Genomic DNA, 72,089 nt, shown 5'->3' on the forward strand with positions numbered 1-72,089 from the left:
TATAAGAAATGATCAGCAGGATGATTTCAGAGAGGCTTGGAGAGACATGCATGAACTGATGCTAAGTGAAATGAGGAGAACCAGGAAATCATTATATACAGCAACAAGAATATTATATGATGATCAATTCTGATAGATGTGACTCTCATCAACAGTGAGATGATTCAGACCAGTTTTTATGATTTTGTGATGAAGAGGGCCATTTACACTGAGAGAGGACTGTGGGAACTGAGTGTGGATCACAACATAACATTTTCACTCTTTTTAATGTTGTTTTCTTGCATTTTATTTTCTTTCTCATTTTTCCTTTTTGATTTGATTTTTCTTATGCAGCAAGATAATTATATAAATATGTATGCATATATTGGATTTAACATATATTTTTACCAAGTTTAACATATATTGGATTACTTGCTATCTAGGGGAGGGCGTGGGGGAAATTGGAACACAAGGTTTCACAAGAGTTAATGTTGAAAAATTATCCATGCATATCTTTTGAAAATTAAAAAGCTAATAAAAAGATTAATTGCTGGGGACAGGTAGGTGACACAGTGGACAGAGAACCAGCCCTGAAATCAGAATGACCTGATTTCAAATCCAAGCTTAGATATTTACTTGTTTGGTGACCTTGAGCAAGTCAATTAGCCCCAATCGCTTTCAAAAATAAACCAAAAAAAAAAAAAAATCCACCTCATTTGCTGCTCATGGGGGTCCTTTTCCCTCTCTTACAATTTCTTTGGGTTACAGATCCAGTAGAGACACTGCTGAATCAAAAGGTATACACAGTTTTATAGCACTTTTGGCATATGAACGAATGATCTTTCTCCCCACATTTCCCCTTTTAAACATCTCTCAGAAGCAGCTAGATGGTATAGCAGATTGGACATAGAACCTGGAATTAGAAAAATCTGAGTTCAAATCTGACCTCAGAAATTTATTAGCTCTGTGACCCAAGGAAATTCATTTGCCTCAGTTTCCTCAATTGTAAAATAGGAATAATAATAGCACCTAACTTGTAGAATTGTTGTGAGGAATAAATGAGATAATATTTGTGAAAGTGTTTGATGCAATGCTTGGCCTTAGATGAATGCTTATTACTTTCCCTCCCGTATTTTTGTGGGAATTCTCATCTTTCCATTTTCCCAGGTTCCTAACTTCTATATTATCCTGGACTTTCTCAATTCACATATCGAATCAGCTGTCAAATAATATCATTTCTACCTTCAATTTTTTTTTGCATCTGACCTCTTCTCTTTACTTTGTTCAGGCCATCACCTCTTGCCCATATTATTACCTCAGTCTCCTTTCCTCAAGTCACTCTCCATTTTAGTTTGTTCTTCACACTGCTGCCCAAGTAATTTTCCATAAGTGCAGATTTAACCATATGCCAATCAACTCTAGAGGCTTTATTTCCTCCAGAGTCAAAAATAAATCCTGTATTTTAGGGCCTAAAGTCCCATAGAACCTGCCTTCAACTTATCTTTCAAGTCTCATTGGGCATTATTATTACCCATCTCACTCTCTGTGATCCAGCCAAACTGGCTTTCTCTCTGTTCATTAACCTTAATGGTTAATTAGGGTTCATTAACCCTAAACCTTTCCTGATTCCCTTAACCACTAATGCCCTCCCCCTCCAAGACTACCTTGTACTAAACTTTTTTGTATATATTTATATTTATGATGGATATATTTCTATATTAAATTTTTCTTCCCCATTAGAATATAAGTTCTTTTCAGTTGTACATCTTTGTGATCTCGTATGGTATTTTCTTGGCAATGATACTGGAAGGGTTTGTGATTACCTTTTCCAGATCATTTTTAAAATGAGGAAATTGAGACAAAGAGTTAAATGAATTGTCCAGGTTCATGCAACTAGTGTCTATTATAAGTCTGGAATTGAGGCCCTCCTGGTTCCATACCTGGCATTCTATTTCTGCACTACATAGCTGTCCTTCTTAATAAATACTTGATGGTTACTTATGTCGTTGTTAGCCTCCAACTTTTCTAGCCTAGGTCAAAAGAAAATAGTGGTTGAATTCAGTTTGGCTGACGCCTAACACTTGAGGCTGGACATTTGTATTCTACTGACAGGGAAGTTTATAGCAAAATTCAAGGAAATATTAGAACTTCAAGTAACAATAATTTGTCTTGGATATTGGATAATGCAATTTGATCTCTAGGAAACTGGCTTATAACTATTTGGCTATAAAGAAAAGCTTTAGTCTGACCTTATGAAACCTCTCTTTGACTTTGATGCACATCTTTTAAGCAGCAAACCATGAGGTAGTCTTATGCCAGAAGGGCACAGCTTAATAGGGAATGAAATGGAAACTACACCCAAGCTATATTTGGAGATTTTCCTGGAGTTAAATCCAAGTGAGAAAGAGTAGAAAACTGGATAGTAAATCATAGTGGCTTGAGGGCTTATTTTAGAAGCCAGAAGTGAGTTCAAGTCTCACCTCTGACACATAGCAGTACTTAGTACCCTCAGATAACTCTAGGATCATAAATTGCAGAGCAAATACTGATTAACATAAATAAAGGAATTTCCTCACAGAAGCACCTTACTTTGATAAAACACAGTTTTGGTAAACAGAGATAGATTAAGTAGATAGATAGATTGATTGATTGATTGATTTCAGGTGGGGGCAAAATGTATGTTTATGAAATATACATGAGTGTTTTCTTATATTTAAAAATGTAGTCTGAGCCTAAAGCAAAAATTACTGACTTTTTTGTGTGTGTCGCGGATACCTTTGGCAATCTGGCAAACCCTTCCTAAAATAATGTGTTTAAAAACATAAAATGAAATCTGTAAAATTATAAAGTAAAGCCATTCATGTTAAAATAGTTTTCAAAATATTTTTAAAAACCAACTTCAGAGAATCTCCTGAAATTTGTGCATGGGTGCCTTAGGGGTCCACAAATTATAGGTTAAAAATCCCTTAGTCTAGAGGAAGCTCAGCCAAGGCAAAGAGGCACCTGGTGCTTCTGTAGTGGGGCCAACTGTCAAGTTATCTGCAGCTGCCTTAGTGAAGGGTGCTTAACTAATCCTCCTAGAGATAAATGGGCTTATCTTTACTTTTGCTACCTACTATTTATGCCTGGAGATCCAATAAAAATGTGATGAAATTGGGACATGGGTTCCTTAAGCCAGTGGAAAACTTTTGGAGGCAGATAACAAGCAATGACAGTCATTGTTGAGAGCTTTTGGATACTTGAATATTGAGAAATAGATTCAATTTTACAAGTACCCAGGAATACTTTTTGATGAAGATTTAGAAGAATCATTTTATCAAGAGAAATTGTTAAGAATCTTATAATAGGCTGTTTCTGGGAAAGGGTCTCTTTTTTTCATTTGTACTGGAATTTGAAATGATGGAAAGTGATGGGGGAGGGAAAGGGAGGGAAAGGACTGGGAATAATGCGGTATAGTGGGAAAAACACTGGATTTGAAAATGAGAATATTTGGGCTTGGATCCCTGATCTACTTCTTTAATGATTTTGGCCTGGCATTTTTTACCTATCTAGTCCTGAGTTTCAAGCTTAAATCCTATGATCTATTTATTTATTCTCTATACAAATATAGATCCTGATACTGCTATAGGTCAAGTGAATAAATATAGACATCAATTGATCTCATCATTCAACTCAAAGTGCCCTTTCCAAAGTTACCAGAGATATGATAACTATCAAATTTTGTAGATGTTTCTCAGTAGATTTCATCCTTCTTGACCTCTTTGCAAGATTCAATACTAGTGGCCACATCCTCCTTCCAGACACTCTCTGTTCTCTGGGTCTTCATAAAATTTCTCTCTTAAGTCTCCTCGTTTATCTGAATGATCTCTCTCATTCTGTTTTACAGGTTTGTCATCTATATTATTTCCTCTAACCATAGGTGTTCCCCAAGGATTTCTTGTGAGTTGTTTTTTCTTGTTTCCCTATTTGCCCTCACTAGTGAATTTCCATGGATTTAATGATCATCTTTATTCATAGACTCCCATAGTTATCTCTATAGCTAGGCCACCATCTCTTCTGAGCTAAAGTTCTGTGAGTACTTTCTGGATATTTGTATTAAATATTCTCAAACTCAATATATCCAAAATAAAATCCATCTTTCTTTCAAAGCTACCTCTCTTCAGAACGTCCATATTCTGTGGAGGGATATAATTATCCTCTCAGGCAAGCCAGTTTAGAACTTCAATGCAGCCATCATCAATTCACATTCACTTACTCCATATATCTAATCTGTTGTCAAATCTTTTTAATTCTGCTTCCATCATCCCTCTTACTTCTCTCCCCTTCCTTTTACCCATCCACCTACTATCTTAGTTCAGGTTCTTATCTCTAGGTTTTTTCCCATAATTAAATTTTATTTTTAATTTATGAAATAAAACAAGCATTTCCACAATATAATACAATAAAAAAGATTGCACATGAAATTGTAAATCTACTATACACAACATGCTATTCCTTTCAGATATACAACAAAATTATCATGTAACTGTCTTTTTTTCTTCCCTGTCCCCCACCTAGAGTTGGCTACACAATTAGGTATCTAATTTTCATATGTATCTATACCTACATATATATGTAAAATTATTCTATATATCTATTTGTCAATTCTTTCTCTATGTGCAGATGACTTTTCTTTATCTGTTCTTTATAGCTAATTTTGGTATTTATAATAGTCAAAATAACTTGTTTGTATAAAGTTACATTTTTAAAAACAATATTGCTGTTACTATATACAATATTATCTTGATTCTGTTCATTTTGTTCTTCATTATTTTATTCAAGTCTTTCCATGTTTTTCTAAAATCATTGGGCTCATCATTTCTTTTAGTGCAGTAGTATTTCATCATCAATCATATACCAAAATTTGCTCAGTCATTTCCCAATTAATGGACATTTCTTCAATTTCCAGTTCTTTGACACCACAAAGCTACTATAAACCTTTTAGAATATATAGGTTCTTTTCCTTTTCTCCTAATGACCAAGTAGTAGTTTTTCTGGGTTAAAAAGTATGAGTAGCTTAATAATTCTTTGGGTATAATTCCAGATTGCCCTCCAAAATGGTTGGATCAATTCACAATTCCACCAACAATGAATTAAAGTTTCAATTTTTTCCATAATTCCTATAATATTTGTCACTTTCCACCTCTCTTATTTTAGCCAATCTGGTAGGTGTAAAATGACATCTTATAGTTATATGATATCCTCAATTGAGGAATAATTTATAGATTTGATAAAGTTCTTCATATACATTTTAGATATAAGGCCTTTATCTGATAAACTGTCTATAAAACTGTTTTCCAAATTTTTGAAATCCCTTGTTTCTATGATTGTAATCACACACACACACACACACACACACACACACACACATTCTAGTCTTCCTCTATTCTATTCCTACTCACAAGCTACTGAACGTAGGTGAAGGAAGTCTAAAACAGACTTGACAATTTCTTGTTATCCAGCCTAAAATGTGTCTTCATCGTAGCAAATAAGTCTTTTTTTATCCCTCCATAACCGATTCCCTCTCTCATCCCTTCCCAGCCAAAAAAGTTATCTCAAACCTTCTGTTCCTTCATTAAGCTGCCCCCACTTCCTTTTCCCCTTCACCACTGGCTTCAGAACTTGTCTCTTACTTTACCAAGACAATTAAAGCCATTTTATGGGATTTACCTCTTTTCCTATCTCTCCATTAAAAACCACTTGATATCATCAGCTAATTCTTCCTCCTTTCTCCCAGTCTCTGATTAGTCTCTGACAGAAGCAGCTCTTATCCTTGTTGAAGGCAATTCCTCATACATGTACCCAATCCTATTATCTTCTATCTTCTTCAGTAGATTGCAACCTCACACTTTTCCTCTCCATCTTTTGAATCTTCACCTTCAATCTATGTACCCGTTCCCTCTCTACTGTCTTCAGAAATATACTAGACTCCACCATAAAACTTTCACTGATTCAGTCAGCCTTTCAAGCTATTGTACTCTATTTCTCTACTCTTCCTCAATCAAATTTCGTGAAAATCTCTACATTCACTATCCCTACTTCCTTTTTTGCCCCGCTTCAACACTATACAATCTGCTTTCCACATGTATTACTTAGCTAATACCAATGATCTCTTAATTACCTATCTAATGGCTTTTTTTGTTTTTCAATCCCCTTCTAGAATCTCTTTTCTTGACACTCTGTCCTGGTTCTCCTCCTACTTGTTTGGCTGCTCATTTTTAGTCTTCTTTACTAGTTTATTATCTGTTTATACCCTCCAAATGTAGGTGTTCCTCTAGTTTCTATCCCAGAATCTCTTTTCTTTCTATACTCATTGAAATCTCATCAAATCTCATGGGTCCAAGTATTATTCCTAAGGAGATTATTCACAGATATTCATATATATGTTGTCCATCATAATTATATGTATATATGCATATAGCTGGGAGTTGAAGGAAGCTAGGGAAGTCAAGAGGCCAATAAAGAAAGAATAGTATTCTAGGTATGGTGATCATTTTCAGTAAAAATGTCCAGAGTCTAGATATAGAGTATGTTGTTTAAGGTATAAGGAGGTTAATGTCATTGGCTCAAGTACATAGTGAGGGAAGTAGGGGAAGTTGTGAGGTGAGGGAGGAGGGGCTAGGAGAGTAGAAATAAAAAGACTGGAAAGGGAGGAAGGATCTAGGTTGTACAAGACTTTAAATATCAGAGAATTTTATATTTGATCACTTTCCTAGAGAAAATCGGGAGCCATTGGAGTTTATTGAATGGAGCAGAGTAGAGGAGGCAAGAGAAGAGAGAGAAAGAGAAAGTCAGGGAGAGAGAAACAGAGATAGAGAACAGAAAACAAAAAAGAGAAAAAACATTTATATAGAGTCCACTATGTGCCAAACACTGTGCTATGCCCTTTATAAATATTAATTCAGTTGATCCTCATTGTAACTGAGAGAAGGTGCTAGTATTACTCCCATTTTACAAAGGCAAACAAAATTTATTGACTTTTTCCAGGGTCACACAGCCAGTAAGCGACTGAAGCCAAGTGTGAAATCAGATTTTCCTGACTCTAGGTCCAACTCTCTATACACTATTCTTTGCCTCAATTGCTACTTAGTTTTAATCACTGAATGGGTGCAGTCTGAGTCAAACTGAGACCTGTTGGAGACTTTAGCTTAAAAAGGTCAAGGTCTCCCATTGCATCCAATCATCTTGATCTATAGCTTACTGCAGGACCCAGATGGCTCTGGAGGGAAAAGTGAGAAAGGTGACCTTGCACAGCCCTTCCTCACTTAAATCCAACTCACTTACATAACCTCCCTTATGTCATGGTCCTCTTCAAGAACAAAGGACAAAACAACAGATAATGGGACAGCTGATGGACTGGAGAGGAGAGAGGCTTGTGGCAGGGAGACGGACCAGCTGGTTTTTGTAATAGTCCAGGTGTAAGGAGATGAAGACCCTTCATAGAATTGTGGCGGTGTCAAAGGAGAAAAAGTGAGAGATGTTATAAAAGTAAAATAGACAGAACTTGGCAAGGATTGGTTGTAGGGATTGGGGGAGGAGTGAAAGAACATGAGAAGCTGTGTGAGTCTGGAGAACTGGGAAGATGGTAAAAAGTGACAGGAACATTTAGAAGTAAAGAGAGCTTGAGAGGAAATAAAAGGACTTCAATTTTGAATATGTTGAATTTAAGATATCTAAGGTATACCTAGTTTGATACCTAGTTCTAATAAACAGTTAGATATGCAAATCTAAAGAGAAGCAGAGAAATTGGGGCAAGAAATGTGGTTTTGAGAATCATCAGTATAGAGGTGGTAATTAAATTCATTGGGAACTGATAGGATTATAAAGTGAAGCAGTATAGAGGGAAAAGAGCAGGGTCCAAGACAGGACCTATAGTTAGATGACATGATCTGAAGAAAGAGGTAAAGGAGACAGATAAAAAGCAGTCAAAGAAATGATTTATTCAGTGTAACACACTTTTCTGAGGGATATTTTTAATAAAATTCATTCAAGGATGCTACCTCACATAACTTTGGCTGAAACAGCTCAAGACCTGGCAAACACTGAATGGTAGAACTGGAAGAGAGGGACCTTCCAAACATAATGGGCCACCTGTATAAAGGTAGAGATGAGGGAGATGATTGTAATGTATGAAAAATAGCCAGCAAGCCAAATTGTCTAGAATAGAAAGTATGTGAAGAGGAGTATTATGAAATATGAAAAATTGCTATCTCTTATGAGATAATTGGTCTTTCTAAGCAATGGAATGAAATCTCTTAGAACCATATTTTTATTTAAAATCTTAACTGTGAAGACTGGCCCTTTCCCCAATCTTAATCCCAAATATTTTTTTCACAGAAGTTTTACAATTCAAAAAATAATGCAATCAAAATTCTAGAAAATAAAATGAAAACTGAATACTGAAATTTTCAATATATCTTATAGTGCAAAAGAGTATAGGATCTAAGTAGTTTTTACTTTCCTTTTTCTTGACTTTGTCTTCATGGGGGAGGGGGAAAGTTGATACATTTATGCTGGGAAAAATTGCTAATAATGTTAGTCATTTCTTGAAGTCTCAGATAAAGGGGTCTTGCCAGCCTCTCAACTGCCATACCTTACAATTGATAAATATTTGGATTAATATATTATCTTTTATTTAAACTGAACAATGAACATTTGAATAAAAATGAGAGAACAAGGGAGACTTTTTATATATTTTTATTTTCCCTAGTTACATATAAAACAACTCTTTTGGTAATACATGTTCATCCATTTTTTATATATTTCCATATTAATTGTTTTATGAGAGAAAAATCAGAACAAGAGGGAAAAATCATGAGAAAAAGACAGAAAAAATGGTGAACACAGCATGTGTTGATTTACATTCAGTCTCTATTGTTCTCTCTCTGGATTTGGATGGTGTTTTCTATTGAAAGTTTATTGGGATTGCCTTGGATCATCAAACCACCAAGAAGAACCAAGTTTATCATAACTGACTATTGCACAATCTTGCTGTTGCTATGTACAATATTTTCTTAATTCTGCTTGTTTCATTCAGCATAAGTTCATATAAATTTTTCTAGACCTTTCTAAAATTCGCCTGTTCATCATTTTTAGAGCAATAATATTCCATCATTTTCATATATTATAGCTTATTTGGCCATTCCCCAATTGATGGGCATCTACTCATTTTCCTTCTTTGCCACCACAAAAAGAGCTGCTACAAACATTTTTTTACATGTGACTTCCTTTCCCTCTTTTATGATTTCTTTGGGATATAGGCCCAAAATTGCCACTACTGGATCAAAGGATAAACACACTTTTATATAAGCCAGACATTTTAACCAAAAGATGAGTTAAATGGATAAGGAGAGAGATCTTTGATTCTAATCTTATTGCTACTAATCATTTTTTAGCTTTTCAGTCCTTGCCAACTCTTTGACTTTATTTGAGGTTTTCTTGGCAAAGATACTAGAATGGTTTGTCATTTCCTTCCCTAGCTCATTTTACAAATGAGGAAACTGAGCCAAATAGGGTTAAGTGACTAGGTTAGGTCACAGCTAGTAAGTATCTGAGGTCAGATTTGAACTCATCAAGAAGATGAGTCTTCCTGACTCCAAACACAGCACTCTATCCACTGTACTACCCCACTAATTTTAATAAGTGAATTCACTTATCTGAAGTTCAGTTTCTTCATCTATAAAATGATCAGTATAATAACAACATTCTTTGTGGTAACAAAAAGAGCACTAAGTAAATTTAATTAGCAGTCTTAGTTTTGGAGAGTAAAAAGTGAAAGACATGGCTCTTACCTGAGAAGAGAAATGCAGGACTATAGATACAAAGTGTGATTTTGTCAGAGCTTGCTTTGTTGACTATTTTTGCTTAACTATTTTTCTTTGTTGTAAGGGAAGGTTCTTTTGGGGAGGGTGGTATATGTTTTTAAGTAATTGCAAATTCTAAAAAATTGAAATGGAAAAAATAAAGTTATGTGGTTGAACTACATGACTTTAAACATTTTTAAGTTCTTCATTTGTGCAATTTTTTGAAAACATGAACATGAAAAGCATTTTGAAAGCCTAAGTGGAGGCATTGTTTGAAAAGGAATATTCAATTTAGATGAAAACAATTTAGATCAAATAGTATTAATTGCTTCTTCCTTTAGCCCTATTCATTCCACCATCATAATTTGTAATTTAGCAAAATTTAATGGTGAGAAGTTTCCATTACAATACTTGCCTTGAATATTAAGGCAACATTTTTTAAAATATTCTCTAAATTAGAAAAAAAGAAAAGAAAAAGAACCATGGAATAAGTGCATAGAAATACAACAACTTATTAAATCTATTTTTCACAAATTAAAAATATTCCTTATCTATAAAGGAACCTAACAACAAAACCCTCCAACAATGTGCCACCCACATGGCACTCAATGTGACAGTCACCGTCGACAAGCACTATGAAGGAAAATGTTCTAACAAAAAAGCCCAAGGAATTATTTTCCAGTCCAAAGACTGTTTAAAAATATTCTTTATTTTTGCTTTGTGGGGAAAACTCACTCTGAGAGAGACTTGTAATCAGTGTTTGAAAATGACAAAAAAAAAAATTGGCTAATTTGGCTTCCCTGGGTCCTCTTGGAGGTTCATGCCCGCACTCTGGCTGTGTCTGATTATTTCAGTGTTTCTATTCATGGTTAAAACCATAGTGTGAGTTCATGTTCAATCTTAGTTGGTAGCAGGGAAATAAAAAGAAATGAGGATAAAAAGCCCAAGTGTGCTCTCAGAGGTAAACTGGGAAACAACATATACAATTCCACATAAATACTTACTGCTTATAGCACATTTTTGGAGACTATGTCACTTAAATAAAAGTAGGGGCTTCAGTGGAGAACATAAGATGTATATATCATGCACAAATTTCCCAAATGGGCTCATTTAGACATGCATATCTATGAATCATTCCAAATTTTTCTATACTCTTTTCTAAGCTCTTATCTACTTTTACCATTTAAACCATCATCTTTAGATAAAGAGGACACATATCTTCAGCCTCAGGAAAGGTTTGTTACTTATACTAACCTCAGAGAGCTGCTAATTCTGCCCACTCTGTCCATTTTGGAATATCTCTGTGGAGCAGTCTGATGTGATTTACATAACACAAACCAGTTACCCTGGATAAAGACTGAAAGACAACTTGAAAGAAAAAAATACCTTTCTGAACCCCAAAAGATTTATCTGAAGGGATTAGGAGAGGGGTATAATGAATGGAGGGAGATATAAATAAGTAAAGGCTCACCCTTGTGGGAATATTATTTTTCTAAAGGAAATGATGAGCATGTATAACATATATTGGATTATTTGCCAATACCAGAGGGCAAAATTTGAAACACAAGGTTTTGCAAGGATCATTGTTGAAAAATTATCCATGCATATATTTTGAAAATAAAAAAGAACTAATTTTAAAAAAGAAAAAAAGAAATGATGAGCAGGCTGATTTCAGAAAAGTCAGGAAAGACTTACATGAACTGGATGCTAAGTGAAGTGAGCAGAACCAAGAGAACATTGTACACAGTAACAGCAAGATTATGTGATGATCAACTATGATAGACTTTTGGCTCTTCTCAACAATACATTGATCCAAGACAATTCCAATAGACTTGGGATGGAAAATGCCATCTTCATCCAGAGAGAGAACTATGGAGACTGAATGTGGATCAAAGCATACTACTTTCATTTTTTCGTTTGTTTGTTTGCCTTTTCTTTCTTATGGTTTCCTCTTTTTTATATGGAAATATGTTTAAAATCATTGTACTATATAATCTCTATCAAATTGTTTGCTGTCTTGGGGAGGGGCAGAGGTAAGGGAGAGATAAAGAAAAAATTTGGAACTCAAAATCTTACAAAAATGAATGTTGAAAACTATCTCTGCATGGTTGGGAACATATCATATTGAATTCAAGGAAGTAAAAAAAAACCTCATCATTGTGGTTCAGATCTTGATCTCTTTGGTTTGGGAAATTCCCTGGTAAGAAACTCCTTTTTATCAAAGCAGATCAACAACTTTCTTGAACTTGTAATTTTAGAGAGCTGCATGAATCCTGAGGGGTTAAGTGACTTGCCCAGAGTCATACAGTCAGTATATATCAAAGGAGAGACTTTAACTCAGTTCTACCTCTGTCTCCATGACAGCTTTTACCACAATTAACCCAAACAGATATTTCTAGAGCCACTTCAAGGGATCTCCTTTGTGTCAAGGATGAAGCTATGAAAACTGTTCATAAAGCAACAGGTAGTTTTGTTTTTTTTTTTTAAACACCAATAAGAAAATAGCTAAAAGACTTAGCCGAATTTGCATGTATAAGCTGGGTAGAATGCCCAACAACGCAAAGCAATGAAGTGGAGTCATCAATGAAGAACCAGCAATATTCTCTGGAAACAAAGAAAAATGGAAGAAACGGAAAGAACCCAGAACTCAGGAACTGAGATCAGCCACAGCAAAAGAGCAATGGAATTCTGAAAATTTCAGCAAGGTACAGAGCAATCACAGGATGAAATAGACTTTCCTATTCCCCCTTGTTTGAGTCACGGCTAAGTAAGGAAAGGCGGCTTTAAGATGCTCAGAGAAAGGGGAAGTTCTTCCCTGAATTCCCTGTGACAAGTCCTTTGGAAACAAAATTTAATGTGTATATACACACTATAGACATGAAATGTATACATGGCTAGATATGTAGATAGTATGGATGAATCTGATGTAGGTGATGAAGATACCGGATGGTGGCAGGGGCCAAAAGTTGGGGTTCTGTCATGTGAAGAATTCATAACATCCATTCTCTTTGGTAAAAGGTAGATTTATTTAGGGAAGAAGTTACAGATAAAATGAAGGGATACAATAGATACCAGGAATGGCAAATATGGAATAGAGTGGGAGAACATTTGCAAGACAAGTTCTCCAATGAAACTCACAAATTACCCAGTAGAAAGGGAGCATCCCATGAGGTTGGGTAATGTCCTAAACTGGCAGATTAAATCCTGAAAGGGGCTTAGCATCCTAAAATAATTAGCTACAAGGAAGAAAAGTGGGATCAGGAGAGACATCACAAAGATATTATGTGGAAAGGGAGAGGGGTAAGAAGAAAGTACCAGGAGGCAGAGCCCAGTAGTGAACTGACCCAAAGGAGGGCAGAAGCCATGGGATGGCTCACAAGTGGATTTCATAGGGAAAATTAAACCTCAGAGACATGACTGGAATTTTTTTTTTTTTGCTGAGGCAATTAGGGTCAAGTGACTTGCCTAGGGTCACACAGCTAGGAAATGTTAAGTGTCTGAGAACAGATTTGAAGTCAGGTGCTCCTGACTTCAGGGCTGGTGCTGTATTTACTGTATCACTTAGATGCCCCATGACTGGGGTTTTTTAACAGGAGATGGCAAGGTGAGACTGCTCAAGACCCCTACAGAGGATATGTCTCAGAAGTTTGATATAACTTGAATTTCTCACTGGAGGACCTTCACAGAGAGTGAGACCATGGAGCTAAACTGATCTCTATCAGTGTCTTCTCCCTGCTTGCCTCAAGAATCATTTCTTCAATTTCTTTCTGCCCAACATACCAGAACCTCATCAGATAAATAGATTGTATGGTTTGGTCTTTTTTTCTTTTGGAAGAAGCCCTGACTGAACACTAACAAGTGAAGGCAGGGGGGAGTTAAATGGGGCTTTTAGGTATCTGAAGTTCCATGGAGGCTGAGTGCTCTTTCTTTCAGACTTAAGGATATTCACTGGGCTAAAATTAATCTACCGGAATCCCAACCCCGCCCCTAGCCCCTGCTCACCTCCCCATATACATGGGACCATGAAGAGTCATATATGGCTGAATGAAGAATCTATAACAATCCTCCCCCCTCCTTATGACTGACAAAAGAAGTGATTTTCTTTTTGATCCTAGACTAATGTCCCTGCATCAGAAAAAGGTAAGTACATATGTCAAACCCCTGAGCAGGTCTTTTTATCTTCTATTATCTTCTAAAGTCTGTCTGAGCTCATGTTCATTTGCTTCCATGACACTATCTATCCATCTCATTCTCTTCTTTTCCTTTTATCTTCAGTCTTTATCAACATCAGAATCTTTTTTTTTTTTAATGAATCTTGTCTTTTCATTATGTGGCCAAAATATTAAACTTCAGCTCTAGCATTTGTCCTTCCAGTGACTGGTCTGAATTAATTTTTGTAAGTATTAACTAATCTGATTTTTTTTGCTCTCCAAGGGACTCTCAAAAGTGTTCTCCAGTAGCACAATTCAAAAATGTTAATTCTGTGACACTCAATTTTCCTTATATTCAACTCTCACTGTAATAAATTGCTATTGGAAAAACCATACATTGACTATATAAACCTATGTCAGCAACATGATGTCTCTTATCTATAGTATGCTGTCCAGATTTGCCATAGCTTTCTTTTCAAGGAGTAAGAGTCTTTTAATTTCATAGCTGCAGTCACAATCTGCAGTGATCTTTGAGCCCAAGAATATAAAATCTGACAGTGCTTCCATTTCTTTTTTCTCTATTTGGCAGAAAGTAATGAGACCAGTTGCCATGATTTTAGTTTGTGGGGTTTTTTTAATGTTAGGCTTCAAGCTAGTTTATACACTCTCATCTTTCACTCTTACCAAAATGTTTCTTAATTTTTCCTCACTTTCTGTCCGTACAGTAGTATTATCTGTATATCTGAGATTGTTGATATTTCGCCTGTGTTATGAGCCAGAACTGGAAACAAGGTGTTAACTCAATGGAATTGATAGAAACAGTGTTTATGTTTACACCTTTGGGAGTTCACACATTAGTTCACAAGTTTGGGAGATTTCAGGATTCAGTATGAGATTCACAAGTTTACACCTCCCACAATCCCACTCTCTCAGAGGAGGAGTCAACCTTTGAGTTCACATCTTTAAGACTTCATCATATATAAAAAGCTCTTAGAGCTTCAGTCAAGAGACTTGAAGAGATTGAGAAGTGAGAAGTCAGTTAGGAGATTCAGAACCAAGATTCAAAGAAAGAGCTGGAGGCTGAAGCTAGCAACAAGAGCTCTTGGAACTAAGGAAAGCTAACCAGGCTATTTTGAAGGAGACAATAAAGATTTGGATTTTAACTCCTGGCTGTATTTGAGGTGATTATTACTTTGAACTGAAACTAAGGCTGCCTCCAGAAACCTCCCAAGAAACCTGCTTCCCAGAGAACGATCATATTTTAGATAAGAAAAGAAGAACACTACACTCTGGGAAACTTTAATCTTGATTTTTGATTTATCCAGTCTTGTATTTTGTATGGTGTACTATAAGTTAAATAAATAAGGCGACCATATAAACCTTATCATACTCCTTTCCCAATCTTAAACCAATTGTTCTGTGTTCGGTTCTAACTATTGCTTCTTGACTCATACACAGGTTCCTCTGTGAAACTGGCCACATTTTGTGGTGAGGGGAGATTAAAGTTTTCTTCAACAAAACAAACCTCAAACAGAAATCAAGACAGTTTTACAGATGATTACATCAAAGAATATACAAGAGTAAATAAATTCTTTAGCTGACAGTGTGAAACTAGAAAGGAAAAAACATTTGGTTCTTCTCAACAATACATTATCTCTAGAAGTTCAAACAAGTACAGAGACAGCATATATCTACTATTTATACATCTTCTTTATCTGTTTTGCACATACACAGCATTAAAACTCAACATTCTCTCCCCTATCCTGTAGTCATGTCTCGTTCTATATATACAAAATCCCTCAAGCTTTGGTGTACCTCAATTCTAGTTATATGTATTTTGAAACCTTATGAACCTGAATAAGAGGGTAACTGATATCTATACTTAGGACAAGGCCAAATGCTATAGTTTTGAATTTTCACCCATGTAGAGGCAACACATTAAGTATATAAAATTATCCCTAAATACAGACATCAAGACATGATATCTTTTGTTCTTCAATCCCTCCCTATTTAAAAAAAAATCCTACAAATATATTATTGAAGGAAAAAGGCATTTAAGAAACATTTAACTTTTGCTAGACACTGTACTAAGAAGTGGGGATACAAATACAAAAAGTGAAAGACAGTGACCACATAGATTTTACATTCAAACAGAGAGAAATACTTAGAGGAGTGTTAACCCAGGAAGGGTGCTTTGATTTGGGAAATCAAAAAGGATGGTTGTTGGAATCTTTACAAAGTGTTAATGACCACCTATGTTCTAAATCAAAAGAAAAAGGGAGATGCTGGAATCTTTACAAAGTGTTAAGCCATTGGAGTTGATAGAAACAATAATTATCCAATTTGGCATGGTTCCACATGATTGATTTGATTTTAGAAGGAGATATTTTGGGCCAGAACTTGAAACAAGGTACTAAGTACAACTGATGGAAACAATGCTTGTGTTCACACCTTTAGAGAGCTCATAAGTATCTAAGTACTCAATGGAGTTCACACGTTTGGGAGAGTTCAGGGTTTAGAAAGAGATAACTGAATTCACACCTCCCTTAGGGCTAGAGAGCACTCTGGGAGATAACCCAGAGATGGTGAGTAGAGTCATAGAGCAATAGAATGTCACACTTTTTCCAGAATCTAGTGACCTAGTGACTTAATTATGGTACCCAAAGCAAGAACTAGAAGAAGAAAACATGCTTCAAATGTCAGTGATATAAGTTGGTCTGGATGGGATGACTGAATTGTCATATGAAACATAATATAGTCTGATGCAGGGTGGATATAATGGACTAGCTAAGTATGCACTCAGCAAATTGAAGTATAATTTTCTCACTTTATTTTCTGGCTTTTTGGTGACATAGCTAATATGGAAATAGGTTTTACATGACTTTATGGCTATAATGGATATCATATTGCTTGCCTTCTTAATGCAGAGAAGCTGAAGATAGGGAGAAAATTTGGAACTCAAAAAAATTTTAATGGTAACAATAAATAAAAAATAATTTTTAAAAAGAGATCAGTTTGTACTAAGTCAGTTAAAAAGATTCAGAACCAAAGTATGAATTCCAAAGTTATGTAGCGGTCAAACCTTCTAGAGATCTATTTTGGAGGCAACTGGTTCAAGTGGGAAAATGCAGGGCAGATGTCAATATAGCCTGGTTGATTAAATAAGTTTATAAATAAGTTTATACTCAGTCACTGATAAAGACAGTTCAGTATCAAGAGATCCAAAGTATGAATGTGATATATATATATATATATATATATATATATATATATATATATATATAATTTCCAGAACTCTCCTTCTATAGACCTTAATTCTGGGCACTGAAAAAAAAACAAGACTAAAATCACAGAAATGATGGATATTTCTCCTTGAATGTTCTTTCATTACGTTAAATTTAAACTATCTAAAATCAATCAGTCAACAGTATTGCCAAGCACATACTAGGCACTTAATTGATTATTAAGCACTTACTATGACCAGGTACTATGCTGAATATTAGAGAAACAAACAAACAAACAAAAACCACAACCATTGTCTTAAAGGAAATCTCATTCTAATGAAGAAGAAAATACGAAAATAACTTTGTACATACAATATGTTTACATAGTATAAATTTAAGGAAATCACTAGCATTTGATAGGAGAGAGAGGACCTAAAGGTAATATTGAAGCCAGGGAAGTCAGAAGGTGAGGAGGGAGAGAATTCCAGGCATGGAAGACAATCAATGCAAAGGTCCACGGGAAAAAAAATAGAGTATCATGTAAAAGAAACATACAGTATGTTACTGTATTTGGATTGTAAAATAAGTAGATGGGAATAAACTGTAAGAGATTAGTAAAGTAAGAAAAAACCAGCCAGATTGTTATGAGTTTACATGTCAGGAAAGAATTTACTGAACTGTTTTTATCATGTGTTTAAAGGCAATGAGAAACATTTCATGGAGACAATTTTTCATCTTGCCTTACTATTCTCATAAATGTGAGCAAATAGACAACAATGAGAATGATGGCAAATTATGCTCTAAAATCAATTACACAGAGTAAAAAAGTAGAGAAATTCTATGAAGAACTAAGATTCTCCAAACTAAATCAACATTCTTACTAGGGGAGAGGTTATAGTATTCTATAACCTTCTATAACACGCAGATTGAGACATAATTTTAGACATGGCCTATGTGGCAATTTGGCTATACTTGACTAATTTGCTACAAAGCCTTTATTTTTCTTTTTTAAAAGGAGCAGTAAGGGAGAAAAAATGTTTAATATTTGAAAAAAAATAATTTAAAAAATATTTTTTGAAATATTTCTCGATATTCTAGAACTTCAATGAGAAAATGGGCACAGAGGAAAGTAGCAAAAGTTATTTTGGAAAATGTGACTAAGGTTTAAGAAATTAAAGAGGGCACAGACTAGTAGAATACTTAGAATTTTCATACATATGCAACATAAATTCTTTCTTCAAAAAGCACTTAGTATAAAGGCAATATATTAGTGATGAATACCAAATATTTTAATGCAATTGATTGTCTATTAACTGACAGGAAACAATTAGTTCTTGATGAGCAAGTTATATCCAAATCAGCTGTCTGTATGCAATCAAACTCATGAGTAGTTAGAGAAAAGATCAAAATCAACAATAAATTAGAAGCCAGAATAAAGAGTAAAATACTGGCTATAATTCCAACTTCCATCTGACTTGTTTAATATGCCATTGATTTCAGAAAATGGGAAATAGACAAAATTGGAAACACCAACAATATGATATTTTCTTGCAAATGTTAAAATGGTGGTGGGGGCAGTTATCATAGGGCCTGAAAGAGACTAGAAACTACCTCCTTCTCCAGAGAGCACTTTATTTTCTTGCCAAATATAGAGAGAAATGGCAATCAATACCACAGTGACTTAAAAATTCATATTTGTTGGAAAACCATCACATTAGAGGAATATAGGTTTCTAGTAGCTCTCAGCAAAAAAAAAAACAGGTCTTAGTAGTAGGTCCCACTAATTCAGATCATCCTTAGAGGATTTGCAAATGAAAACTGGAAGAACAACAAATAAATAGATGTGAATTGGAACAGATCAGTTTTCATTTCAATAAATAGCTAGATTTATCGATAGCAATTTTAGAACAAACAAATTTAGACTCTTCTACCTAAGAACCTGATAATGAATTGGCAGCATTTTTGAAGAGATGAAATTGAAAACAACAACCAGACATGAGATTCTGAGACTGATTTTCAAGATATCTTCAAGAGGTAAAGAAAGATACAAAAGAATGGAAAATATCACAGATGGTAAAAGAGCGAGAAAACATTAGCAAATATTAATCTGGATGAATGCTTTCTTGTAACTATAAAATATTTACAGTCACACAACTCACTAAGAAGTATAAAGAATGTAAAATGTCACTATGTATGTTGATAAGGATTTTTTAAAGTATTCAATAGTACAACAAAATTCAGTCATGTAGGCTTTCCTCAAATAAGATGTCTTCCACTTAACATGTTAAGTTGATAAGTTATTCTGTGATAGAAGTAACTACAAATTACGACTACATTAATTTATTTGTTTAATCCAAGAACAAAAGTAGGCCAGCATCTCACATCATATAATACAATAAGCTCCGAATGAATGTGTTGTTGTTGCTTTTGTTCAATCATTTTTAGTTGTATCCAACTCCTTGTAACCTCATTTAGGATTTTCTTGTCAAATATACTGGTGTGATTCGCCATTTTCTTCTCCATTTCATTTTACAGATGAGAAAACTGAAGTAAATGGGGTTAAGTGACTTGCCCAGGTTCACACAGCTATTAAGTATCTGAGGCCAGTTTTGGACTTAAGAAAATTAAGTCTTCCCAGCTCCAAGCCTAGCATTCTATACACTGTGCCACCCGGCTGCTTCATTGAATAAATTATTTAAATGTTAAAAAAAATCACACCACGGAAAAAGTTTAGAGGAAAATAAAAGATTATATCTTTCACAACTATAATTAAAAGATGATGTTCTAACTAGCTGCAGCAGAAAAATAAACAATTTGGATTATGCAAAAATGAGGGTGATTTATACAAAAGAATCAAAATGAATCAAAAATAAATAAGATGAGGAAACTGGCAAAAATCATTACAACATAAAACTCTGGTAAAAATTTGGCTTCCAAAATCTATAGGAAATTGATGCAAATCTATGTTATTGAAGACAATTTCTTGATCAATAAGTCATCAAAAGTTATGAACATTCTGTTATCCAAAAAAGAAACACAAACTTTTAACAATCAGTTGTATAAATGCTCAAATTCAGTAATAATTTGAGAAAAGTCAGTCAAAACAATTTTGTATTATTTTCTCACAGTCATCAAATTGGCAAATATTGCTAAACACACACACACACACACACACACACACACACACACACATACACACATACACACACAAAGCAAAGCTTTTCAAAAACAGACATGCTAATTCTTTCACTGGAGGAACTGCAAGTTGATCCAAATACTTTGGAAAAACAATTCAAATTATGTGAAAAATCTTAACAAAATTGTTTATATTATTCTTTGACCTAGGGATTCCATTGCTGAGTTTATACCCCAAGAAGGATGCTGACAAGAAGAAAAGATTTATCATTACAAAAATATTCATTACATTATTATTTGTAATATCAAAAAGTTGTAATCAAGTTGTATGCCCTGAGATTGGAGAATGATTGAATAAGTTGTGGTATGTGAGTGTAATAAAATATTATTGCTCTGTAAAGAATGACAAATAGGAAGATTTCAAAAAAAAATATGGAAAGGCTTGTGGGAAGTGATGAACAATGAAGAAAATAGAGCCAAGAGTGACATACACAATGATTGCAATTACATAAATGGCGATAATGTTAAGCAATGACAAAAATCAGATCAAATACAATGGGAAATGATGTTAATGTATTAAGATGAAAACATGTGCCCTTCTTTTAACAAAGCTACTAAAGCATAAAATTATATGCATTGTTAGTTGCAATCACTCTTTTATTCTTTTTGCCTATATTCAGGGATGGGATTTGTAAGTTTGTGGGAGTTTGTATGTTGAATCAAAATTTATAAAAAACAATAAAAATTAAAAAGGTCAATCAAGTATTACCTTCAAGGAGGTATTTACACAGTTGGAAATTCTATGCTTGACAAAGGTTTTTGCCAAGATTGTAGAAAGGATTGTGCAAAAATCAAAATGAAAAGCAATTCTGACACTCTTCTCCATTCTTCCTCTCTCTTTTTCACTTCCAATCTCCCTTCTTACACACATAACTTTATATTTGTTATTTTCATGTTAATATGTCTCAGTTATTCAAATAATATTTTTGTTTCTTTTGTTTTTTTCCTTTGATCAATTTCCTCTTCATGCTTAAGAAATTGTGTTTCTTTTACAATTTAGGATCACCTCAATATGGCAGAGAGACTCATGTGGGAGTTGACATGGCCAGGGGCCCCCTAAGTACTCATATGCATTAGGAGATTTTTTGTTCTGTATATACTCTCTAATTTGAAAATGTACATTGAAACCTTTAAGTTTGGAATTTCTTTCTTCATTTTTGAGCACATGCCACGATTATCAGTCTTTTGGAGTGAACATCCCCAGGTGGAGCCCAAGTGAAAAGTCTAGACACATCAGGCAATTCCACCATTGTAGAATACACTAATTCTTAACAGTGATATCTTTCAAATACTTGGTAGTTTATAAAGTATTAATCCCTTTGTGATAGCATGAGCAGTGTCATAAATGATATTACAATGGACTGAAATTTAAATAATTTAATTTGCATGATTTGAGAAGGGGTGGTATAGATCAAATGAGATGTAGTCCATTTTAAAATATCACATTAGGACTGTATATGAGAAGAGGAAGACCATGAATCAACTTTCTATTTCTTGACCAAAAGGAATAGCATATTACTGATATTTGTTCATCACCTGCACACCACTTAGCCTTCCTAGGCATCTCTTCCCTTGTTTCTTTAAACTCTTCTTCTTTTTTGTTATTCCTTACAGCACAATATTCCTATTCATTCATATAAAATATTTGTTGAATTGATTTGAATTTATTCATCTGTCATCCTATACTTTAGCTAAATGACCAGCTCACCTCATTTTTTAGTCATACGCTCAAAAATGAAGAAAGTAATTCAGAACTTAAGAGTTTCAATGTGGATTTTCAAATTAGAGAGTATACACATAACATTGCTTAAGAGAAAACTATAAAATGATATAAATAGAAACAAAATTGATAGTATCCAGTAACTTACTGCACCCCACTATGAGTTTCTCCATTGACTTTTCAGGTCACCTAAAATTTTGAATCACCTGCAATTGTGGTGGTCAGTGATTTATAACTATTCAGCATCACTAAGGGGCTATTAGTGTTTAAATGGACCTTTTGAAGTTGAAACTAATGCTTTGAAATTATAATAACCAAATTAGACCCAAAGAACAGATATAAGGATGGACTTCCCTCCATTCTTTATAGAGATAAGAGACTATGGATAGGAAATACTGGATGTAATATTGCTTGATTTATTACTTTTACTGAACTTTCTTTTTTCTCTTTTGTATTCGTTATTATGAAGGAAGTTTCTTTAGGAAGAGGAGAAATAGGGGTATATTAAGAAATGAAGGTGATATAAAAACAAAGACACCAAAAATTTTTTAAATAAATAACTGGATGGATAATTAGGTAAATAAATTAACAAACAAGTGGATAAATAAATGAATTGTGAATAAATTGATGGATTAAAAGAGTAAATAAATGAGTATCCAAGTTAATCAATCTATAAATAAATTTTAAAATAAATAAGGAATGGGTTTTGGGGGCTGATATATCAAAAGAACTGTGCTGTGTAATTTCCCAAATGCAATCCACTTGATGTCCTCCTATTTACTTCTGGGTATAGTTAGTTATCTACCTGCAGCATCTTTCCAATACCAATATAGTGGCAGAATAATTCTATAGGCTTCCAATACAACTTTATACTATTGTATAATCTTAGTAATCTAAGGAATGTTTATAGCATTTCAGGCTTAATGTAACTAATTCAATGTTACCTATGAACCCTTTTATTTAACAGTTGAGGAAATAGCAGCCTAGACAGGCTAAATGTCTTTCCAACAATAATAAAGAAGAGATTCAGGATTCACACAAGATCTTTTTATATCAAATCTAGGGTTTTTCTCCATGGAGACAATACAGACTATCAACTGAACAAGTTCTTCCTTATAAAATCACTGAACCAGGAAAAATTTGATTTTGACTTCATCCAACCCCCATTTTTTAAAGCAAATTATTGCAAATCTAGAAACTATTCTTAGTTTTATCTTTTGTTCTAGCATTAGATAAAAGAGGTGAAAGTGGAAAATGTATGTAACAACCATGACCTGTTGCTATTAAATACTAGTTTTCCTACTTTGCAGATGGGAAAACTGAGGAGCTAAGGGGTTAAATAATTCACAAATTGTCACACAATTAAGAAATGACTGAAGCAGGATTTGAACTCATCTTTTCCTTAATCCAAGTTCAGAGTTCTATTTACTATATGCCACATTTCCTCTCTCAATGCCCACAACTAGTAAAGATTGGATCCTGGACTTGAACCCCAAATTTCTGATTCTAGTGCCTTTCATTAGCAAATAAAATTATCAGAAACTTATCAGTTATGGTTTTCACTGAAAAAAATCTGTTATTGTTGTTTCAGAGATGTCTGACTCTTCATGATCCCATTTGGGTTTTTTGGGCAAACTTACTTGAGTTACTTGCAATTTCCTTCTCCAGCTCATTTTGCAGATGAGGAAACTGAGGCAAACAAGGTTATTATTTGCCCAGAGTCACACAACTACTAAGTGTCTGAGGTCAGATTTTTAACTCAGTAGATGAGTCTTTCTGACTCTAATCCTGGCACTTTATCCACTGTGGCACCTAGTGACTCATGAAAATGCCCATAAGATGTCTTAAAGAAGAAATCCAGAAAAGAATCTTACCATTTAAAAAAGTGTCTAGCCTTTTATGGCAACTGAGTTCACTGATTTAAATCTGAGATACATAAAGAGACACAAGGATATTACAAGTTTTCAACTTTTTAGTCTTATCAAAGTTTTTCTTTAGCTATACCATTTCATAGTAGTTACTATGACTAGTTATAATCTTAAGCTCCTGGTACAGTCCCAGAAAGACATCAGCAAAAAAATCTTTCAGGTAATAAAGAGATAGAGGCCCTGTGATGTAGCAGAAAATATATTGGAACTAAATTCTGGCAACATTTAGGCTAGAATCCTGCCCTTGACCTTGCCTGCTATGTCATTATAGGCTAGTCATTGAATCTCTGTTGGGCTCAGTTTTTTCACCTATAAATGAGAAAGTGGAACAAAAAAGCATCTCATTTTCCTTCCAGCTGTAATCCGTGATCCTTTGATACCTATAGCACCTATTTTTCACAGTCATTGTGAGGATCAAAGATATTTGTATAAAGCACCATGCAAACCTTAAAGTGCTATATAAATGTCCTCTCTTATTACAACAAAGGTAAAATATTGGTTTCTGAGTCTAAGCTAATCTCTGTTACACCGGCAAATGTGAGGGGTGTTTTTTATCATGTTAGAAAGTAAATTCACTTTCCGAAAACTATGATGAAAAAAAGAGCCTAGATACTATTTTACAAGAAATCATCAAAGAGAACTGCCCAGATGTAATAGAATCAGAAGGTAAAATAGGCATTGAAAGAATTCATCGAACACCTTCTGAAAGAAACCCTAAAATAAAACCCCAAGGAATATTGTGGCCAAATTTCAGAACTATCAGATTAAGGAAAAAATTTTACAAACAGCCAAAAAAAAACATTTAAATACTGAGGTGCCACAATAAGGATCACCCAAGATCTGGCTGCCTCTACATTAAAGGAATGAAGGGCCTGGAATATGATATTCCGAAAGGCACAAGAACTTGGATGCAGCAAGAATAAACTACCCAGCTAAGCTGAGCATTTTCTTCCAGGGAAGAAGATGGAATTTAATGAAACAAATGAATTCCATTTGTTTCTGAAGAAAAACCAGAACTAAACAAAAAATTTGATCTCCAACCATAGAACTCAAGAGATGCAGAAAAGGTAAAAATAACTCTTGAGAATTGTATTTCGTTGTGGATATACAAAAAGAATACATGTATAATTTGATAGTACTGATATAACATAAAAAGGAAGTAGATATGGAAAAGGGATGATGGCAGAATAAGGTGGGAAGGAGGGATAAAAAGAGGGAAACCACATCCCACAAAGAAGCAAAGGAAACTTATCATATCTGAGGGAATTTAGAGAGGGGAGGAACATTGTGTGAATCTTACTCTCATCAGAGTTGGCTCAAAGAAAAATAATTGACATTTGTTTTGAGAAAATTCTCTCCCTCATTAAAAACGGGGAGAGGAAAAGGAAAAGAAAAAGAGTAATAAGGGAAGGAAGGGGAAAAGACTCAAAGGGGGAGGGAGGATTATAAAGAGGGTAAGCATCGTGATACAAGAGGGTACATAAGTTTAAAAGGGGAAAGAGGGTTGGGGAGGCAAGAATAAGCAAAGCATAATCTGGGGTTATTAGGATGGCAGGAAATACAGATTTAGTAATTCTAACTGTAAATGTGAATGGGATGAACTCCCCATAAAGAGGAGGCAGATAGCAGACTGATCAAAAGTCAGAACCTCACAATATGTTGTTTACAAGAAACACATTTAAAGCAGGAGATACATATAGAGTAAAGGTAAAAGGCTGGAGCAAAATCTATTATGCTTCAGGTGAAGTCAAAAAGTAGGGTAGCCATCCTTATCTCAGATCAAGCAAAAGCAAAAATTGATCTAATTAAAAGAGATAAGGAAGGAAACTACATCCTGCTAAAGGGTAGCATAAACAACGAAACAATAACAATATTAAACATATATGCACCAAGTGGTATGGCATCCAACTTCCTAAAGGAGAAGTTAAGAGAGTTGCAAGAAGAAATAGACAACAAAACTGTAATAGTGGGAGATCTCAACCTTGCACTCTCAGAATTAGACAAATCAAACCACAAAACAAATAAGAAAGAAATTAAAGAAGTAAATAGAATATTAGAAAAATTAGGTATGTTGATCTTTGGAGAAAATTGAATGGAGATAGAAAGGAATATACTTTCTTCCAGCAGTTCATGGAACCTATTCAAAATTGACCAATATTAGGACATAAAGACCTCAAAATTAAATGCAAGAAAGCAGAAATAGTAAATGCTTTCTTTTCAGATCATGATGCAATAAAACTACATTCAACAAAAGTTAGGGGAAATAGACCAAAAGTAATTGAAACTAAACAATCTCATCTTAAGGAATGATTAGAGTGAAGCAGCAAATTATAGATACAATTAATAATTTCACTCAAGATAATGACAATGATGAGACATCATACCAAAATTTGTGGGATGCAGCCAAAGCGGTAATAAGAGGGAATTTTATATCCTTAGAGGCTTACTTGAATAAAACAGAGAAAGAAAAGATTAATGAATTGGGCTTATGACTAAAAAACTAAAAAGACCAAATTAAAAACCCCCAATCAAATACTAAATTGGAAATTCTAAAATTAAAAGGAGAAATTAAAATATTGAAAGTAAAAAAACTATTGAACTAATTAATAAAAGTAAGAGTTGGTTCTATGAAAAAGCCAATAAAATAGATAAGTCTTTGGTAAATCTGATTAGAAAAAGGAGGGAGGAAAATGAAATTGGTAGTCTTAAAAATGAAAAGGGAGAACTTTCCACTAATGAAGAGGAAATTAGAGAAATAATAAGGAGTTATTTTGCTCAACTTTATGCCAATAAATTTGATAACCTAAGTGAAATGGATGACTACCTCAAAAATATAGACTTCCCAGACTAACAGAGGAGGAAGTAAATTGCTTGAATAGTCCTATTTCAGAAAAGAAATAGAACAGGCAATTAAACAACTCCCTAAGAAAAAATCCCCAGGACCAGATGGATTTACATGTGAATTTTACCAAACATTTAAAGAACAATTGGCCCCAATGCTATATAAATTATTTGATAAAATAAGGAATGAAGGAGTCCTACCAAATTCCTTCTATGACACAGACATGGTACTGATACCTAAACCAGGTAGGCTGAAAACAGAGAAAGAAAATTATAGACCAATCTCCCTAATGAATATTGATGCTAAAATCTTAAATAAGATATTAGCAAAAAGACTACAGAAAATCATCTCCAAGATAATACACTATGATCAAGTAGGATTTATACCAGGAATGCAGCACTGGTTCAATATTAGGAAAACTATCAATATAATTGGCCATGTTAATAACCAAATTAACAAAAACCATATGATCATCTCAATAGATGCAGAAAAGCATTTGATAAAATCCAACATCCATTCCTATTAAAAACACTTGAGAGTATAGGAATAAATGGACTTTTCCTTAAAATAATCAGCAGCATCTATTTAAAACCATCAGTAAGCATCATATGTAATGGAGACAAACTGCAACCATTCCCAATAAGATCTGGAGTGAAACAAGGTTGCCCACTATCACAGTTACTATTTAATATTGTATTAGAGACGCTAGCTTTAGCAATAAGAGCTGAGAAAGAGATTAAAGGAATAAGAATAGGCAATGAGGAAACCAAATTATCACTCTTTGCCGATGATATGATGGTATACTTAGAGAACCCCAGAGATTCTACTAAAAAGTTATTAGAAATAATCCACAACTTTGCTAAAGTTGTGGATTTAAAATAAACCCACATAAGTCATCAGCATTCTTATATATCACTAACAAAATCCAACAGTCAGAGTTACAAAGAGAAATTCCATTTAAAGTAACTACTGATAATATAAAATATTTAGGAATCTATCTGCCAAGGGAAAATCAGAAACTTTATGAGCAAAATTACAGACCACTTTTCACACAAATTAAGTCTGATCTAACCAATTGAAAATATTAAATGCTCTTGATAGGCGAGCAAATATAATAAAGATGACAATATTACCTAAACTAATCTATTTATTTACGCTATACCAATCAGACTCCCAAAAACTATTTTAATGACCTAGAAAAATAAAACAAAGTTCATATGGAAAACATAAGGTCAAGAATTTCAAGGGAATTAATGAAAAAAAATCAAATGAAGGTGGCTTTAGCTGTACCAGATCTAAAATTATATTATAGAGCAGCAGTTACCAAAACTATTTGGTATTGGCTAAGGAATAGATTAGTTGATCAGTGGAATAGATTAGGTTCAAGGATAAAACAGTCAACAAATATAGCAACCTAGTCTTTGACAAACCCAAAGATCCCAGCTTTGGGATAAGAACTTACTGTTTGATAAAAATTGGGAAAATTGGAAACTAATATGGCAGAAACTAGGCATTGATCCATACTTAACACCGTACATCAAGATAAGGTCAAAATGGGTTCATGACCTAGGCATAAAGAATGAAATTATTAATAAATTAGAGGAACACAGGATAGTTTACCTCTTAGACCTGTGGAAGGGGAAGATCTTTATGACCAAAGCAGAACTAGAGATCATTACTGATCACAAAATAGAAAATTCGATTATACCAAACTGAAAAGTTTTTGTACAAACAAAACTAATGCAGACAAGATTAGAAGGGAAGCAATAAACTGGGAAAATATGTTTACAGTCAAAGGTTCTGATAAAGGCCTCATTTCCAAAATATATAGAGAATTAACTCTAATTTATAAAAATCGCCATTCTCCAATTGAAAATGGTCAAAGGATATGAACAGACAATTCTCAGATGAAGAAATTGAAACTATTTCTAGTCATATGAAAAGATGCTCCAAGTCATTATTAATCAGAGAAATGCAAATTAAGACAACTCTAAGATACTCACTACACACCTGTCGATTGGCTAAGATGACAGGAAAAATAATGATGATTGTTGGAGGGATGCGGAAAACTGGGACATTGATGCATTGTTGGTGGAGTTGTGAATCTAATCCAACCATTTTGGAGAGTAGTTTGAACTATGCTCAAAAAGTTATCAAACTGTGCATACCCTTTGATCCAGCAGTGTTACTACTGGGCTTATATCCCAAAGAGATTATAAAGAAGGAAAGGGACCTGTATGTGCACGAATGTTTGTGGCAGCCCTTTATGTAGTGGCTAAAACTGAAACTGAATGGATGTCCATCAGTTGGAGAATGGCTGAATAAATTGTGGTATATGAATATTATGGAATATTACTGTTCTGTAAGAAATGACCAACAGGATGATTTCAGAAAGGCCTGGAGAGACTTACATGAACTGATGCTGAGTGAAATGAGCAGGACCGGGAGATCATTATATACTTCAATTATATACTTCAACAACAATACTATATGATGACCAGTTCTGATGGATCAGGCCATCCTCAGCAACGAGATCCACCAAATCATTTCCAATGGAGCAGTAATGAACTGAACCAGCTATGCCCAGAAAAAGAACTCTGGGAGATGACTAAAAACCATTACATTGAATTCCTAATCCCTATATTTATGCACACCTGCATTTTGATTTCCTTCACAAGCTAATTGTACAATATTTCAGAGTCTGATTCTTTTGTACAGCAAAATAACGTTTTGGTCATGTATACTTATTGTGTATCTAATTTATATTTTAATATATTTAACATCTACTGGTCATCCTGCCATCTAGGGGCAGGGGTGGGGGGGTAAGAGGTGAAAAATTGGAACAAGAGGTTTGGCAATTGTTAATGCTGTAAAGTTACCCATGCATATATCCTGTAAATAAAAGGCTATTAAATAAAAAAAAATTTTAAAAAAAGTAAATTCATGTGGAAATTTAATGAATGAATAAAAAATTCCCTTCTGTAAATCAACTAAAGAAAGGAGAAAACAGGTAACAAGTTAATGCTAATAAATTATGTGTATGTGCATATTATTTCTTCTCTACAACAAATGGAACAAAATAAACTTTTACATTTTGTTTTGTTGTTACTGAAGCAATTGGGGTTAAGTGACTTGCCCAGGGTGACACAGCTAGGAAGTGTTAAGTGTCTGAGACCAGACTTGAACTCAGGTCCTCCTGACTTCAGGGCTGATGCTCTATCCACTGCGCTACTAGCTGCCCCCAAACTCTTACATTTTAACTCTAAGTTTGTGAACATAATTTTTCTAAAAGAGAAAATCTATCTTTTCAGAAGCTATTAGCTCTCAGTGGCTGACACAGAGTAAGCAGCTAATAAATACCTGTTTCCTTTCTTTCTTCATTGAACAGAAGAATCCTGAGCATTAAAATTAACATTTTGAAGGATGAAGATAGATTACTTTAAGAAAAGAAACAGCAAAACAATTTCTGCTAAAGTAGTATAATAAAATTACTCCCATAGGGAATGTCAGGGAATGTTAGACAATCAACAAAAATACATATACAATTTATTATAATTATACTCAACTCCCACAACAAATAAGCCTCATTTGTTCTAACTAAAATTAAAAATGATATAGTTTCTTTGATATCCTTAGATCAACTGCTCAAAATGCTGTGTTGTCATGGCCAAAGAAGTAGACAAACTACCAATGATCAAGAGCTGGCATTAGGAATGAAGCATATTTTCCTTTTGAATAAAATCATGATGTAAATGCCTCTGAAATAACAGGGCAAGTTGATCTTCTCTTTAATTGATGGGCATTCCCTCAATTTCTAATTCTTTGCCTTAAGAAAAGAATTGCTATAAATATTTTTGTACATTCAGGTCCTTTCCCTTTTCCTTTTTAAAAAACTCTTTTGGGATTCATGCCTAGTAGAGGTTTTGTTAAGTCAAAGGGTATGCATGATTTTATAACCTTTGGGGCATAGTTTATATCTTTTGATCTTTTCAACTGGGGAATGACTAAAAGATGGCATTTTAGTTGAGACTTAAAGGAAGCCAGAGAAGTCAGTAGGTGAAGTTTAAAAGGAAAATCATTTGACAGGCAGAGAAAATGCATGAATCCTAGAGATGGACTATCTTGTTCTTGAACACTGATATGACAACATCACTGAATCAAACTGTATGTGGTGAGAAGTAAAGTATAAGATGTCTGGAAAGGTAAGAGGAGGATTGAATGCCAAACAGAGTATTTTATATTTGATACTAGAAGTAATACAGAACTACTGGAATTTACTAAGCATTATATATGTTATATATAACATAATAATGTTATAATAATATAACAAAATATGAAACATCATAATATATAAAATATGATATGAGTACCCTAAGTATCTTTATCCTTTTATACATGAGGAAACTGAAATCTGGAGAGATTAAATGAACTTGCAAATGAACACATAACTATTAATTCTCCAAGACAGGATTCAATCTCAAACCTTCTTGACTCCAAGCATAGAATTCTATTTACTACCTTGTATTGTCTCTCCACAAGAGCTCACCAAGATTAGGTCTTCCTACATTAAAAAATAGCATATTTGGATCCTCTCTATAAAAATATAATATAATAGTTGTTATAAAAGTAATCTGACTGGCTAATTTTGATTGTCTTTGTCTCTTTTTGGCATCAAAATGACTCGTTCTTGAAAGATATGTCAGTACAGCACAAGCTCTAACAAATTTTACCAAATTGGGAAGCTTTCATGCTTAGACCAGGTGTGGACTGAATAATTATTTTCCCAGAACCAGATTTTTCAAATTTATATTAGTCAATATCAAAAAATTTTCCAGGAGTGATTAACAGCAACTCATGATCATCAGCAACTCATGATCTTGGCTACAACTCATGAGCTCTTCTACTAAGGCATGAATGACAGTATAGTGGATAAAGCATTGGATCTGAGCTCAGAAAGATCTGAAGTTCAAATTTGACCTCAGATACTAACTTGTGACTCTGGATAAATTATTTAACTAATTAAAATTCAGTTTCCTTATCTGTAAAATGGGGATAATATCACAATCTACCTCCTGAAATTGTTGTGAGTATAAAATGAAATAATGTAAAAGCACATTTTGTAATTATAAAGTACTATATAAATGCTATCTATTATTATTATTATTAATATAACAGAATCACAGAATTTAAGAGTTCAGAGAGATCTCAGCAGCCATCTCACCCTTATCTGAAAAAGAATCCTCACTACAACATACCCAACAAATGTTCACCCAAAATTAGCCTAAAGAATTACAATTAAAGAGAAGCTACTGCCTCTTTATATAGCCAATTCCATTTTTTAATATATCTTATTGTTAATACATTTATCCCTATATCAAATAAATATCTCCATAAAATTCTCTATTCTCTAGTGAATGGATTGCTGGGCCTGGAGTCAGGAAGACTTATCTTCTTGAGTTCAAATTTGGCCTTAGATACTTACTAGCTCAGTTTCCTCATCTATAAAATGAGCTGAAAAAGTAAATGACAAACCACTCCATTATCTTTGCCAAGAAAATCCCAAATGGAAACAGAAAGATTCAAACATTTCTGAAACAATTGAACAACAACAAATTTTCTCCTATCACTCTTTCTTCTTCTCTATGGAGCCAACAAGAAAAAGCAAAAATCTCCTACAACATAACAATTCTTCAAGTACTTAAATACATATATTTCACCCTTCTTTGCTTTCCCCTAAATATTTCATTTAAATTTTTCACTCCTTTCAACGACCTCATATGCTTTGGTCTCAACACTTGACCATTCTGGTAGCTCTCCTCTGGACATTATATAGTGGTTTAATATCCTTCCTTAACTATAGTTCCCAGAACTGAACATAGCATATCAGATTTGGTCTGACCACAGCAAAATACAACTTCTTATTCCTGGAAGGCATGCCTCTTTTATGTAACTTAAGATCACATTAGTCCCATTTGATAAATGGAAAAAGGGTATAAATAGGCAATATTCAAAGGAAGAAATTCAAGTTATCAATAGATATATGAAAAGAGCACTACAAATCACTAACAATTATAGAAATGCAAGTTAAAATAACTCTAAGGTTCCATCTCACACCTGTCACATTGAGAAAATCATTCTACTTGGCAGAAAAATAAATAAAATAATAATTGAGCAGCTCTATCTTATTTCTATTGTCAGGGATCATCCTCCATTTACTTCATTCATTCTCTTCTCTTTCTTGATGTAGGTTCTTTTCCATTGCTATTTCTGTTGTCCTTTAACCATTCTCACCTCATTCTAGCTTTGGCATCTCTGAAACTATTTTTACATTTGTTTTTCAAGCTTTGTTATTCATACCTGTTCAACTTAAGTCCAAGACGATCTATTAAGCATTAACTCTGTGTCAACCAATGTGCTAAGCAATAAGAATGCAAAGAAAGTTTTTTTTTAAAGTCTGTGTTCTCAAAGAGGTCACAGTATAATGAGGAGAAAAATGCAAATAATTATGTATAATCAAGATAGGTAGAGGAAAATTTGGAAATTATTTCAAAGAAAAGTCATTAAAATTAAGAAAAACTTCTTGGAGAACATAAAATTTTTAGATGGTATCTGAAAGAAGTCAGGATAGTCAGGAAACAGAGATGAAGAGAGAAAGAATTCCAGGCCTGGGGGACAAATAGTAAAAATGGATGGAATCAGGCAAAGGAGTATAAAGTCTGAGAAAGAGCATATATCTGTTTAAAAGCTAAGAAGTTGAGGTTTTCCATGAATTTAAAAGCTAAGAAGTTGATGTTTTTCTTGAAACTATGCTTCTTCAGACAGATATTTCCTTTTGTATCTTCAGAATTTCACTTCTGAGAGTTTACTATCTCTGCTCAGTTAACTTAACCCATCAATATTTTCTCTGAACCTTTTAAAAGCTACTTTTCCACAATCTGGAGTATATGTCAAATTCTGCTCAGCTTTTCTGTTCTTCCCATACTTTTTCAGGACCTCCATTCTTCCCATGTCCTATAAGGGGCTTCTAGAAGGCCTTATATAGAGCCAATATTCAACCAGTTCTCTACTTCTCCTCTCTCCAACAGAGCCCATCTCCAATCTTCCTCTCTATGTTCCATTCCAACTTTCCCATCCAATACATGCTAAAGGAAAAACGCCATATATTTGTTACCAGATCAACAAATAGACACCTTACTACTCATCAGTACATAGTTACCAATCAATCCCTATTATTCTATTCTTCCCTGGAGCTACTTTGAAAGAAGAAGAACAAAAAGAAGAGCAAGATCATTAGAAAGCTGAAGAGAAGCAAGAGGAGGAGGAAGAGAAGAAGAAGGAGAAGGAGAAGGGGAAGGAGAAGGAAAAGAAGAAGGAGGAAGAGCAAGAGCAAGAGCAGGAGAATTAGGGAGAGGAGGGGAAAGACAAGGAAGAGTTTGTTCCTCAGAGCATCCTACTTAAAGTTGTTAGATTTTTTTTTTTATTTTACTTTAATCTCTAATTACAGAGTGATCCTTTTCTTCCTCTTCTATTTTTCTTTTCTGCAATCTTCTAACATGATGAAAGTTTCTCCTCTGCCAGTTCAAATTCTTTTTCTACTTTTTCACTCTATCATTTTTATGAAGAAATGTTTCTCAAGACTTTTTATACTGTATGCTTTTCCACCCTGAGGCAATTGGGGTTAAATGACTTGCCCAGGGTCACCTCGCTAGGGAGTATTAAGTGTCTGAGGCTGGATTTGAACTCAAATCCCCCTGACTTCAGGGCTAGTCCTCTATCCAGTATGCCATCTAGCTGCCCCTAGTGTGTGTTTTTTGAGAACAGGGAGTGTCTTTTGCCTTTCTTTGTATCCTGAGCATTTAACACAGTGCTGGCACATCATAGAAACTTAACACATATTGATTGACTCTTCTGTTGACTGATTCATCTTCTATGTGGGAAAATCCACTTGCATTGTGATGATAAAGAACAATTCCCTGAATATTGCAGAAATGGACCTCGTGCACACTCACAGCAAGTCACTGTCAAAATGTCCCTCATATGCATTCCTATTGATAGTGAGAACCTCAATCCTAGTCTTTCAAATTATTTGTGATTATTTACAGTTATGTATTATTTGAAACCCTTAACCTTTTCCATAAGAAACACAACATTGAGCAAAGCTGATATAATGCCAAGGGAAATTCTTAAATAGATTTAGCCAATCTTCCTCCCTTAGTCTCATTTTATTGTCTCTTTGTTGTGACCTAAATAGCTAGCCATGGATTCTTCTAAGCCTAAACTTTAAATAGCTTGGATACAGGACAGTAGCCAAGTAAGTTTTTCTAGCCTTATCCATGAACTTTTATCCAGTTCCCCAAATAGGACTAAGATATATGTGTCGACTCAAACAAATTGTCCTATTCAGTCTAGTGTTCTGCCAAAGGCACCTAGATAGAGAGATAGATAGATATAGATATAGATATATAGATAGATAGATAGATGAATAGATATATAGATATGAGATAGCAAGACACTGAGTTAAAAATGTCAAAAGTATTCTACCATGAGCATCCCTAACTTCTCTTAATCACCTATAGAACCATAATCCATGAATCTGCCTATTCCTCTCTTGAATATATTTTTTTAACCTGAGCTTCCTTTTTGTTTTCTTACCAATTGATGAAAGCCAGTCTGATATATTATTTACAGAATTGGACTTGGAGACAGGAAGATATAGTATCAAATATTCCTGACACATGTTGTTTGACTATGGGTAAAACACTTGACATCTCAATACGACCAGGAAACAATCTAATATTATAGAGACTTTCCTCATTTTTATAAGTAAAGGGTCTTTCCAGCATTTTCCATACTTGGAGTTCTCCATGCTGATAAAATCACAGGTACGAGCCAAACAACAAAAACAACCACCTGTTTTGAGTTCTATGGAAATTATTTTGTTCTTGGAAAATAGTCTGTTTTACCTATTAGGGAACTCTTTAATTGTATTTTTCAGGTTCATAGTCCCTTTTTGATACCTTTAACGATCTTTTAAATGTTAGCTGTTCCCCATCTTAACCATCTTAGAAAGAAGAGTCCTTCTCAAAATGGTAGCCTTTCCAACACTTGATCATTCTAATGGTTTTCTAATGGTCTTTACTGACTTTAAAGAAATAACACTCTAAAATGAAACACAATATCTATGGTACAACATAGTTGGGTATTTTGGTAAAATTGGTAGTCTACATTTGAAAATCAAGATCTGACTTTTAAAGATTTATTTTAATAAATCATGATTTATGTTTGAAGAATAATGTTAAAAGTAAATCAAAAGATAATGACTTTTAATAATATAAGAAGTGAGATCTTTTTAATAAGCAGGCTTGATTAACACTAAATTCATTTAGCAAACCATAGTATAAACACTGAGATCACCCTAAATAAGGTAAACCATTAAAAGTATTAACTTCAAATTTTAAATTTCTAGATCAAGTTTTAAGATGTAATAACCAAATCTATTAGATTCACCATAGTTTTGTTCAAAGAGAGAGCAATATGGTTTGTTTTCTTTTTTACTTTCTAACATCCTCCTTAAGCATCACAGTTCCATTTGCCATAGAACATTCTAGATAGTATCTTAAGAAAAATATTGAATTTGATTTGAAATTGAAACTACAATTAGATTGCTAGACATATCTGACCATAAGCACCTTGAAGGCAGGGATCATTATTTGCTTTTTCTTTGTATTTACTACAGCTTAGCTCAGTAACCAGCACATAGCAAGTGATTACTAAATGCTTGTTAATTAACTACATATAGTTTGTCAGAAATTGGATTGCTTTTATTTGACTTGTGGTGAGTAAGGAATTGTGGCTTTTATAGTGTGCAATGAGGAAAATATAGAAATGTAGTTACCTATTATATATGTATGTTTGTGTATCTTCTATAATTCTATGGTTCTAAAGTGTGAATTCCTGGACCTACTACTTTAGGACTTTGTATAAATGAGTTTATACATCTGGATACACTGGAGGTTCTTGAAAAGGGAAGTTACATGGTAAGACTTATACTTTAAGAATATCATTTTGGCAGCTATGTACAGAATGGATTAAACTGGATAAAAACTAAAGTAAGAAAAACCAATTGGAAAGCTGCTGAAATAATCAAAGTGAGAAATGATGAGGACTTAAAGTCAGATAGTTGTCATGTGAGTGGAGATAAGTTGAAATAAAGGAAGATATCAATAAAACTTGGCAACATGTGAAATATGGGGAGAGGTAAGTGAGCTGATAATGATCCAAGTTATAAACTTCAGCCCAACAGTATGTTGCCAAAAGAATGTATTGAAGGACAATGTTTGTGTAATTATAATATCTCCCACTTGTCATAAAACTACTTAGCTCTTCAAGGAATGACATTCTGAATTAGTTAATTAAAATGGAACTACTTTTAAATCCGTAACTTGACCTTAAAAAATGAACAGAAAACATTTCCCTTGAAGAATGAGAACAATTTTATCTAAACTGATGGAAAGCGGCTTCATGTACATTTGGAAGAGACAAAAACTAAAATTAACATAATTACTTTGCCGACTGAATTATTGGAAGGGATACTGAAGACATGTCTGTTTTACCGTGATCTCCTTACTCAGAAATGAGGTCAAGTAGACATTTTATTTTTCAGTTATACAACTTAAAAGTACTGCTCCAAGAAGTGATTTCATGTCTTCCCAGCAAGAAATAAAATGAGGTCTTAAACTAAGAATAAAAACTTCATGGTGTCTTTAAGTTTTTATAATGGTCTCACCAATAATTTGCTTTTAAAAGCATTTGCGTGTTTAACATGAACCTCTGAATTCATTCTTCAGGATATCTCTGCAGTTATATGACATGATGCCTTTATTCTTTGCAGCAACTTGCTTAAAGTCTTAAAACACCAGCATTATTAAAAGCAACTCTTGAGCTACTTTTTCTGTTACAATTTGTTAACTGTAAAAAAGAGTTTTCAAAACTCCTTGAAGTCTCCACTTATATAGATGATGTCCTGCCCTTTTTCTTTCATGTCAATTTTTTTCTAGTAGACATCCTAAAAAGTTAATATATTGCTTTCCAACGCTTTGAGGATTCTTTGTACTATAACCTGACTTTAGAGGTTAGCAATAGGGAAGAGATTTCAGTCAAAGTGGAGAGATGGGAACACAGTGTAGCTTCTCTCTTTCTTTCCTAAAGGCAAATAATACGTCCTTAGCCAATATCTCACATGCTGACCCTAGCAGAGAAAAGAGTTGTTTTGTTTCGTTTTCTTTTAAATAATCACTTGAAGCACTATTATTACTTTTTAAAAATATATATATATAACATAATGAAATCTGTCCATGGTTTATCCTAATTTGGTGAATATGCTGTAAGTCCACCTAGAGAGTAACAATGCAAGGTGAAATTGGAGAATTTTGAACTAATAGAGCCTCAAGAATTTTTATGGTATAAATTACCATGGGGGTGGTATGGGAAAGAGAAAGGAACAAGGGCCAGGAGGATTTTCATGTGGGGCATGGACATTTATAAGAATCCAAGCCATTCTCCAGTTGATAAATGGTCAAAGGATATGAACAGACAATTTTCAGATGAAGAAATTGAAACTATTCTAGCCATATGAAAAGATGCTCTAAACCACTATTGGATCAGAGAAATGCAAATTAAGACAACTCTGAGATACCACTACACACCTGTCAGATTGGCTAAAATGACAGGGAAAGATAATGACTAAGGTTGGAGGGGATGTGGGAAAACTGGAACACTAATACATTGTTGGTGGAATTGTGAATACATCCAGCCATTCTGGAGAGCAATTTGGAACTATGCTCAAAAAATTACCAAACTATGCATACGCTTTGACCCAGCAGTGTTTCTACTGGGCTTAGAGATCTTAAAGGAGGGAAAGGGACCCCCGATTGCAGAAATGTTTGTGGCAGCCCTCTATGTAGTGGCCAGAAACTGGAAACTGAATGGATGCCCATCAGTTGGAGAATGGCTTCTGAATAAGTTATGGTATATGAATGTTATGGAATATTATTGTTCTGTAAGAAACGATCAGCAGGATGATTTCAGAGAGGCCTGGTGAGACTTACATGAACTGAGATGAAGTGAAATGAGCAGAACCAAGAGACTATTGTACACAGCAACAGCAAGATTATATGATGATCAATTTGGATGAATGTGACACTTTCCAACAATGAGGTGATTGATACCAGTTCCAATGATCTTGTGATGAAGAGAGCCATCTACAGCCAGAGAGAGGACTGTGAGAATTGAATGTGGATCACAATATAACATTCTCACTCTTTTTGATGTTATTTGCTTGCATTTTGTTTTCTTACTCATTTTCTTTCTTTTTTGATCTGATTGTTCTTGTGCAACAAGAGAATTGAATAAATATATTTACACATATTAGATTTAGCATATATTCTAACATGTATAATATTGAATTGCTTGCCATCTAGGGGAGGGGGTGAAGGGAAGGAGGGGAAAATCTGAAACACAATGCTATGCAAGGGTTAATATTGAAAAATTATCTATACATAAGTTTTGAAAATTAAAAGCTTTAAAAAAAAAGGATTTGAGAGACCACAAGTCCAATTTTCTATGAGATAATCTCTCTCAATCATCCTTCACATTTGATGATAGGGAATTCACTAACAATATGAGCAGCTAGGTGGCACAGCATATAGAATCCTGAACCTGAAATCAGGAAGAAAAGTGAATACTTACTTAAATGCTTACTAGCTATGTCATTCTGGGTAATCACTTAACCCCTGTTTGCCTCCATTTTCATATCTGTAAAATATAAAGGATCTATTTCTCAGGACTGTGGTAAGCTTCAAATGAGGTAATAAGTATAAAGTTCTTAGCATAGTGTCTGGTACATAGTAAGCACTATATAAACATTAGTTATTATTAATACAATTATATCAAATAAATAAAATTATTATTATGAAATAATTATTCATTATAATAATTATGGCAACTACATAATATGATAAATGGAGCACCAAACCTGAAGTCAGGAAAATCTGAGTTCAAATCCAGCTTGAGATGCTTGCTAATTGTGAGACCCTGAGCAAATAACTTAAGCCTATTTGCCTCAAATCATCACCTGAAAATGATCTAGAGAAAAAAATGGCAAACCACTCTATTATCCTTGCCAAGAAAATTCAAAATGGGGTAAGAAAGAATTACACATGACTGAATAACAACCACAATAATTATTATGATGTTATTATTATGTAATATTTTTCTATCACTTTAAGATACACAAAGTACTTTACACATTTTTTTCATTTGGTTCTCTGAGAGAGGTTCTATTATTATCTCCTTTTTACAAATGAGGAAACTGATTAAGCAAATGATATTAAGTGATTTCCCTTGAATTATACAGCTAATAAGGATCCAGGACTGGATTTGAATTCATAACTTTGTGATTGCAAGAAGTCAGTCCTATCATTGATTCATTGTTGGTGGAGTTGTGAACGAATCCAACCATTTTGGAGAGTAGTTTGGAACTATGCTCAAAAAGTTATCAAACTGTGCATACCCTTTGATCCAGCAGTGTTACTACTGGGATTATATCCCAAAGAGATTATAAAGAAGGGAAAGGGACCTGTATGTGCACGAATGTTTGTGGCAGCCCTTTTTGTAGTGGCTAGAAACTGGAAACTGAATGGATGTCCATCAGTTGGAGAATGGCTGAATAAATTGTGGTATATGAAAATTATGGAATATTACTGTTCTGTAAGAAATGACCAACAGGATGATTTCAGAAAGGCCTGGAGAGACTTACACGAACTGATGCTAAGTGAAATGAGCAGGACCAGGAGATCATTATATACTTCAACAACAATACTAGATGATGACTAGTCCTGATGGATCAGGCCATCCTCAGCAACGAGATCAACCAAATCATTTCTAATGGAGCAGTAATGAACTGAACTAGCTATACCCAGAAAAAGAACTCTGGGAGATGACTAAAAACCATTACATTGAATTCCCAATCCCTATATTTATGCACACCTGCATTTTTGATTTCCTTCACAAGCTAATTGTACAAGATTTCAGAGTCTGATTCTTTTTGTACAGCAAAATAACGTTTTGGTCATGTATACTTATTGTGTATCTAATTTATATTTTAATATATTTAACATCTACTGGTCATCCTGCCATCTAGGGGAGGGGGTGGGGGGGTAAGAGGTGAAAAATTGGAACAAGAGGTTTGGCAATTGTTAATGCTGTAAAGTTACCCATGTATATATCCTGTAAATTAAAGGCTATTAAATAAAAAATAAAAAAAAAAAAGAAGTCAGTCCTATGCCACTCAACTGCCACCATTTCCCAAGGCAGTCAGTATATATAATTACAAATATATAGATATGATATATATTTTACTACTTGCCTCACATGGTTACTGTGAAAATAAAATGAGAAAAATACTTTGAACTATATAAATACAAGATGCTGCTATGGTTATTATTATTATATAGGATTAGGTGGGTGCAGAAAAGATTGCAGGAGTAGGGATCATTGGAAAGTTCACCCACAGAATTAAATTTCAAGAGATATAATTCAATTCAAGCAGAGTGTTGGCAGCACTCTTGATATAAACAGCTACTGATGACATGAGGTAAACTTATATAATAATGTATACTCTGAGGAGCCTTATACCAGCTCTCACACTCAAAAATGAATGGACTCTTAGAACAAGACTACAACCACCCATTCAGTTTCTAGGGGTTACCTCCAGGGTTCAGGATATCTTTAGCTCTATCAGTTTTAGCCTACTATTAGCCAACAGGAATTACTAATGTAGTATCATTTAACCAAATCAGCTTTTACAAGTGGATATTTACTTTGAAGATATAGCAAGAGCCAAAGTTACAAATCATTTTTTCTCCCAACACCTGGGGACACATTCTTCCCAATGCCACCTTACCTTAGTCACCAGGGATAATGGGCACAAACTTTAAAAAGTTTCTGCATAGCATCTACCCCTCCAAGTCCATTTCTAAATCATTGTAGCTCTCTCATGGATCCCCTTCAATTTATATTAAATTAAATAGATAGCTCAAAACTTAATTCCTCACCAACTGACTACCGGCAAAACCCAGCTCCTAGGCTTTGGATGACTCACTCTCCTCATTTTTGAAGCTCACAAAGTTCTTGCCATCTCTAATGTTCCACCTAAGAAGGAAGAATGGACTCAAAAGAATGAGAAGAAATAACAGGACCACACATTCTCAGCTTCATACTAGCTCTGTGTAAAAGAATAGAGGTTTTCCCTTCACTTGGATGTCCACAGTATCTTGTTCTCCTTCTAAAACACTAGCCAGTTAGGAAAGAGCAAGACCAAGAGATTTGCTTCTTGAATGGACCAAGCTCTGGCTCTTCTACTTCTACTAATCAACCACATGGTGAACAGCTCAGAACTGTTACAAAACATTTATACATATTGCCAGTCAAGAACCAGGACCTTCCCATTATGTAGAATCACGGTTTTCCAGAAACAGGCTCCCCATGTTCTTCTAATCAACTGAGCACAACAGCCCCTTTCCCTCATATTCATCATTGTTTTGTGGTATCTAAACTGGGTAAAGCCAGAATGAATAGCTCCAAGAGGAAGTATTCAGTGAATACATTGGAAGGACAGTTTTACATTTAGTCTTTCTTCTAATCTGCATTAATTTTATGTGTCTGACAGAAGAGATTTAATAGAGAAGAAATCTCAAAGCCAAAGAGTTAGAGGTCAAGTGAGATAATGTATATTATGTTGTATAAATATCAGCTATTAAACAGCAACTAAGAAAGCAGTAGGGAAGCTAGATGGTAGTAGATAAGAGTGCTAGGCTTGGAGTCAGAAAGATTCATCTTCTGAGTTCAAATCTGGCTTTTAGTACTTATCAATCATGTGACCCTGAACAAGTCACATGATCCTGATTGCCTCAGTTTCCTCATCTATAAAATGAGCTGGAGAAGGAAATGGCAAACCACTCTAGTATCTTTGCCAAGAAACCTCCAAATGGCACTGCAGAGAATCTGACATAACTAATCAAGAAAGTAATACAAATAGTCATTAGAGAAATTATAACAGAAAGACAAAGGCAGCAGGTACTGGGAGGACTTTTTTATCTTTATTTTCCAATTCAATTCATTTACATTTATTAAACAACTTCAGGACAAAGCTGGATAGAATACTGGCTTTGGAGTCAGAAGGACCTGAGTTCAAATTCAGCTTCAGACATTTAATCCTTATTAGCTGTGTGACTTTGAACAAGCCATTTAACCCTATTAGCCTTGGGGGAAAAAAAAAACAAGGTACTAAACAACAACTATGTTCCAGGCAATCTCCACTTCTGTCTCCCTCCTCTCCCCTATAACTACCTTTTCTTTCACAGGACCTTAGAAACTGAAGAATGGAAATACAGGATTTGACTTTGGAAAGACCTGATTTTGAATTCTACCTTAGACACCTACTATCTAGGTGACACTAAGAAAGTTATTTCATCTTTTGTGCCTCAGTTTCCCTTTCTGTAAAATAAGTTATTTCATCTTTTGTGCCTCAGTTTCCCTTTCTGTAAAATGAAAGGGTTGGCTCAATGAACTGTTAGCTCTAAATCTATAATCATGTGAGTTACTTTAGAGGTCACCTAGTCCAACCTCCTCTTTTACAGATCAGCTCACTGTATGTATCTAGTGGTCAGAGATGCAATCAGGTAGTACCTACAGGAACTTACTTTCCCTATTATTACCTTGAATTCCAAGGTTGGGGTTATTTACTTTATAGCAAAACTGAAGTGCCAGACAAGCTAGTGAGAGGAATGTGAACTTTGGTGGCAGATTTGATTTTTGGAGCAAGTTGTTAATATAAAACTGGGGCACACAGGTACTGCTTTCCTTTTTGGCACAGAACATTTTTAGGAGCAGAGGCAATGTGATCCAGGCTTCTGAAAGCCAGAAATACAGATTCTGAAGCCAATTTCTCCTGAGTGTTAGGGATTTTATGTCACAGTTCATACATTCATCAATCTAAAGCTGGAGGGGACCCCAAAAGCTATTTAAACTAATCCCCTCATTTTACAGATGAGGAAATAAGCTCTAGTGTATTTTTCTGGGAGGTTTTTTTTTTAATTTGATAAGTGTAAAGAATTAAGTTTTTAGGAAAATAATTCACTATTTGATTTTTAAAATTCTGAAAACTAGAAAGCAGTCTGGCAGAAAATAGGCATAGACCAATCTCTCACACCATTTACCAAGATAAAATTAAAGTGAATACATGACCTAGCTATAGATAGAGAGATTATAAGATAATTTGAAGAACATGTAATATATTACATACTAAACTTATGGATGGGCAAACATTTTATGAATAAACAACAGAGGAGCACTCTGTGTGAGCTCAATGTGGATAATTTTAATTACATTAAACTAAAAAAGGTTTTGAACAAATAAAGCAAATGTAGACAAGATCAGAAGGAAAACAAAAAATTGGGTGAAAAACAATTATGGAGAGATTCTCAAATAAAAGTCTCATATCTCAAAATGGCCTTTTTATAGGCTTTCATTAAAGGGATTGCTGTATTCTCATGGCTAGCCAGTTGGTATCTCATAGCTGAGGGCTTTTAGGTGATGTATCCTAAATTGAAGGGAGATTTTAACAGGATTCTGGGGGGTGGGGTGGGGAATGTAATTTCCATTTATGATCCTTCAGTATGCATAGGTTGTGTGCATCTACTTGTTAATAAAAAACAATGTGTCAGAGTTGAGAGGGAACCAGGATGAGAGTTAGGAAGAACTGCATCCAAGTTCCATCTCTGATATGTAATAGTTGTGACTTTGGATAATTCATTGAAAATCTTAAGGCAAGCACTGAATATGACAAATTGCAGAAAAGTTGTGAGGGTATCTCCATAATAGAAAGACCCAAATTTAGGATGTACTAGGTTCAAATCTTGCATCACATGTTTTCTAGCAGTGGGATCCTGGGGAGTCTCAGTTTACTTAGCTCAAAATAAGTACATTATGCAAGATGATCTCCAAGGTCACTTCTTGCTTTATATGTATGATTTTTGCAGAAATGAAATCACAGGCCTAAACAAAACATTTAACAATGTTTGTGTATTTTATTGTCCTATAAGTATAGACGAGCAGAACATTTTCAGAGAAACCTGGAAATATTTACATGAACTAAGACAAAATGAAATGAGAAAAATCAGGAAAACACTGTAACAGCAATATTATGGTCAGCTTAACTATTCTCAGAAAAAATAGATGTCTAAAACAATTATGAAGGACATAATGAGAAATACTATCCATCTCCAGAGAAATAACCGTTAGATTAAATGAATTAGAGTAGGTAATGAGGGAACCAAACTATCACTCTTTGCAGATGATATCATGGTATACTTAGAGAACCCCAGAGATTCTACTAAAAAGCTATTAGAAATAATTCATAACTTTAGTAAAGTTGCAGGATACAAAATAAATCCACATAAATCCTCAGCATTTTTATACATCACCAATAAAATCCAACAGCAAGAGATACAAAGAGAAATTCCATTCAAAATAACTGTCAATAGCATAAAATATTTGGGAATCTATCTACCAAAGGAAAGTCAGGAATTATATGAGCAAAATTACAAAAAACTTTCCACACAAATAAAGTCAGATTTAAATAATTGGAAAAATATTAAGTGCTCTTGGATAGGCCAAGAGAATATAATAAAGAGGACAATACTCCCTAAACTAATCTATTTATTTAATGCTTTACCAATCAGACTCCCAAGAAAATATTTTAATGATTTAGAAAAAATAGCAACAAAATTCATATGGAAGAACAAAAGGTAAAGAATCTCAAGGGAATTAATGAAAAAAAAATCAAATGAAGGTGACTTAGCTGTACCTGATCTAAAACTATATTATAAAGCAGCAGTCACCAAAACCATTTGGTATTGGCTAAGAAATAGATTAGTTGATCATTGGAATAGGTTAGGTTCACAAGACAAAATGTTCAACTATAGCAATCTAGTGTTTGACAAACCCAAAGATCCTAACTTTTGGGATAAAAATTCATTATTTGACAAAAAAATGCTGGGAAAACGGGAAATTAGTATGGCAGAAATTAGGCATGGATCCACACTTAACACTGTATACCAAGATAAGATCAAAATAGGCTCATGATTTAGGCATAAAGAATGAGATTGTAAATAAATTAGAGGAACATAGGATAGTTTACCTCTCAGACTTGTGGAAGGGGAAGAAATTTGTGACCAAAGATGAACTAGAGATCATTATTGATCATAAAATAGAAAATCTTGATTATATCAAATTAAAAAGCCTTTGTACAAACAAAACTAATGCAAACAAGATTAGAAGGGAAGCAATAAACTGGGAAAACATTTTCACAGTTAAAGGTTCTGATAAAGGCCTCATTTCCAAAATATATAGAGAATTGACTCTAATTTATAAGAAAACAAGCCATTCTCCAATTGATAGATGGTCAAAGGATATGAACAGACAATTTTCAGATGATGAAATTAAAACTATTTCCACTCATGTGAAAGTGTTCCAAATCACTATTGATCAGAGAAATGCAAATTAAGATAACTCTGAGATACCACTACACACCTGTCAGATTGACTAAGATGACAGGAAAAAACAACGACGAATGTTGGAGGGGATGCGGGAAAACTGGGACACTGACGCATTGTTGGTGGAGTTGTGAACGAATCCAACCATTCTGGAGAGCAATCTGAAATTATGCCCAAAAAGTTATCAAACTGTGCATACCCTTTAATCCAGCAGTGCTACTACTGGGCTTATATCCCAAAGAAATACTAAAGAAGGGAAAGGAATCTGGATGTGCAAGAATGTTTGTGGCAGCCCTTTTTAGTGGCTAGAAGCTGGAAAATGAATGGATGCCCATTAACTGGAGAATGGTTGGGTAAATTGTGGTATATGAATGTTATGGAATATTATTGTTCTGTAAGAAACAACCACCAGAATGAATACAGAGAGGCTTGGAGAGACTTACATGAACTGATGCTGAGTGAAATGAGCAGAACCAGGAGATCATTATATACTTCAACAACGATACTGTCTGAGGATGTATTCTGATGGAAGTGGATTTTTTCAACAAAGAGAAGATCTAACTCAGTTTCAATTGATCAATGATGGACAGAAGCAGCTACACCCAAAGAAAGAACTGGAATGTAAACTGTTTGTATTTTTGTTTTTCTTCCCGGGTTATTTTTTACCTTCTGAATCCAATTCTTCCTGTTTGGTTCTGCACACATATATTGTATCTAGGATATACTGTGACATATTTAACATGTATAGGACTGCTTGCTTTTTGGGGGAGAGGGTGGAGGGAGGGAGGGGAAAAATCGGAACAGAACTGAGTGCAAGGGATAACGTTGTAAAAAATTACCCAGGCATGGGTTCTGTCAATAAAAAGTTATAATTATTAAAAAATATTAATAATAATAAATGTTCATCAAATTGAAAAAAGAAATAACTGTTAGAGTTTGAATACAGGTCAAAGCATACTTTTTTATTTGGGAGGGGGTGTTTGTTTTGTGAGGAGACTGTATTTTCTTTTATAACATGACTAGTATGGAAATACGTTTTACATGACTCCATCTGTATAATCCATATCAAATTGCTTGCCGTCTCAGAGAAGAGGGAAAGGAGAGAGAGAATTTGGAATTTGAAACATTTTTAAATGATAGTTAAAATTGTTTTCATATATAATTGGAAAAACAAAATGTTAAACAAAACAATAGAATGTGTGTGTTCAAATACGATTGCTAATGCAAAGACAATTTAATAGATCAATATGTTTTAATTTTGAACAAGTATTTGTAAGACTACTACTTCCTCCCCTTCTTCCATTTCAGTAATTGTGGAAAAGAAAGACCCTACTTCAATAGTTATTCATGATGATATATGGAGCTGATAAGAGAGACTGACAAAAAAGGATAAGAGAAAGGACCAATGAGAAAGTGGTTTCCTCATCTTGTACAGAGGCAATGGTACAGAAAGAATCAACTTGTCATTACCTTGCTTGAGAAACTGGTGAATTAGCACTGCTACATAGCTAAGAACATCATGAGAATTGGCTTAGCAGAGGGTGAAGGTGTTAGATCACAATGAGAGACAAAGACTGAAAGAAAAACAGAAACAGAAACTGTGAAATAGAAGTGTTAGACAAGTTAGTGAGAGGAAACGTAGACTCCTGTGGCAGCTTTGACTGTTTGATAAGATTGTTATAGCAATGTAAAACTGAGTCACAGGGATCAAGAGAGAGAGGTGGGGAAGAGGGGAGAAGAAGAGGTAAAGAGAGAGAGGGAGAAAGAAAGATAGCAGGCAGATAGACAGATGGACAGAGTCAGAGAGACAGAAACAGAATGATGAGCAAGATGTGATGAGAACCTTGGCCAAAAAGCATTAAGATCAGATTATGATTCTAGGAATTTCATGGTACTATGGAAAGTGTATTGATTATGAAATCAAAAGATAGGAGTTCAAATTTTGCTTTTGACACATTATCTGTTATGATCTTGAACAAGTCATTTCATCTTTAGTTTTCTTTATCTATAAAGTGGCTGAGTTGGCCTCCAAGGTCCTTTTCAGCTTTATTGCTATGTCCCCATCTATATATTTGGGACTAATAGTTGCTCATGTAAAATAGAAACTAAAGGAAACTAATGATTTTCTTTTATAAGCTTTGCTTTATATCAGCGATAGGCAAACTATGGACAGTAATTAAAAATGTAAAAGCCATTCTTTGCTCACAGGCTATACATTGAAGACAGACCAGATTTAGCTCTAAGACTGTAATTTGTCAACCTTTGTCTATAACTATAGGAACTGCTTACTTATAGTGGGGAGTCAGTCTCAGTATATCAGGAATAATAGCATGAATACATTTTCTCAAAAAGGATAGGGGTTATAAACCAAGAAATGGAGAAAATCTACTTAAGAGTCCTGGGGCCTTTCATGTCATGAGAGTATCTGACACAAAGTTTGCTACTAAGAGGAAAATGTGAAATTGGACAAATTTCAGAACACAGAATTAACAAGCTCTAAGAGTACAGGAAGATCATCCCTATGACATTCACAATCTAGTCATGGAGAATGGGATAGCTTCCAGGCATAATTGGTTCTGTTATGATCTAATATTGTTCTTGACCTTGTCTAGACTATACTCCCTAGGTTGTCATCAAGGCTGATATAAGCCTTAAGTAAAGTACGGCTCCATCACCACTGGCTCTAACTAGCATCCAAAATTGGCCTGATCACATAGCCAGCTGGCATGATCCCTGGCATGTTTTTCTCCTGCCAAAGCCCCAGATCAACTCTCTTACTTTCTCACTTATAAAGCATATGCCCTTTGTTGCATCTTCCCCCATTCCATTTTCAGTTCTTAGACATTTGCAGAATTAAAGAGAATAATGGTCACTGAATCAGAGGAATATTTTATATCTGTCTGGGTCCAGCTGTGAGCCTTACCCATTTCCCATTTCTCACAACATGCATTTTGTTCCCTTCCCTCTAAGGAAATGGCAAACCCTTTTACAACCTTTATAACTTCATAAATTTTATAGTGATACTAATAATTATGTATATGTATAGATATATATCACTAAGAATTAAAGGAAGACTTACTTCATCCCTCAGTATTATTAATTTTTAATAGCATTATCTTGAGACAAGTAATCTCTCTGCACATTTATTTGAGTTCATCTGATGAAATAGAGAAAAGTTGGTAACTTGATAAGAGTTATTTGTCATTATTTAAAAGACACTCCACTCAGTATTTTCACTTATTTGCAAAATATCAATCAAAAATGCAATTCTATTTGACATACAAAAGATGGTCAATACTTTCAGCTAGAAGTTAATCTCATGCCAAATACATTGATAAAGAACTAATAAAATATATATTTCCCAAACAAACCAGAACACTTAGAAATAATGCATACGACTTCAACAAAGTTTACACCCTCATTTCACAGATTTAACTATCTTCTGCATAATTCAATGACCATACACTAATACACTATTGATGAAACTGAATTGATCCAACCATTTTGAGAAACCAATTTGATATTATGCTTTTAAGAAAACAAAAGAGTAATTAAAATGCTCATACTCTTTGACTCAGAAACCTCATTACAAGATATATAGTCAGTTAAAAAAAAAAAGAAAAAAAGAAAACATCCTATATACCCTAAAATAATTATAGCAGTGCTTTTTATAATTGTTAAGAACCGCAACAAAACAGATACTGGTTGATTGGAGAATGGCTTGACTGGATTATGGTATGTGGAGGCACGCACCCTTAACAAAAACTATGAGAAGAATTCAAAGTATGAGAACATTCATATGAATGACTGTTTAAAGTTTAATAAATGAAGTTTGAAGACCAGGACTACAACACTGCAAAGAGAATGAATGATACCAACAGAAATAAATGGGATATTATGTAATTATTGTGATGACTTGTTCCCAGAAAACATTCAAGAAAATGTATCTTCCTTCTTTCATTCTTATACAAGATCAAGATCATGAATTCAGAGCTGGAAGGAACTTCAGAGACTATTTAGTCTGACCTCATTTTACAGATAAAGAATGGAGGCCCAGTGTGGCTAATTGTCTTATTTGTAATCATAGAGGTGATCAGGGATGAGCATTAGAGAAGTGATTTGAACCCAGGACTTTTGGACTTCAAGATTAATGTACATTCCACTATACCATGCTGCCTCTCATTAAGGACATAAATGTGGAATATTACATATGTTGTCATATACAGTTAATAGGTAGGTTATTTTTGCTGACTTTTCACCTTCCTTTTTTAATTCTAATTACAAGGGGTAGCTGAATAAGGAGGGAACAGGGTAAAGACATATTCATAAATAAAGACAATTTGAAAACAAAAATATCAAAAAAGTGTATTAATATTCTGAAGTGATGGCCACAAAATAGATACTTCTTTTTCTATTTTTTCTAGCCCATCTAAGAAGAAAATTTTATTTAGTATGCTATTTAAGCTACTGTCCCAGTATACTAGTTAGTATACAATTTAGTATATATTTCATTTCAAATGATAATGCTCATTTGGAACTATGCCCAAAGGGCTATAAAACTGTGCATATCTTTTGATCCAGCAATAGATCTGGTCTCTAATGGATCTGCATCCCAAAGAGATTATAAAAAGGGAAAAGAACGCACATGTGCAAAAGTTTTTATAAGCAACTCTTTTCAGAGAGGCAAGGAACTGGAAATTGAATGGATGTTCATCAGTTGGGGAATGGCTAAATAAGTTATGGTATATAAATGTAATGAAATATTAATGAAAGACTGATTTCAGAAAAGTCTGGAAAGATTTACATGAACTGTTGCTAAGTGAAATGAGTAGAACCAAGAGAACATTGTACACAATAAGATTATGTGATGATCAACTATAATGGACATGGCTTTTTTCAACAATGAGGTGACTGAAGCAATTCCAAAAGACTTGTGATGGAAAAAGCCATCCTCATCCAGAGAGAGGACTATGGAAATTGAATATGGATCACAGCATAGTATTTTCATCTTTTGTTGTTGTTGTTTGTTTGTTTGCTTGTTTTTTTTTTCTTTCTCATTGTTTTCCCTTTCTGATTTTTATTGTGTGGTATGATAAATGTGGAAATATTATTTAATATTATATTAATATTATTTAATATTTAATATTAAATATTAATTGCTATCTAGGAGAGGGGGGAGATGGTGAAGGGGGGAGGAAAAATTTGGAACACAAGGTTTTGAAGGATGAATGTTGAAAACTATCTTTGTATATATTTTGAAAAATAGAAAGCTATTATTATTTTTAAATGATGGTGCTCATAAGGATGGTGGTGGTGGTGATGATGAGATTATATTAACTGAACAAAAGCACAGATTCTTCCTCTCAGTGTCAGGATTAAGGTTAGGTAGGGTAGGTGACGTAGACAGCCATTTATACATGGGCAATCAAGTGTAACAAGATGTGTATTACTTTTAATAAGTGCACATATGTTTTATAATATTCTGTAACATGGAAGATAATTTATTATTTCATATTTATAATAGTGGAGTTTCAAAGGTCTCTGGGAAGAGGGAGCATAAATTTCAAATGCAAGGACAGACACTTTTAAAATCTTGCCAGAGTTTCACAAATACCTTCTTTTAGTTCTGTTTTTTCTGAACAAGCCTGGAAAGTTTTCAGAATTGTAGGCCACTAAAATGAGCTTTTAGGTATGCTCCCACTAGAGATGGGTTTTCAAATTACTTATTCCACACCATAAAATATAATTACACATTTGAACAAGTTGCTCACTTCTAATCAAGGCAAGGATACAACCTTCTGAGTGAGTGGCTGTGGGTTTAATAGACAGATCATTCCTTTGAGATTTGCTCCTATACCTCTGCCTAGTACCCTTTCTCCCAGTAGGTTGACTAACCAGTACAAGAGTGCTCATTACATCTTCATCGAATTTTTGAGTTGGAGAAAATCACTGATCAATCAAGCAGTAAGCAACCAGACCATGATGAGAACCAACTTCAACTCCCATCTAATGTTCTTTACTCTATGCCTTACTTATCTTTCTAACCTTAAGAAGATGATCTAGGATTTGACATTTAAACATATTCATAACTTGGACTCTTTCTACCTTTCCAATCTTCTTATATTTCATGCCCCTTCCTATACCTTATATCCAGCTGTATTGCTGTTCCTCTTACCTTAAACACCATCACCCACATCTGTGCTTTTGCAATTGCTATCCCTCACATCTTTTCTCTTTCCTCACTTCTGTTTCTTGGAAACCATATTTTCTTTCAAGAAGCTGCTCAAATGCCAGATTTTTCAGAAAGTTCTCCCTATTCCCTGGTACCCAGAGCTTTCCTTTCTCAAGTTAGCTTCCATCTGTACTGTGTGTCTATCAATTTACAAGCAAGACTAGTACCTGTGGTGTATGGGCTGCCAAGTCTTTTTCAGGGCTGATTTCCACCTGATCCACCAAACTCTCACTTGTGTCTCCAAGAAGCTGTAGCACAACATCCATACCACAATAAACCATTTTGGCAGATGGACTAAAACTAGATTGATGGTAATCAAGAGGTCTCAAACTTGTCAGTGACTTAGAAAGGTATCTACCTAAGTATGTGAAGGCTTTCCTGGTGGAATGGGTGGGTGAGAATAATTTAGTCCAACAGCCACAAAGGCAGCTGAAACAGGTGCTGTGGGGTGCTTAGGGCTTAATTGGACAACAAAGACTCCAAGGTCCTTGCATCTCAAGCCATCACTAGTCATCTTGACTCCATCCCGCCACTGGACAGTGATGAGTCTGGAAGAAAGAGGGAGGCGGGCAACTTTGTGAAATTGTACCTCACTCAAATTTAATTTGTGCACAAATCAAAAGATATCACCCATACTGTTTTACTATTTCTACCTATCTCAAAGTCCTAAGGAGACAGGCAAGAGATGAAGCAGCAGGTGCAGATAAACTTGGGGTTCTAGTCAAAACCTTGCACACAGGTAGCCCAGGAGAAGGGTCATCTCACTAGAAACAGCAGTACAATTCAGCAGCCCCCCAGGTGTCTGAGAAGTCTTTTAAAGATCATACTATTCATCTCTTGGAGTGAGGAAGAGGCTAGAAAAAGTGTCCTAAAAATTGTCTTCTTACCCAACTCTGGCATGATTACTATGTTAGGTAGAGATCCCACCCTATAGTCAAAACACACAAAAAAAATATAAAAACTTCTGCAAAGATGATTTCATTCACCATCAGTATACAGAATGCATACACATCCATAGATGACATAAAATCCAGTAGTCTGAAAGGTAAATAGCTCTTGTGAGAGAACTCAGCAGGTGTTACTTCCAAATAACAGCATGAATTGAAACAAGACTAGCAAAAGAAGGCCAGCTTGCTAAAGTGGGGGGTGGAGAGTGGACAAAGTGATGTGGAGTGCCATGAAGCCGGTATAGATTTTGCAATCAAAACTAATCTAGTCAACAACAAGCTTGTATGCCTACCAAAAGGAGTGAACAACAGACTCATGATAATGTGATTGCCACTTGCAGGACACCATGCAACCATCCTTCCTGCCTATGAAATTCAGTTTTATGCTGATAGTAATCATTCAAAGTAATTTTATGGTGCCCTAAAGGTTGTTCATGGAGCAAAGACCTGTGGTGTATATCAACTATTCAGTGCTGATGAAGCCACATTGATTAGTGGCCACATTATCCTAAAAAGATGGACTGACACTTCTATAGTGTTCTCAACAGACCATCCCCAATCAATGCTTTCAGCATTTAACTCGGGTTAAAGTCAATCCCTCCGTAGCTGAAGTTCCAACTGAAGAAAAGGAAAAGTACCTTTCTTGTGGCAAAGTACCTAATGCTGATTCTATTCCAGCTAAAATTTACAAGATGGGGGCATCCATTGTTCATACAAAAGCTGACTGAAATTTTTTGGATTATATGACAAGAGGAAGTTTTCCTCAGAAATTCAAGGACACCTCCATGGTCCATCTCTATTAAATGGAATAGATTTTCCTGTGACTATCATGTGTCTCTCTCTCTTAGAGATTCTTTCCAGAATCTTCCTTAATAAGCTGATCTTTTACCTGTAAAATGGTCATTCTGAGAGTCTGTGGGGCTTTAGAAATGGCCAAAAAACAGTTAATAGGTTGTTTGCTGTCCAACAACTCCAGTAACAATCCCAGGAGCATAACTGTGTGCTCTGTACATAGTGTTTGTAGATCTGACCAAACTACAAGGGCTAAAAGAAAATTATGTCAAAATTTGATTGCCTGGAAGAATTCACCATTATTGAGATCAGTTTCATAATGACATGCTTGCCTAGATAATAAACAATTCCAGATAATAAACAATGCTCTCACACTTTTCTTAGTCACTGGTGGAGTGAAACAAGGCTGTGAGCTTTCTCCCATGCTTTTGAGCTTGATGTTTTCAGCCATGTTGTCAACTATCTTCAAAGAAGATGAACACAAAAAATCTGCACTGACAATAAATTCTTCAGCTTGAAAAGAATACAAGCCAAGACTAAAATGGAGCAAATGTTGGTGCATGATTTTTTGTTTGTAATTCATTGTGCAGTCAATGCACTCTCTAGTTGAGATGCAGCAAAATATGGATCAATTTTCTGATGCTTGTGCTAATTTGGGAGCTAACAACTAACACCAAGAAAACAGGTATTCCCCCAGTCAGCATCACATCATCCATATATGAAACCATTGGTTATAACAAATTTTTGAATATGGTGGATAAATTCCCTTAATCTGTCAGTATACTTACAAAGATGTACACATTGATAATTAAGCTGACCAGGCATTGCCAGAACTAACTCAGTGTTTGAGAGGCTCCAAAGAAAAGCATGGGAAAGAAGAGAAATATTAAAGTGACTACCAAACTGAAGGTCTACAGAGCTATTTTGCTGACCATATTGTTGTATGACTGTGAAACCTGGACAATTTATGAGCACCATGCCAGGAAACTGAATCATTTTTATCTGAATCGTTTTAGGAAGATTCTGATGTTCGCCTAGCAGAATAAGATAGGAGACAATGAAGTCCTTTCTCAAACTAAATTTTCAAGTGCTCAAACTCTTGCAGAGTGTATCCCCATTGGGCTGGCCACACTATTTGAAGACATTTTATATATATATTTGCCAAAAAGACAATTTTATAGAGCACTCACATTTTGGTCACAGAAAAGAATACAAGAACACTCTAAAAGTCTCTCAAAAACCTTGGAAGTGACTGTAAGACACAGGAAACACTGGCATGGACCATCAGGATGGAACACCCTTATCAGAGAAAATACTATGCTCTGTGAGCCAAGCACAATCGAAGTAACTCAAAAGAAACAAAATACACAGATTTAGAGAATCCACCCCAAATGTTCACATGGACTATTTGTGCTCAGCCTGTGGTAGAACATTTCAAGCTCATATTGATCTAATCAGCCACAGCAGGACATACTGTAACTTGACTAATAGAGCAATGTCACTTTGGTTCTCTTCAAAAATGAAGGACTACAACCCAGTTGGAGTGTGAACTCCTAGAGGGTTTTTATCTTTCTAAGGTTCCCAGGACAATTTCTATTAAATGCCTATTAATTGATTAATTGACTTTAAAAAGCTTGTGATCGTTTTTTGTGTAGTATTTTTACTTAATTTTGCATAGGAAAATTTTGCTCCCTTGTCTATTTCTCTCTGGTTTTCCTATAATTCTGCCAATTATTTAAAAAGGAGAACAAGACAAGGTAGATATTTGGACACTTCTAGTTTGCATATACTGCCCTAGGGGAAAGAAGCTTCATGGTATACTTCTCTCTTTAAAAGAGGATATTACAAAAGAAGTATGTCCACAATTTATGCCCTTTAGAACTTTTGGATAAAGTTGACATATTTTAAGTGTGGCAGGAGGAAAATATACTAGTAACCCTTCAAAACTCCATGGGACCTAGCTGAGACATTAGAGAAAAGAACTACAAATTAACTGTTGCCTAGAACTGACTAGAAATTGTAAAATACAAAAAATCCTGCCTAGACTAGACTGAATGAAATGAAAAAGTGATGACTCCTCTTCTTATTTTATCTTTAATGAATACCATAGCCTTCTCCAGGGCAGCTGGGTGGCTCAGTAAAACCAGTGCTGGGCCTGGAAAGGAGATCTGGGCTTAGATACAGTATGACCCTAGACAAGTCACATAATTTCTGTCTGCCTCAGTTTCCTCAACTGTAAAATAGGGATAATAATAACACCTACCTCCCAAGTTGTTGAGAGATTCAAATAAAATATTTGCAAAGAGCTTAGCTTATTGCCTAACATAAAGTAGTCGCTTAATAAATGCTTGTTTCCTTCCTTCTATTCCCACATATTACATGAGCCCCTACCAAGACTCATATAGACTATAATATGTGTGAAATCTCCAACACAGAAGAACAGGTCAGGAGAAGAAGGAAAAAGAAAAATATAAGCATATATAGCTAGTAGTGAATAGGAGTGTACATGTTTTATTTGTATAGTTTATTTTACATGTATTCAGACTATAGTGATCTATATCTGCTTTACAAATGCTAGGGTATAAAGGAAAAAGAAACTAAAGGAATTATTCTAAGGCATGGGGGCTGAGCTAAGATAATTGCTATTTTGCTTATATTGTTGCTATTTTAACTATTTTAATTTTTTAAACTTGAACTTGAGAAGTCCTAGTATGATTAGAGGGAAGAAAATTTATTTTTATGCAGAAAGCAAAATAATAATAATGATAACAATAGCCAACTAATACTTATCTAATGCCTATGTGTCAAGCACTATGCTAAATGTTTTATGATTATTATGATCTCATTTGATCTTCACAGCAATCATAGGAGGTAGGTGATAAGGCAAAAAAAAAAGTATCTGCCCATCATTGTGAGTGCTCATTCAGTCTTTTGAGTGACAGCATATTCCAATCCAACAAAAAGGGTGCCATTCATTCCTCTTTATTCCAAACAGGAAGAGAAGAGTTCAATTTGAATCCCCCTGAGCCACTCCAAACACTTCCAAATGGTTTTTAACCCAGGTAATAACTCCCTCCCTTTATGTTAAGGGAATAATATGTTGCTCCTCTTTTTTTGAAATAAGCTGCCTAACTTCTCTCAATCTGTTTCCTCATTTTTAAAATGGGGCTAAAACAGAATCTATCTCTTTTAAGAGGCTCAAATAAGAGAGGATGACAAGTGCTTTGCAAAACTTAAAGGCTTTACAAATGCTCGTTATTTTTATTATTAAAGTGAAAGCACAATATAAACTTCACAACTACTCTAGAATTGAGAAATGTTGAAATAGGTCTGCAGGCTCAAATATTTTAAAAATGTTATTGTATATCTAACCTTCAGGAATCAGGAATGCCAACTCTGAATATTCTCCAAAGTATGTCTCCTGTATACAGATCAGTTCAATTTTACCACATAGGCATTTTTCACATTGTCTTTGTATTTCCTCTAAGGACCCAGCATAGTATGATGCAAACTGCCCCTAAATCACTCCAGAGCAACGCAGAGCCTACCCAGTCACCATTAAGTTTTTTGCTTTTCTTTGTAACTCTAGCATTTAGTGCAGTGTCTAATATCGAGTAAATAGTAAATAAGAGGGAAGTGAATAAAAGGATATTAAAATTCATATTGCACCTACTATGTGTCACGTACTGAGCTGAGGATTTTACAAAGAGTTCCTCAATCAATCTTCACCATGACTCTGGGAGAGATGCTAACTATTTTACAGAGGAGAAAATTGAGACAAATAGGTGAAGTAATGCTTGTTTCCTTCACTTGAGGTGGGGATTTTCAGCCAGAGCTGTAAAAAATTTACATTTTTCTAAGTATAGGTACAAAATCTCCATAGCTACTTTATTAATATCAGCCATAATATGTATGTTTTTATTAAAGGAAGTATGTTATTGGTCTTGACTCATGAACAGGACAATGTAAATAGCAATCAGTTCAGCTTTGGCTAGAAAACCTCAGGGTCTTCCCTTTCCAGATTTTTTTTAAAGATTTTTTTTAACTTGGTGAAAGTGAAGATTCTTTGCCTCAATTGCTACCTAGTCTTAATCATTGAGGGTGCAACCTCAGTCAAACTGAGACCTGTTGAAGATTGGCTTAAAAAGTTAGTCTCCCATTGCATCACTGCCATCTACAGTTGAATTGATCTGGTCACTGGACCCAGATGGCTCTGGAGGAGAAAGTGAGACAGGTGACCTTGCACATCCCTCCCTCACTTAAATCCAATTCACTTGCATATCACAGCATCTCCTCTCTGATCATGGTACTCTTTGAGAATGAAGGACAAACAATAAGCTTCTCTTACATACTGGGTCTCATTGCCCCGAGGAACTATCTAAGGCTTTTAAGTTACATTTGTAACACACATCAGCATTGGTAGAAGTATTTCTGACTCTATGGGAGTTTTCCTACAATGACATTTTGTGTCTGTAACAAAAATATTTATCATTGTAGGTAAGACTATGTTCGTGGGCTAGCCATCTAGTCAGAGAAAATAGTCTTACCCTGAAGCTAACAAATTATGCTACACCCCACAGAAGTCAGGGGATATTCTCATGGTTCTGGAAGCATCCTGTTTCCTTAACCAACTCCATTTATCCCAGCTTTGTCACTTCCATTCTGAATCACATCCGCATGAAGTTTGCTAGTCTAAATATTAAGGGTTTTATGATAAATTCTCTTTAAATTTCTTTTGTCTCTTTTCTATAAATTTAAAGAGCATAAAAATGCAACAAAAATGATAAAAGCTGCAAACTTTTTCTTTCTGCCCAATGCCAAGTCCTGAACAGTTTGATTTTGCAGTTTAGCCGCTCTCATTATCTTCACATGAAAAAGGTGTCATGGCCATGTGCTCTCGCTTGAAATCTTACTGAATATTCATGTCATAATTCTGCATCTCCTCCTTCATATTTCAAGGACATTGGTTTATCCTCCTCATTAAAATAGTAGAAAAATCATTGAAATTAGCCAAGATTAAATTAGCTACACATAAATAACCAATTCTCTAAGGAATGCAATTCAGGAGAATATTATTCTTTAGTTTATTAGCAAAGGATTATATGAATTCTCAGGCAAATAAGAAGTAAATGGCTTATGAGACTAAGTGCAAGTTTATAACGTTTTTTTACTCCTAGGTCATCAGCTTTAAATTTTCTAAGTTGAATAAGACTCAAAATATTTGGTTGGAAAATAAACCCTAATAATTAAAATCTTAATTACTGAACTGACCCTTTCAAATAGCCATCATTCAGCTTTGAAAAAGCAAGTCTTGGCAAATAGGTAGCACAGGAGTTGAGAGCACTGGGCCTGGAATCAGGAAGATTCATCCTGATGGTTCAAATCCAGCCTTAAACAATTACTAGTTGTGTGAGACCTGGGCAAGTCACTTAACTCTGTTTGCCTTAGTTCTTCATCTGTAAAATAAGCTGGAACAGAAAAAGGAAAACTACTTTAGTATCTTTTCCAAGAAAACTTCAAAGTCACAAAGAGTTGGATACTATCTAAACAACTCAAAAATCCAACAACAAAAGCAATTCTTATATAGCTATAAGTACTTTGATATCTCAATAGTTAGTCAATCTCTAATCAACTCAGTCTTTAAAAAATGAATATTTATTGATATTTTTGCTTTTACAACCCCTGGATTTCTCCTTGTAGACTTTGTCTTTTTCTTCCAGAAATCCATTAGTTATAACAAAGAAGAAACAAAGAAACAAAGAAAGAAAAGAAAAGAAAAAAGAGAAGGAAGGAAGGAAGGAAGGAAGGACTGATTAATACATGGGGGGAAAAAAACTTGAATTTATATGTCATGTTATGCACGAACCACTCTTCCCCCAACCTCTGAAAAATAGTGGAAGGTGTATTCTCATATTTTTTCTTTGGAGACAAGTTTGTCGTTTGTGATTTTGCAACATCCATTACTGGTTTATGTTGTTATTTAGATTTATAATTACATAGTCATTGTATATTCTATCTTTCTGGCTTGTCTACATCACTTTGAATTGGTTCATGTGAATCTTACCATGTAGTTTTACCTTCATATCTTCTTAAGATCACAATGGTGTTCCATTCCATTCATGTACCATGATTTGTTTGGACATTCCTTAATCAATAGATAACTACTTTGTTCCCAGTTCTTGACTACCACAAAAAAGGTAGTCTACAAATATTTTTGTGTTTATGGAGTCTTTCTTTTTGTTAGTGATCTCCTTGGGGTTATGTGTCTAGGCAATTTTTTAAGATTTTAAATTACAAAAGAGGGCCAACCTGTATTAGTAGAGGGAATTCTGGAAATTTCCTGCACCAACAAAACCACAGGTCCAGTTACTATCCCTATTCTTTTTTTTAACTTTTTATTTCATTTTCTGTTTTTGAATTTAAATTTTTTTTTTATGGAATAAAGCGAGAATTTCCATAATATTGTACAATAAAAAGATGATCATATATGAAACCACAAATTATACTGTACAACTTGCTATTTCTTTTAAATACATAACATTTATGTGAATTTCCTTTATTCTTCACTTTTTTTGCTTCTGTTCTCCCCAGATATGTACCATTACGCAAAAAATAGGTTATTTGTATGTATGTGTGTGTTTGTCTATACATGGATATATACATATATGTGTGTATATAAAATCATTCTAAACAACTTCTGTTTATAAATTCTTTACCTGGATATGGATAGCATCTTTTTTCCTATGGCCTTTATAATTAATTTGGATATTTGTAATTGTCAAAATGACTTATTTGCTTAAAGTAATTCTTAATGCAATCACAATACAAGAATTTCTATTCTTATGTGTAGTACTTTATGCTAGATTCTAGGGAAGACATGAAGTTTTTTTTTGTTTGTTTGTTTGTTTCTTGAAGACTATTGTTTCCTGATTGAAGTCTCTTGACCAACGAGGATTGATTTTCTCTATACTTATTATTATTACCTTACTGAATATAAATGTGTGGTGGTCATAGAAAGAACTTGGCAGTCAATTATTTAAAATCCATTCCCTCTAGAAAACTATTTTTCATAAAGTTCTAGACAATCAGCAATCCCTATTTACAACCAGCATTCCATTGTTCCAAATGTCATCTTGAGGCAATAAACTTAATGATGGACACAACCATTAAAACCATTGTCCATGACATAGCTGATGGGTTTTTAGGTCTGAAAAGCACCATCTCATTTAATCCTTAAGCCAACTTTGTAAAGTAAGTGCTGCTGGTGTTATTATTCCTATTTACAGATGACAAAATTGAGACCTAGAGAGGTTGTGACTTATCCAAATTCATTCAATTTGTAAATGTCAAACATAGTATTTGAGTCTAAGCTTCTCTTTGTTCTAAATCCAATTCTCTTTCTACTATACCATACTTTTTCCAAAATTAATAACAATAACATTTCCAGATTTATACAATACTCTTTAAAGTTTTCTAAATGCTTTATATTCATTATTTCATGTGATCACTAAAAGTAAATGTGACAGATAGTATCTCCATTTGTTCCCCCCAAAATTCTGGTGATAGATTTGCAGAAATACTATAAGAAAAATAAGAGGTCTTCCACACAGTTTTACTTAAAGGTTGCCATCAAGACTCTACATTAAAATCACTTTCCCAAATTCTCCAATTAATAAATGGTCAAAGGATACGAATCGGCAGTTTTCAGACAAAGAAATCAAAGGGATCTATAATTAGAGCATAAAAATGCCCTAAATCATTATTAATGAGAGAAATGCAAATTAAAACAATTCTGAGGTACCACCTCATACCTATCCATTGTTTAATGGGAAAGAAAAATTAGAACACTACTACAGGGTTGATAGAGTTGTGAATTGATCCAGTCATTCTGGGACTATTTATAACTATGCACAAAGGGTTATAAAACTGTATATACCCTTTGATCCATCAATACCACTACCAAGTTTCATTCCAAATAGATTTTTAAAGGAAAAAGAACATATTTGTACAAAAATATTCATACCAAATCTTTGTAGTGGCTAAGAATTAGAAACTGAGGGAATGCTCATCAATTAGAAAATGGTTAGACAAACATATATATAATATATGATATTATATATTTATAATATATATAAATATTATATATATATATATATAAAATATGACAAGCAGGATGAGTTCAGAAAAACCTGGACTTACATGAACTGATACAAAGTGAAGAGCAATGTTGTACATACTAATAGCAATATTATACAATGCACAACTGTGGATGAGTTAAGTATTCTCAGCAAAACAATGATCCAAGAAAATACCAAAGGACTGATAAAAATGCTGTCTGCCTCTAGAGAAAGAACTGATGGAGTCTAAATGCACATTATCTTTTTTATTCTTTTGAGGGGAGGGGGACATAAGGTTGGTAGATGTGATTTTATCCATGTAGAAAACTCCTGATGTACCAATTCCCCCCAGTAATGCCAATTGCAACCCATTTGTAAATATTACCCTCACTTCTTTTTCTTAAAATCCTTAAAATCTTTCAAGGCTCTACTCAGGTACTACCTTTTCTGTGATATGTCTCCTAATCTACCCAGTCATTAGTCACATTAGTCTCTTTATTATTCATTTATATTGGTATTCTTTCCTCTAGTATGCTTTAATTTTTTAAGTATATTTTAAAGAAATGAAAATTAAGAAAAGAAAAAAATATTGCCATATGCAAATGAGAAAATTCAATATAAATCACTAAATTTCTATTTCAAGAAAACCTATATAATAAATTCAGCTTTTCTTCCTTTCTTGTAGGTTTTCTTTTGTTCTCTTCTGTGCACTTTTTACTTTATCACCCCACTAAAGGCTACAATTAAGCAAGGATAGCTATATAGATATACATAGATATCCATATATGTATATAAATATATATATATATATATATATATAAACACAAACCCATATTATACTCATATACACTCATGCACTTATGTAAAAGACTGTGCTATGCTTATTTCTACTTTCTCTGTTTCTCTGAAAGTGGATATCATCTTCCTTCAGAAGACCAAGTCCTTCTATGTTTTTCTAAATCAACCAGCTCATTATTTCCTATACTACAACAATATTCTCAATCACCTTACATCTGAGATATTGTCCACGAAAGTTTCCCCCATTTTTCTACATTCCTTTTATTTCTGGCTATATATGTTTTATTCATACAATAATATTTTAATTTAAAATAATCAAAATTATCTATTCTATACTTCAATAATGCTCTCGTCTTATATTATGGTTTAAGATCTGATAATATTAAATCTGTTTCCTTTACCTCTTCTTTTCTCCTGATTTCTTTGTAGTTCTTAACTTTTTATTCTTCTAAATGAACTTTGTTATTTTTTAACTCAATAAACTCATTCTTTACTAATTTAATTTGGGATGGTATTATATAAATAGTTTAGTTTGGTAAAATTATCATTATTCTTATTATATTGGCTTTACCTACCCATGAACAAACAATATTATTTCAATTATTTAGATATAACTTTATTAAAATATTTTATATTTATATTCATGTAGTTCTCATGTCTGTTTTGGCAGATAAAGTCTCAGATATTTTATACTGTCTAATTAATTTAAATGATCTAAAACAATATTAAATAATATGGCTGATCCATTGGATAGTTTCCTTATTTTCTCTTCTGATTAAATCTATTATAGCTTTAATTTTGTCTGAGATCATGATTACTATCCCTGCTTTTTTTTTTACATGATAAGTTCTAATCCTTTCTTTATTTGACTTTTGTGTGTATCTCTCATTTTTATAGTATTTCATGTAAGCAACATATTGTTGAATTCAAATTTTTAATCTGCTATCAGCTTCCAATTTATGGATAAATTCATACCATTCACTTTCTAAGTTATAATTACTTATTATATATTTTCTCCTTCCTATTTTTCCTCACTATCTTTCTCTCCCTTTTCCTATTCCTCCTCACTCGTCTGCTTTACTTCTACCTGCTATCTTGCCCTCCTATTCTTTATCCTACCCACTCCTCCAAGAATCCCTAACTTATCCTCTTTCCCAACCCTACCCTCTTTCCCTCTTGTTTCTTTCTGAATTTAGAAGAGTTTATATCAAGTACATATATATAATATATACATATATATTGTTACCTCTCTGTCTCCCCCATACAGTATAAATGTTAGTTATTATTCTTACTAGTATATAGTACCTTGGAAAAAGAAGAAATATATTAGTTTGGACAATAGATCACATCTGGTACATTGGCAAGATTAGGTAGTGATGGAAAACTTCAGTTACTCAGATATCTGCTAGAACTCTACCAAAAATTGAAGGAACCAAAAAGAATAAATTCTGTTCTGGATCTAACTCTCCCTTAAAGAGGGGAACTTATTATAGAATAGAAATGATGGGAGCACTGGGGAAAAGTAGACACTCCATCCTAGAGTTTGTGACAGATAAGAAGAAACCTGGTCACAATTTGATATCTATCCTAGATTTTAGGAAGCAAATATCAAGAGTTCAGAGGAAAGACAGATAGGATCACATGCAGTTAAATGTTACAGAAGTCCCAATAAGATGGATCGGAGATGTTCAAGATTGACTCTTTGATACAAAAAGGGAAAGAATTGAATAATGAAATTTATCTGAAAAGACTTAGAGTGATGCACAGAGAATTAACTAACCAACTTTGACTTTTAAAAGAAAGGCAGGAAAAGCCAGGGCAAAGAAAATGATTAAAATATGGTGGCATGTGCTGTAAAAATGGTATGAGGGAAGCTAAAGATCAAAATGAACTGTGACTGACAAGGAACTAAAAGAGGAAGATGTGGGCAGTATTTGAATGCACAATAAAGGAGGGAGAAACAGAGTGATTCTGTCATAGAAGTGGAGTGGATAAAGCACCGGGTCTGATGGGCTTTTTTGTTTTTTCCCTGTGTTAGGGAACAAAAAAGGATAAAAGAAGAGAAAGGAGTTTTCTTTAGATTGGATTGTTGTTATTTGATATTCTATCATTTTAGTCATGTCCAATTCTTCAGGACTTCCTTTGGCGTTTTCTTGATAAAGATACTGGCATGTTTTTCATTTCTTTCTCCAAGCCTTTTTATACAGGAAAACTGAAGCAAAAAATGTTAAGTGACTTGTCCATGGTCACAGAACTAGTTCACATCTGAGGTTGAATTTGAATATCCCTATTCCAGGCCCACCTGGGACTCTATTCTGGATCTAACTCTCCCTTAAAGAGGGGAACTTATTATAGAATAGAAATGATGGGAGCACTGGGGAAAAGTAGACACTCCATCCTAGAGTCTGTGACAGATAAGAAGAAACCTGGTCACAATTTGATATCTATCCTAGATTTTAGGAAGCAAATATCAAGAGTTCAGAGGAAAGACAGATAGGATCACATGCAGTTAAATGTTACAGAAGTCCCAATAAGATGGATCGGAGATGTTCAAGATTGACTCTTTGATACAAAAAGGGAAAGAATTGAATAATGAAATTATTCACTCAACTGCCTAGCTTCTCAGAAAATGGTTTTAGAGACTTTCAGAGACTGGATGACTATTTCTTGGTTATATTGTAGTAAGAATCATTTTCATCTATAGAATGGACTAGGTGATCATTGAAATCTCTTCCAATTATCAAACTCTGTGATTCTCTTCTAGAGGAAAGTCCTTTGCTAATCTCTGAGTTTGTCCAACAAGATTGGTTCAGTTCATGTCAGACAAACTGGGTTTGCCTAACCAAAATTTACCCAGCCCTGCTCAACGTGTATTTGTCAGATCTAATCCCATCACTTCTTTCACCAATAGCCTGAAAAATCTGTTATCAACACTGGAATATCTTACCTTACTTCCCCTTACAGAGAAAAAAAAGAAAGAATTTCTAGGGTATTACTTGACACACCTTGACTGCTGAGAGATAATGTGGAAGGCGCGGCTCAGTAAAAAGCAGGTTTTATCTGAAATCATACCAAACCTGGATAGGAAACATGACTCTGATGCTGTTTTGTGACTTTGACCAAATCAATTAATGTTTTTGAGACTTGTTTCCTTCATCTGTTAGACTAAGATGATAATATTTACAGCACCTGCCTCATTGGGTTGTTATAAGGAGTACACATGATAATATGTGTGCTTCACTTTGCAAAGCTGGAATTATTGTATAAATATCATTTGTTAGAGTTATTGGTGATCTAGCACAGATTTAGATGAGGCTGAAGATGCAATTTCAGCCCATTTTTTCCTTAGAATTTACTACTTTCTAAGTTATAATTACTTATATATTTTCTCCTTCCTATTTTTCCTCACTATCTTTCTCTCCTTTTTCCTATTCTTCCTCTGCTTTACTTCTATCTGCTACCTTGCCCTCCTATTCTTTATCCTACCCAGGAGGCATTGTCAGAAGGCATCATTAGGTCTCAGAGGTAAGGGGAGTCATAAAAAAAATCTTCCTTTTGCCTAAGGCCTCAAAACAAGATTTTTTAAGAGTCAGTGAAGCAAACTCCAAGGGAATAGCATGACAAAAGTATTTTATACAGATAAGTTAGTGGCAGGGTAACAATGAAGTGAAAAGACTAGGAGACCATCTAGGAAACCATCATAGTGGTCCAAATGTGATGAGGGCCTTATGGATGAAAAAGAAGTGGTAACTGAAAGACTTTTGAAAGGAAGAATTGTCAGAAATCAGTGACACTTGAATATAACATGTAAAAGAGAGAAAATAAAGTTTAACAAGGGACTTTCCCCAATTTTTGCTAGAATTCAGGGAAAAAAGGGGAAAAATCCAAAAAACACATGATGGTGGAATGATTACAACTAAGAATTTAACATTTTATTTCTTCCTTGGCAAATTTCTGATTATCTTAAAGTAGAACTTATTAATTAAAATATGAGCTCTGTATTTCTGCATCTTAGAACAGCATCTGGCAAACAGTAACCACTTGATAAATGCTTTTTTCAATCAATAACTGATTGATGGATGTCCCAAAACAACAACACTGGAACTGAGAGCTAGCTTCAGACAAGTATCCAAGGCAAGAGAGAATAGCAATACACTGTATGATTGCTGTGTGCTTTTCTACCCTGCAACCTATGTGATCTTGAACAAATGACTATCTCTGAGCTTCAGTTTCTTATCTGTAGAGTGATGGGTTTGGATAGATGACCACCAGCTCTAATTTTATGTACCTTTGTTGTTGTTTTTAAAACTTTGGGGAGGAATTTTTTTTAACTTTTTTGGTCTTTGGTGAGGAAGGACTATGATTTTATCTCAATAGCAATGGTTCTTAAACTTTTTCTAACATGAACCTCTTTGGCAGACTGGTAAATCTTATCAATACTTTATCAGATTTAAAAAATATATATCAATAGAAGAAAATGTTAAATTTCAGTTAGAAGTTAATAAAAATAAATATATAAACTTCAAGTTTTCAGACACCCTAATCAGGAAGATTTGAGTTCAATTCCAGACTCATACATTCATCCCTACAACAGAAATAATGATAGCATCTATCTCATAGGATTATGATGGAGGTCAAATGAGATAATAACATCATATTTGGACCCCAAATCCCAAATTAAGAACTACTTTTCTATATGATATTTCTTACGGGAACACCCTTGGCTGATTTAGAATAATTATCTGCCTTGGTCATCGAGAGGTAGTGTAACGACCAGCTAATAGATGTCAGAGACAGGAATAGAACTCTTAAGAAAGGATCCATAAAGGCTTGCCCTCTATTCCTTCCATCATGACTGCCTCTCTTTATGTTCTTATAGTGTCCATTAAAGAACTTGATGCTTGAGATATTACAAAATTATCCTTTTATAGTGGCAACAGAATAATTTCACACCAAGTTATTTTCCTTTCTGGTATGATTTGCCCCATGAAAATTCTTTTTTTTTTTTTTTTAAATATTTGCCACACTAGAGATGCAATTTAAATTGATCAAGAAGAAAATTTAAAAGCTAGGTTTTTGAGGTATCTTTTTTAATGGTCTCAAACCTATTTAACAATCCACTTTTTTCATGGCATATTTGCAATCCAGCTAAAATTAATTGTCCCTAGAAAGTTATAATAGAGAGGTAATTTTGCTATATAGCTAGCTCACCATTTGTGTCTTGTCTTCTAAATCACCTGGTGTATAACCAATGACAGGAGCCAGACGAATGTGAATAGATTTCTCCTTGGTTGCAGACTTGCTAATTTGACGTAACTTCTAAAAGAACTATTCTAAAAAAAAGAAAGAAAGAAAAAGGATATCTATGATTGATTGTTCCAACATATTTGGCAGTGATACAGGGACCATTGAATCAAACATCACTTTTTCATTATATGGCAAATGTAATTTGCTATTTTATTGAAGTAATTGCTCTGGGATTCCAAAATCATAGAATTCATTTATTAATAAAGGTCATGCAGCCCTAGCTTTAACAAGCACTCAGTTTGGGGGCATGGTAGTAGAGAATAAGAGTTGGACCTTATCTTTCCCTCCAAATGTATCTTCAACTCAAGTGTCACCTTCTTTAAAAAAAGCTTTTACTAGTTCAATCTTTAGTGCTTTACTTTTCTAAAAGTTGAACTTTGTATTGATTCTGCATAGGTTTACTCTCCATAGGCTTTTATATGTACACAGAATCAGGGATTTAGATCTAGAGGAGACCTTAGAAGAAATCTAGTGTAATCCTCTATAAAAAAATAGCAAAAAACCCTCCTTCAATAGAAGTTAAGTTCCATAAAAATAAAGATCATTTCCTTCTTTGCATTTGTATGTGTCCCTAATACCTATCATATTATGTGGTACATAATCGACATTTAATAAATATTATTAAATTGATTTAGAAATTAGATCAGCTCCTTGTGCTTCAACTTCCTCATCCATAAAATAAAAAGGTTAAGCTGCATGACCTCCAAAGGATATGAACAGACAATTTTCAGATGATGAAATTGAAACTATTTCCACTCATATGAAACAGTGCTCCAAATCACTATTGATCAGAGAAATGCAAATTTAAGACAACTCTGAGATACCACTACACACCTCTCAGATTGGCTAAGATGACAGGAAAAAATAATGACAAATGTTGGAGGGGAAGTGGGAAAACTGGGACACTGATGCATTGGTGGAATTGTGAACAAATCCAACCATTCTGGGAAGCAACTTGGAACTGTGCTCAAAAGGTTATCAAACTGTGCATACCCTTTGATCCAGCAGTGCTGCTACTGGGCTTATACCCCAAAGAGATACTAAAGAAGAGAAAGGAACCTGTATGTACCAAAATGTTTGTGCTGAATGAAATGAGCAGAACGAGGAGATCATTATACACTACAACAACAATTCTATATGGTGATCAATTCTAATGGAAGTGGATTTATTCGATAAAGAGATCTAATTCAGTTCCAATTCATCAGTGATGGACAGAATCAGCTACACCCAAAGAAAGAACACTGGGAAATAAATGCAAACTGTTTGCATTTTTGTTTTTCTTCCCAGCTTATCTTTACCTTCTGACTCCAATTCTCCCTGTGCAACAAGAGAACTATTTGGTTCTGCACACACATATTGTATCTAGGATATACTATAACATATTTAACATGTATAAGACTGCTTGACAACTGGGGGAGGGGTGGAAGAAGGGAGGGGAAAAGTTGGAACAGAAGTGAGTGCAAGGGATAATGTTGTAAAAAAAAAATTACCCAGGCATATGCTCTGTCAATAAAAAGTTACAATTAAAAAAAAAAAACGCATGACCTCTAAGATCATCCAATAAAAATTCCATCATTTTATCCCTCATATTCTAAATTCAGTCTCTAGTAAGGGTCTGAGTACTGTTATTTCATTTTAAAATATAGCTGACAATTTTGAAAGTTTTTATGTTGCAGTAATTTCTGTATATACATCTCACACATATACATGCACAGAGATATACATGCAAACCAATTACCAATAAACTCTCCCTTATAACATTAAAAAAATTAAGCAAAAGCAATATACACAATACAGGTCTGACAGCACATACAACACTTTGCATCCATAGTCCTCCCCTTTTATACCAAGAGAAGAGATTCATTGTTTTCTGGTATTTAGATTAGTCACAGTAATTAGTAAGAGTTTTTCCCTTTCGTGTCCTTTTAGCTTACAACTCTATAGTCATATACAAATGGTGCACACACAGTGCACAGAGTTTACCTGACTCTATATCAATTCATACGTCTATATTTCTTTAAACTGTAAATTAATAGGAGGACATGGATAAAAGTCCCATAGGATAGCAAGATTGGATGAGTTATAATCCGCATAGGTAGAAAAATATCTGCATTGATGAAATCTTAGAACCATTTGAATTGGTAGAAAAAGACCTATAAAAAGAATTTAGGGAAACAGAAAAATGAATCAATATCTGGTAAGTCAAAGGATCCTGTGACTTCCCCGAAGATCATAGAACCAAAGAAGAATGTAGTTGAAAATGAGTGGCTGAAAATGGGAATAAGAATTGTGCAAGAACAATGTATGGACTGCACAGAAAAAACAATTGATTAAATAGAAAAATCTGAATTTATGGTGGCAGGTCTCACCAAAGGAAAAAAAAAAAGAGAATGACTGATTAGGAAGGCAAATAAATAGAATTAAAGGACTATATGGAAGAAGTGAAACAAATAGGAATAACATTAAGAGAAAACATGATTGCCATTCAAGCAAAATATACTAGTCTTGAAGACAGGCTGCAAAGACACAATTTAAGGATTACAGGAGCTCCCAGAAGAACATGAGAAGTCAGAAATCATAAGGAGCATAATACAAGAAATAAAAAAGAAGACTTCCCAGAATCTCTGAACACAGAAAACAAAGCGCTAAAAGAAAGAATCCAAAGATAGCCTCCAAAAAAAAAAAAGACTTTCAAAACTCCTACATAGTAAATTCCAAGACACATACTAGGTAAATTTAACAATTCCACTGACAAAGAACAAATTCTGCAAGGGACCAGGAGAAAAACCTTAAAAGAAAAGAAGAGAATTTCACATAACACAAAACTATTCTGAAAATGAAGGAAGGAATAGAATTAGGTGTTCCCAAGAACAAAGGAACTCGGTATGTACCCCAACATGACCTACCTTACAAATCTGCAAAATCTGAAATGGTTGTTCAATAAAAGAGGTATTTGAAACATTCTTGAGAATAAAAACTAGAAGTGAAGAAATTATTTACTTCTCTACTCCAGATAATTCTAATATCAGAAACATAAACAAATACAGCAACCAAAGGCACCAACAAAATAACAAGAGAAAGTAAAATGTCTTTCTAAATGTATCTAAAGAGATAGGGATTAAATCAGTAGTTAAATAAAAGTAGTAATGGAGAAGCAAGCTTGAAACATCATAGATTAAACATTACAGCACCCTGTCTGCAGGTGAGTTGATGTCTTTTGTGGGACTAAATTACAGAATGAGAGGCATATAAAATGGGGAGGAAGAGAATAAATGGGAATATCTGATGTACCCTAATCAAGTCAAAGTTAATAATAAAAATAGAAGTGTTTTGTAATTGTGTTTAGATAGTACCTGGTTTTGTTTTGGCAGGTCATCTCTCAAGTATTTTATAATCTCAGCA

The sequence above is a fragment of the Sarcophilus harrisii genome, chromosome 4 (assembly GCF_902635505.1).
Source record: "Sarcophilus harrisii chromosome 4, mSarHar1.11, whole genome shotgun sequence".
Classification (NCBI taxonomy): Eukaryota; Metazoa; Chordata; class Mammalia; order Dasyuromorphia; family Dasyuridae; genus Sarcophilus; species Sarcophilus harrisii.